We start from the raw sequence: 72,089 nt of genomic DNA on the forward strand, positions 1-72,089 counted from the left end.
CTGGAAGCTCAGTAACCTATTTGTGGAGCCGAAAGAGAAGTGGGAGATGGACATTCTGCATCTATATTTACTTTGAAGGTGGACATAGATTCTGTAGAATAGAGGCAAAGCTGCAGCGATATCATGGCCTGTATACAGCTTACATAGGACGAGATGTTTGCTGTCTTGAGCAAATTAGGATGGATAAATCCCGGGGGTTGATAAGGCATTCCCTTCGACTCTGTGGGGGACTAGTGTAGAAATTGCAGAGCCCTTAATAGATACATTTAAATCATCCTTAGGCACAGGTGAGGTGCCGGAGGTTGAAACAAAAAGAGTTGTTCTGTTTAAGAAATGTTCTATGCCGGTAGGTCTGACACCCGTGTGGGACACCCTGAGCACTATGGAATAGTTCAATATGTTGGGTCTTTATTGCCTGGAACATAGAACATTGAGGGGTAATTTGATAAAGGTATACAAAATTATGAGGGGTAAATGCAAGCGACTTTTCCCCACGGATGTTGGCTGAGACTACAAGTAGAAGCCATGGGTTAAAGGTGAAAGATGGAAGGCTTAAGCAGAACATGGGGAGGAACTTCTTCATTCAGAGGGCATTGAAAATGCGGAACGAGTTGCCAGCTGAAGTTGTGAATGCGAATTAGATTTCAATAGTTAAGAAAAATTTGGAGAGGTCCGTGGTAAGTGAGGAGTGGAGGGCGATGTTCCAGATGCAGGTCGATGGGACGAGGCAGCTTAATATTTCGGCACAGACTAAATGGGCCAAATGCCTGCTTCTGCGTTGGCGTCTTTTATGACCGACTGCATCTCCTGCTGAATCCCCAAATTAGGAATGTAATGAAGTGAACGGTATTGACAGGTTAGTGGAGGGTAACAATATAAGGGGATTGAGGAATTGTATTGGCGGAGTCGGTACAGTTTCGTACTTGCACTGCTCGATCGTACAACGGTCTGAAATTTTATTGACCTAAGTCATATTGGTTTAAAAATCCCACGGTCGAACAATGGTGATTCCTTCCCAGGATGCAGAGGTGACAGCGGTCACTCAAACAACTGGAAGATAACAGATGTCCCAGTCTGTTTATTTGACTACTCTGTTCCATTCATTAGAAGAGAGCCCACAAAGAAAGACGTTTATTGATCTTTTACTTCTTGTTGGAATGTCCGAAAATGTGTCAGGCGATATGGAAAGGAAAGCTATTTTTTTGTTTGCTTGTCATGTCTCGTCTGAGACATCCTCAGTGCCCTCTGCTATCGCCACATGGTCACTCGTGGGACGTCCAGCAGATCCTTTTCCTGCTTCGAACCACAGCAGATACAACGAAAGACAGCACACAATAGATTGGAAATAGACCCTGTGAGCAGAAGAGAAAAATCTGCATAAATACAAAATAAAAATTTGAAGAAAAAAAATTAAAATAAAGAAAAATAATAAATAAATAACCGATGCATACAGAACTTGAGCAAAGGGGGCATGGACTGGGTGGTGGGTATGCTCGATGATTGATGCTGCCTTTCAGGGACAGCCTCTCCTTGCAGATTTCTCAAATGGCGGGAAGGGATTGACCCGTGATGGACTGGACGGTATCCACTACGTTTTGTAGGATTTTCCTTTCATGGGCATTGGCGCGTTTCCATGTTGGGCTGTGATGCAAACAGCCAATGCACCCTCCACTACACCTCGACGGGCGTTTCTGAAAGGTTCCGATGTCATGTTCCGATGTTCCGTAAGCTTCTAAGGAAGTAGAGACGGGGCCATGCTTTCGGTGTAACTGCACTTTCGTGCAGAGCCCAGGACAGATTCTCTGAAACAGAAACATCGAGGATTTAAAAAATTGCTGACCCTCTCCACCCTGATTGTTGAAGTAGGACTGGCTCTTATGCCTCCAGTTTGCTCCCCCTGAAGTGAATACACAGCTCATTCTTTTGCTTACGTTGAGTGAAAGAATGTTGTTGTGGCATCACTTAGCCAGATTGTCAGTCTTCCTCCGACCTGCTGATTCATAACCAACTTTGATTCTGAAAACATCAGAGGTGGCGTTTGCAGACTTAAATATCGCATTGTAGCTGTGCTTAGCCTCATATTTATAAGTGTACAGCGAGTAAAATAGTAGGCCAAGCACACGTCTATTTTGTGCACACGTGCTGATGGAAATTGTGTAAGAGGTGCTGTTGCTAATCCGAACTGGCTGGGGTCTGGAATTGAGGAACTTGAGGATACAGTTGCACAGGGAGGCACTGAGGACAAGCACTTGAAGCTTATTGGTTTAGATTTCAGGGGTGAAGGTGTATCTCTTAGGAATTCAACAAACTCAGTCTCTTCAGATCCATTACCATCTTTATTTTGCCAATCGACCTGCATGATAAACTCTGTCGTAATTACTATAATCTCTTGTTTCCTATTTCCTGTTGTAATGTGTGGTCCACCTTCCAGCTTCTGTTGGGACGCCTGTATATAAGTGCCGTCAATGTCCTTTTACCCTTGCAGTTTCTTAACTCAACCCACAATGATTCAACATCTTCCAGTCCTTTGTCTCATCTGATTTGATGCCGTTCTTCACCAGCAGGGCCACACCACCCCCTCTACTTACTTTCCTATCCCTCCAATATAACGTGTAACCTTGGACATTCAGCTCCCAACTACAACCATCCTTCAGACACGATCAACTGATGGCCACAACATCATACCGAAAATCTGTAATATTTCATCAAGATCAACCAACTTATTCGCTTTATTACGCGCATTTAGATACAACACCTTGAGGACCGCGATTGCTATCCTTTCTTATTCTGCATCCCTAATAATTTGATACTCTGCCTGCTGGCTGCAACGAGGCCACATCGCCTGACTGCACGCTATCTTTACTTTTCTACTATCCGTCCTGTTCTGAGTCCCTTCACAACGGTTCCCAACAAACTGCCAAGTTAGGTTAAACCCTCCCCAACAGCCCTAACAAACCTATCTACCAGAATATTGGTCACCCTCGGCTTCATGTGAAACCCATCTATTTTGACCCTGTCATAACTCTCCCAGAAGAGATCTCAATTACCCACGAATCTGAAGCCCTGCCTGCTGCATCAGCCTCTGAGCCACGTATTTATCTGCCAAATAGTCCTACTTTTACCCTCACTGGCGCGTGGCACAGGTGGCAATCCAGAAATTACTACTCTGGTGGTCCTGCTTTTCAGCTTTCTCGCTAGTCTCTAAATTCTATTTTCAGGACCTAATTTCCTTTCCTTCCCATGAAATCTGGCAGCGCTCTCTCTCTCTCTCTCTCTCTCTCTCTCTCTCTCTCTCTCTCTCTCTCTCTCTCTCCCTCTCTCTGAAACAAACCTGACGCTGGCATCTTGGAGTCAACATACCATCCGGGTGTCTCGTCCAAGTCTACAGAATCTCCTATCTGTCCCCCTCTGTATTGAGTTCCCTATCATTACCACTCCGTTCTTCTCTCTCTTTCCCTTCTGAGCCACGGACCCATGCTCAGTGCCTGTAACGCGGTCGCCGTGACAAACTCTCGGGTGGTCAGCCTCCACAAAAGGATACTAAGCAGTATACTTGTTTTTGAGGGAAATCCTCCGCTCTAACTGTCCATTTCCATTTCTCCTGATCGTTACGCAGCAACTCTCCTCCTGCAACTTCGGGGTGATCACTTCCCTGTAACTTCGATCAATTCTACCCTCACTCTCATATTAAGGAAGGGCCTGCAGATCATCCGAGGAACAGGGATAAAAAACGTGATCGGCGAATCTCTTGGTGATTTCATGGTAATGGTGTCATAACTTACGCAATGTAATAATTGGCAATCAGCGGACACGGTGCATGCTGATTATCAGCAAGCCGCCTGTGAAGTGATTCGCAAGAGTTGCTGAAAAAAGAATTCCAGTTGTCCATAGTGTATATCCAAACAGTTGGACAAGGGAACGAAGTGTAATATTGGTATGGTTGTTGATTATCTGGGTTAACAGGACACTGCAGAATGACTGAGTTGATGCTCACAGAGCAAGACAGGCAGGGATACAAAATACCGAATAAAACGTGGAAAACGCGCGGTCATGTGCAGTGAAATATTTAAATTGGAGTCTCTTTCAATGGCGAAAAGTTTAGGTCATGTTTGCAAATTCATGCTGAAGTTCATTGCCAGTTAACCATGCACATGTACACAAAGGAACCACCCTTCTGTTGATGCCAAGGTGAAAAACAGAGGAAATAAAGGCATTGGATACAGTAACGATCCAACACATGCAGTCCGAAACTAGCTATTACCATAAGTGTCTGAGAGGCATGGCCTGAAGATAGACCGGCTGACATGAAGTGCAAAGTGAATGTTTATGTAAGGCGAAATAATGGTTATTTATTCATGTGTTTATGCATATATTCATTTATTTGTTTATTTGTATTTGCACAGACTTAATTGCCACATTGGCTGCTTCTTAGTGGCCAGCTTTTCATTGCTTTCATTGTATTCCTTTATATGTACTGTGAATGCCCCGCAAGTCAATGAAACTCAGGGTTGTACAGTATATGATGCGTCACCGCACTTTGACAGTAAATTTATTTTGTACTTTGAATTTTATAATCCGAAGCCCGTAACCACCGTCTAATTAATAAGCCCCAATTTATTCAATCCAGTGGTTTCTGATCAGTAGTGCCCCCCCCCCCCCCGGGCCTCCGATGTTGATGGCGACTGAAGATCATGGAACGTCACAGACTGGTGGTCGGAGCCTTTCCTGTTGACAGGGTCCATTGCTGGAACTAGTGTAGTCAGACTGATGTTTGGACCTACAAGCCTTGTCTGACTATTTTCGGAGTCGTGTTTCATGCCTCAATATCTCACTGTCGGAAAATGGGGTTTCAGATGAAAGTCCTCTGACGTAAACGGGGACTGTCTAGTTCCCGGCATAGACGCTGCCTCACACGTCCAGTTCTTCCAGCTCTTTCTTAGTTGTTCCAGATTTCAGCATGTGCAGTCGGTACAATTATTTTTGAAGATCCGTAATTCCCATCTCACGATACCCGGAAGATTCACTGCCGAGAGGAGCACTCCTCATGCCATGCTGCGTTGATTGCTTTCCACTGTAAACACTTTGCACAATCTCTGACCCGAATGTCTGACGTTACTTGAAATTCTGCCTAGTCTCGTTTTAGAGACTGTAGAGTAAAGCACACTTGTCGGTTGGGAGTTGCGCATTTTAGTGACAAACCTGATTCTCTCACAAGCAAAGCAACGACATGCTTTCTGCAGGAATGACAGATTCTCAGATTGGAGCCGATGCATTGTCGAGGTAATTCGGGGATGGCATAGAGACTTTATAAAAATTTAATGTGATATTGTAAAGTTTTGTTCTCATCAGCCATTCTGAGCTGAGACAAAGGGCCGAGTGGCACCACCACTCACACTCATTGTTCTAGAGGGAAGCAGCCGAAACAATGTCTAAGATAAGTTTAACCTCAGTATTCTCCAAAGTTCTACAGGCCTGGATATGTGATACAACTGAATGTGAAACAATCTTGAAATTAGGGATTACGTTTTAAAAATCAGCAAAGGTGGCCATTCAAAGTTTCCGAAGGTCAGCAAGTCAATCTACGCCCATATTCTGTCGCCGGCGCCGCCCACTTTTTTGCATCCAAATTAATAAACGGACCCGAAGACGCCAGTTTGTAGACTCTGAAACCAGAGCGGTTCTTGAAATTTGCAGAACAGTGCATGGTTTGGTCGGAATTTTTCGGCGCTCGCTGTCTGCATCTCTTGTGGGTTCTGTTGACCCATTTAGTACGTGGGAGTCAGATTAGTTCACGCACGGTTTATCATTAAAATTGGGATTACTGCTGATTGTTATTGCCCTCCAAGTCACCCAGTGGTTTTATTGTGTTTTATTGCAGATATCGACGCGGTCCCAGTGCTCAGTCAGACGCCATGTCCGGTCGTGTTTCCGCGGGACAAACGGTCCGCTTAGAATGTCGGATACAGAACGGTAATGTTGGAAGTTACTACATAAACTGGCACCGACAGCGTCCGGGGAGAGACCGGAATAGGTGTTGGAACATTACCCAAACAATAATATATACCGAGGGACAGGGATCACAGACGGTTTCCAAACGTCCAGAGACATCTCCAGCAACAGTCACATCCTGACCATCAGCCGTTTGGAGCCCCGGGATTCCGCTGTCTATTACTGCGAAACGTGGGAGATTGGATTGATCTTCGTTCCAGGCACTATTCTGTATATTAAGCGTAAGTGACTCCCTCATTCAGTTCCAAACATTTTCCACTACAGCCACTCTCAGTGCCCACAGATGGATTAAACCTCGTCCAAGGGAGAGTTGTCATATATCTACACTGTGGATGGTTCCACCTTTCTCAGTCTGGCACAAGAGACCGTTCAGCCCACCGAGTCAGTCCGAGCAATCAAATTAATGATCTCATGACTTGTGTTTTTTTTTCCGTTGGACAGTTTTTATCTACTTCAATCGGTGTAGCAGAATTCAATACTTTCTGACATCCCTCCTCTTTAACCCAATTGGTCCTGTGAATTGATTGATTGGTATTGGTTTATTTTTGCCACTTTTCACAAGATGCAATGAAAAATTTGTTTTGTATACTGTCCATAAAGACTACATGATGACAGTGCATTGAGTTAAACAGAGATTAATGCAGAATTAAATGTAATAGCCACACAGGAAGTGCAGTGCAGTGCAATTAAACCAATCCCTGTTGTCTACACATACCCCATATCCCTCCATTCTCATCATACTCATGTTTCCGTCTAACAGATTCTTAAACGTCCCTACCCTATCTTCCTCCTCCTCATGCATCCATCACTTTGTTTAAAAAGTAAAAATTCACCGAACTTCTTTAATTTTTTTCTCCGCTTGCCTTAGAATTCTGCCCTGGGAAAACATCCTGACTGTCGATCCTATCGCTATCTTACATACTGTCTTGAATAATGTTCACACCTAATTCGGGGAAAAGATCGCTACCACAAGCGTGACATCTACCCATCCCTCTTCATTCATCATCTCTGAGAACATGCTTGTCGTGAATATTCCATAATTTTTTAGGGTGCGGTAAATCCTGGACCACAGGGCAGTATGTTCACCACTTCAAGCTAACGCAATTCGCAGTTTCTCATGAAGAACCGCGTCATTATGAGTTTCGAAAACACAGGAAAAAAACATCAGATGAAAAATAATACGCACAAGGGAAATTTGTAGGGCAGACAACAGACAGGTTGCAGAGTCGAGCGGCAACAGGCGGGTTAGTACTGGTTCGGAATGCACTCTGGTTCTGAACGAGACCTTTCGCATTTTCCCTTTTCTCACCCGTTCACAGACCAGCTCTTTTTTCCGTCATTTCTTCTTCAGCCGCAGGGTCCCGAGTCTTGGATATTCACTGAGCTTTCCCACGCGGGACATCCCAAGGAGCCTTCGTTCTATTAACAACTGAAGATGCAATATGCTCGGTTATGGTCCTAAGAGTTCAAGGTTTGGGATCATTGGAGAACGACAAGGAACTGTTCACAATAGAGGGATCAATCATATGGGAACTGTATATGGATTTAGCGAAGAGATTGAGCGGTGTTGATGTTATCTTTTAACAGAATGCAGTGCCGAGAGCAGAGTGGATTCAAAAATATTTTTAAAAATAAATTATGTCACATTCTAGCCACAAAAGACTGCGAATAATCCCTGCAACTCTTCAATTAAAGGCTTGTACCCGAGGGCTCAACTGTGCCTGTGTCCCAATGCCTGTGTTATTTTCGTGCTGGTGTTTCTATCTTTAAACAGTCCATGAAATAATATTGCTTCTATTCCTCTCCTGCTCTCTCACACAGGTAGTGAGTCCCAGGAGATCTCAGTTCTCCTGCTCCCTCCCTCTCCGGAGGAAGCCGGCTCGAGTTCGGCCGCTCTCTCCTGTCTGGTGAGTGGTTTTAAGCCGGGCTGAGTAGCGCTGCGCTGGACCGTGGATGGAGTCGAGACCAAGAGCGGGGTGACGACAAGCGCCGTGTCCCTGGACACCGACCAGACCTACAGGCTGAGCAGTTACCCGCGGGTACCCACTGCTGCCTGGAACAAGGTCTCGAGCTATTCCTGTAGCGTGAGCCACAGCTCGCTGAGCTCGCCGCTGCGCAACGCCATCTCTTGGCCGTGCACAGTGAGAGTGTGCCGGTTAGCAGCACACGCGGACTGTTTGTTCTTCTTTAATGCAGTGAAACAATGATTGGGTCTGTGCAGCAGGCCATTGAAATGTAATTGTCCAGTAATGTTCGCTTATGAAAACAATCAGAATGTTCAATAAGTCCAGGACGGTAGGCAATAATAATCCATTTTTTGCGAAGGATAATTCTGTGTAGAAATGTCCCCCAGTGTGCTGTGTCTGAACTACCGTTGTGTGGAGAGTCAGAGGCGATTTTCCACGCAGTGATTTATATATATGTAACACAACTCTAAATAAAAGAGGAACCAGCGGCTTATGTATCGTGTCTTGTCTTTACTCGGCTTCTGGCCGTAGATTTGGGGGAATGGTAGCGGCTAACGTACCGTCGGGGAGCCTCAATCAGAATTACAGTTAAATCGACTCCGACATCTTATTGCGCTTTTAGGTCTCAAGTGTCCTGAGCGTTCTTTGTCCGTCGGCACACGCCGCCCACCACACCCTTCCTCCGCCCCCGCCATCATTGGAACCTTCTATTCCTCGTCGTCCTGCACTTCTGCTCTTCATTTCCAACCATCCCTGTGGGAAGGAGATCAACATTCTCACTGCCTTTTGGGAAGTCTTCCAACCATTGGGAGTGTGACACTGTAGGGATGTTTTCCCGTGACTGGAACATTCTCTCTATCGATTCCGTTAGTTCATGAATGACGGCTCACTTCCCGCTCTGACACCACCGTCACCACCTACCACACCCATACCCACACTCACACATTAGCTTCTGTAACTCATGGTTATTTTTTTCCTTTGCACCGCTCCTCCGTGACACTCACGGACCTCTGGCACACCGCTAGAGTCACCCACAGTGAAGACAAATGAAACGTACCCATGAAGACCACTTGCCATTTCCTTGTTCCCATTTACTACATCACTAGCATCATTTTCCAGTGGTCCAATATCAACTGTCACCTCCTTTTTACTCTTTATGTAACTGAAATATTTTTATATCCTGCTATATATTACCGGCATGTCTGTCCTCATATTTCATTCTTTCTCTTATTGTAGGTGTTTAGTTGCCTTTTGTTGGATTTAAAAGCATTCCAATCATCCAAATTCCCACATAAATTCGCTACCTTATGTGTCCTTTCCTTGGATTTTAAGCAGTCCGTAATTTCCTTAGTCAGCCACCACTGCCGTTTGAGAACTTCGTCCTCTGTGGGACATATCTATCCCTCGACTTGTGAACTATTCCCAGAAAATTCTGCTAACTCTGCTAATATCATCCCCGCCAGTATCGTTATTCAATCCACCACGGCAAGCTCCTCTCTCATATCTCTGAAATTCCCTTTATTCCATTGCAATAATGTAATTCCCTTTATTCCATTGCAATACTGTTACTTCTGAGTTACTCTTCTGCCTTTCTAATTGCAGTACGATTTCAATAATATGATCACTGCTTACTGAGTGTTCCGTGACGTAATGCTCCTTAATAGGATTTGGGTTATTATGCAACACCAACTCTAAGATGACCTTTCGGCGAGTAGGCTTAATCACAAGTTGCTTCAAAAAGCTATCTCTTCGACACCAATAAATTCCCTGTCTTGCCATACGACACCAACTTGACTTTTCCAATCTCCATGCATATTGAAGTTTCCCATTATAATTGTTGCATTAAGCTAAATACATGTCTTCTTCAGATCTCTTTGCAATCTCAATCCCACATTTTGGCAAATATTAGGAGTCGTATGTATGATTCCCATAATACCTATACATGATTCCTATCATGTTATTTTTTACCCTTGCAATTTCGTAACTTCACCCACAAAGATTCAACATTCCATGGCCCGATGTCAACTCTTTCTAAAGACGTAATACCATCCCTTACCAACAGAACCCAACCACCACCCAAGCGTTCATGTCTGCCCTTTCAATACAAATTATATCTCTTGATGCTAAGCTCCCAGCTCTGGCCTTCTTTCAAACACGACTCGTTGATGCCTACAAAGTTATACCAACAAATCTCTAATTGCGCCATAAGTTCGTCCACTCCGTTCCGAATGCTACGCGCATTGAAACACATCACCTTCATTCCTGCATTTTTGCCCTTTTGAGTTTTGCCTTTGTACCATTTAACACTTTGCTCTGTTTGCATTTGAACCCGATCAATGGCTTGTTATTCATTACATTTATGTTACACCCATCATCTAATTGCTGGCTCATCTTCAGCTCGACCATACTGGTTCCCACCCCCCTGCCATATTATTTTAAACAACTTCCAACAGCTCCAAGAAATCCGTCAGAAAGAATATTGGTCCCCATCGGATTCAAATGTAATCCGTCTCTTTTGTACAGCTCTCACCTACACAGAGGAAGTCCTAATTATCCCGAAACCTGAATCCCTGCCGCCTGCTCATATTCTTCAGCCATGCATTTATCTGCAACCACCTCATTTTATTCCTATTCTCACTGTCGCGTGGCCCAAGCAGCGATACTGAGATTACTACCTTTGAGGTCATGCTTCTCACGTTCGTTCTTAACTCATTGTATTCTGCTTTCATGACCTTCTCCCTTTTTATTCCCATTTCAGTGGTACCAATACAAAAGCATCAAAACATAGAAAATCTTCAACACCATACAGGAATTTCGGCTTTCGATGCTGTGCGGAACATGTGCTTAGTTTAGAACTTACCTAAGGTTACCAATAGCCCTCTATTTTTCCAAGCTCTATATAGCTGTCCAGGAGTCTCTTAAAAGATCCTATCATATCCCACTCCATCACAGTCACCAGCAGCCCATTCCATGCCCTTACCACTCTCTGTGTAAAAGAAAAACTTGCCCTGAAATATCTTTTGTTGCTAATTTCAAGCACCTTAAGACTGTGCCGACTCGTGTTAGTCATTTCAGACCTGGGGAAAAGCCGCGGAGTATCCATACGATCAATGACTCTCCTTATCTCATACACCTCTAAAAAGCACCTCTTATCCTCCGGCGGTCCAAGGGCTAAAGGACTCGTTCGCTCAACTAATTCTCGTATGTCATGTTCCCCAATCTTGCCAACATCCTAGTAAATCTCCCCTGCACCTTTTCTATAGTTTCCACATACTTTCTGTAGTGAGGTGACCAGAACTGAGCACAGTATTCCAAGTGGGGTCCGACCAGGGCCCTATAAAGCTGTAACATTACCTCAGGACTCTTAAACTCAATCCCAAGGTTGATGTATGCCTGCCTGACCACACAGTCAACCTGCGCAGCAGCTTTGAGTGTGCTATGGACTCGGCCCACACGATCCCTCTGATCCTTCACACTACCGAGAGTCTTACCATTAATACTCTATTCTGCCCTCATAATTGACCTACGAAAGTGAACCACCACACACAATCTGGGTTGAACTACATCTGCCTCTTATGTAATTTGATTTTTTATTGAAGAAATGGCACAATACAAAATACGCAATGCATTACATTTTCCTCCAATTTGATTTTATATCTTACTGCTAAACAAAACTCCCCTCACACGCTATCCCCGAAAATACCTGGGCAGCTAATGAATTTACAATGCAACACCTCCAAAATACAACTGCGGACATTTCACGTCCTTATTCTCCTGACTTTACCGGAAACCACTGACGCTCTTGCTAATCGAGAAACCATCAACCTCTGCTTTCAATGTATCAGTTTTAAACTCAGCTGGCTCTATCATGGCCAACATTCTCCTCAGTATCCATGACACCTTCAATAGCCCATGCTTCAGAAAGGGTCATTTATCATTATAGACCCCATCACTCTGGACATGCCCTCTACGCATAGTTTCTTTCAAGATGAAACTATAAGAGTCTGAAAAGTTTTAGGATCTGCCTCTTCCCGTCCGCTATCATATATTGGAATGCATAATTAACCCATGAATACATCCTCACGATTTCACTCTCTTTTTGCACAGACAGACAACCAGACACATACATAATCTTCTTATTGTAATTTATAGTTTTGATTATTGCACATTGTAATATATTGCGACATCAAAACAGCAAGTTTAACAACATCTTATTCTGATTCTGATAATACGTTGGGTTCTGTGCAATCTGTTGAGTATTTAGGACACACAGGCCCACAAATGCAGACTGGAACTGATGTTAAATTACTTTCAATTGGAAGTCGTTCCTATGTCCTTCAGACAGCCTGCAGCTCCGACTCTGTCATGTGCTGTCAACTGGCCTGGTGGCGACCCTCGTGTTCATTGTTGTTGGGGCGACCACTGTGGCCATTGGGAAGTATCGGAAGGAACGCAAGCCAAGTAACGTGCTGCCCTTAACCCAATCATGACCTAAACTTCTCGCCAAGCGGTGAATAATTCCTTTGAAGAATAGCTCACTTCTAAAAATCTCTTTCAATCAATAAAAGGAGAACCGGCCGGCAAAAGTACCAGCACCCGGCGAAAGGATCGAGAATGTGATGTAAGTAGACTCAATTTCAGGTTAATGCTATGTCCCGGCTTTTTCAGGCACACGGGTTTCTAGAGCTAACAGAGACTGGTGCAAAAAAACATAAAAACAAGCAACATCCAGAGAGTGGCAGTGACGTGGGCGAAAACGACTTGTTAATGAGAGAGATCAGAGGAGAACGGGAAGACTGTTTCAAGCTGATAGGAAGATGAAAGTAACTTAAATTACCACGTGTTGCGACAGTGGTGTCGGAAAAGCATCTCGGAGCGAACACTGTGCAGAACTTCGAATAGAATGGGCTACAACAGCAGAACACCACACCGTGTTCCACTCCTGTATCCAATGATGCCCTTTACAAGCAGGAAATTGCTTGTAAATAATACAACAAGCGCTTAGAATGGTACAACATGGGCACTGGTCCTTTAGCCTTCGATATTCAATTCAACTAATTGAATTAGTAATCAAATACCCAACTACACTAAATACTTCTGCTTCAAGAATAGCCATGTTCTTAAATTTCCTGCACATTTTATGTACATATCGTAAAGCCTCTCTAGAACGACTCTATCGCATTTACCTCCTTCAGCATTTGTCAGTGAATTCCGGGCTCCTCCCACTCCCGGCGTTAAAAAAAGGGACCCGCAGATCTCCTGTGAACTTACCCCGGTTTACCTTAAACGCTTGCCTTGCTTCAATAATATGGAAAAGCCATACTGGCTACCTTTCCTCTCTGTGTCTCTCATAGTATGTAAATCTCTGTCAAATAGCCCCTCAGTCTCAGAGGTTCCAAGGAAAACATCCCATATTTGTTCAAGTTCAAGTTCAAGTTCAGTTTATTGTCATTCAGCCGTACACATGTATATGGCCAAACGAAGCAACGTTCCTCCGGACCAAGTTGCACCGCACAGTACATATGACTTGCACACCACACGTTAAGTTATATAACCACTGTAACCAAATATAAATTAAGCAGTAATACGATGCATACAGCATAAGACAAAGGTAAACAGTAGAACGCTATTGGCACTTCATAGGTGCTGCGACGTTGGTGGTGGCAAGGAGCTTAGTATTCTTATGGCTTGAGGGATGAAGCTGTTTCCCAGCCTAAAAGTTCTTGTTTCAATACTCCGGTACCGCCAGCCTGATAGTAGGGGATATGAAAGATTGTTGGAGGAACGGGAGCGATTATTGACAATCGCTAAGAATTCGTATGCAGGGCCAGACTCACCTTATATCAGATGCTTTCCATTCCAGACAACATCCCAGAAAACTTCTTCTGCTTTTTTTTTTCCGAATCCTCAACAGCCTTCCTAAAAAGAAGCTGGTCAAAACCGAATGCAATGTTATCTGGAAATCTAACTGCGGGATCTATTAAGCTCCAACATAATTTCCCGACCTCTGGAACTGATTTCCTTGACTGATAAAGAAATGAACGTCGTGTGCCTTATGACCACATTAACAGCTTATGTCGTCACTTACGAAAAGATACAGACTCAACTCCATATTCCCTCTGTACGTCACCCGTGTTAAGGGTCCAGTCATTAATAGTGTTCCATCCGTTTATAATGCAGCATGTCTCACTTAGTGGGATTAAACTGCTCTGTCATTCGTCCGTATCTGCAACTGATCTGTATCCTTTCGTCGCCTTCTACACTATCCACAACTTTGGTAACATCTACAAACTTAATAACCCACCCATTTACGTTTTCATCCAGGTCATTTATATATCACATATATATCACGTATGGCACAGATCCCTGCGGGATACCCCCCTCCAGCGAGAATATATACCTTCAACCGTTACCCGCTGTCATCTATGGGCAAGCGTGTTCTCAGTCCAAACGACCAATTCGCCATAGAACCCATGCATCTTAATTTCCGATTGAGCCTCCTGTATGAAACCTTGTCAAATGCCTTACTATATCCATGTAGACAACATCCATAGCTCTGCCTACAACAAATCACTATCGTCATTTCGTCAAAAGTCTTAATCAGGTTCGGAAGATACGAAGTCCCCCGCGCAAAGACAGGTTTTCCAAACGGTCATGAATCCGATCGTTAAGGATTATTTCCAGTAACTTCCCTACCACTGATGCGAGACTTACCGGTCTATAATTCTCAATATTATCCCAATTTCCTTTCAATAATAATGGAAAATCAGCGAATTCCACGTTCTCCGAGACCTCGCCTATGGCTATAGAGGACACTGAGATGCAGGTCAAGCCTCCAGCAATCTAATCTCTTGCCCCTCTTAATAACCCGGCGTATATCCTTTAAAGACACCCACTTAATGTTCCTTAAGAGGCACAGTAATACCTCATTCTTTATTTCATAGCTCTGAAGGAAATTCGTACCCTCCACACTGATCGGGCCACATTCCACATCTTTCTTCTTGATGTTAAACACCGAAACACATCCTTCACATCCATGCACATGTTCCTTCATTTGTCATTCCATGTCCTACCCGCTCCTAGTTGTCGTGTTGCTCTTGTTGTATGTATAGAACCCCCCGGGATTCTCTCTAATCCAACTTTCCAAAGACTTTTAATTGTCTTTTCTGACCTTCCTCACCGCTTCGAGTTTAGTTTCTCGCTTCTCTATAGTTCTTGTGGACTCTGATCGATTTATTAGCTTTGAAAACTTTTTTTTTTTGTAAGCAAAGGATTCCCTTTCCTTTTGGACCAATATTGCTGCCTGACTCGATACTTGCGACCAACCAGCTGCTCACAGTTTACGCACCCTCGTTTCTTTCTAATATCCTGCAAATTTACCCAGCTCGAATTTAATGATATTTATAATAACTGTTCTCCCAGTGAAAAATTAGTCACTAGGCCAGGCTCATTATCAGACGCCAGTTTAATTTTGCCCCATCCTCTTTCTGGAACATTTGAAAATTGATATAGAAACAACTTAGTATTCACCAAACAAATCTTGCACTGTATAAATCTCTTGTTTTAAGGAGAGTCCACTTGATCATAAGGAAAGTTTATGTTACCCGCAACAATCCTGTTGTTTTTGGACCTTGGTGTAGGATTCAATGTCTAAAAACAAATTACAAATACGACAATAGACAGAATTTAACACCAAACCAGACATGTTCATGTGACTTGTAGCTGGACACACCCGGTCGGCGGCAGGACTTCAAAGGAGGAGCGGTCGGGTTTCCAGACCCGCAGCAGTGAACGAAGACACTGTTGGCGTTACTCCTCAACATCGGAGTGCAGAGATCTTGGGAAGTCGTGGAGTTGCGGAAGAAGAGAAAGAATACAACAGGAAATGGAATTGGACAGGGAATTTGAGGAGTTTTCAGTTGCAGGAAAACAGCTGAAAAAGAGGATTACAGATCGACGAGGAGATAAAGGTTGGAGTGGGCTGCATTGATAAAGCGGTTTAGGATTTGGACGAATTACACAGATAGCGAAAAGTTTAGAAGGATTACACAGTTAGAGTGTTTAGAGCTGGAGGGGTCACACAGAGGGGTATACGGGTTGGTGCGGTTACGGAAGTAAAGTGCTAAGCAGTTGCCTAAACAGTTACACAGCGAGCAGTACAGAGACTGAAGGGAGTTGCATAGACAGGGAAGGGCATTGGTGATGGTGGCGTTAGATGGGGAGGGATATAAAGATGATGTAAGACCGAAAGATCCTGTACTTAAGGGACATTAAGACGTCCATGGGCTGTAGAATATTTGGGATATATTAGGTCCAGAACTGGACAAGTTTACAAAGAACAGGGACTGAAAAATCATATCGAAATCCGATGGATATCACACCGGCAAGTTTAGCGACCGAACAATTTTGTTGTTGGCTTTAATCAGGAAAATTAAAGGTGAATGACATTCTTTGCTCCATAATATAACATCCCATTGAACTGGAATTAACGCGTGATTAAATTGCCCGATAAACGTAACCTGTCGGGGAATGGTGCAGGGTGGGGGGTGTTACGGTAACCAATCACTTGTTCTTTCCTTACAGATCTACGCCCAGCTGGCGATTGGTACTAACTGATCTGGAAAGGGAGAGTGAATGTTATCCTCCGTGAACAACGACAGATTTAGACCTTGTTTCGTATGTGCGGAGCAAGAACAGCAACGGAGTAGTATGATTAAATGTCTTTAAAGAGTGGTGTTAGTAACGGCACAAACTGACCAATTTACAGTGCGGGAAGACAAACCGGAACCGCCGAGACGAAAACGTGCACACTCGAAAGAAAGCTCGCGATCAGGAGGCCCAATTGATTCACGGCGACATCGATCGGCCGCATGAGCACTTGTCATATTCCCGTTTCTGTCCACCCAAAGCCTCACTGAGAGCTCTCTCAGTCTCAGACCAACCGGAAATAATGAACATCAGTTAATTTGTAGTCCCATCCCTGATTATGTGCAGCTTGCTAGAATTAAAACTAACACTTTTCCTAACTACTGCTTCAATAAATTATAATTTTGCAACGAATGCTGAATTTTTCTTGATCATCTAAACGCCCAATTGGTGGCGTGCCTGCCAATTGTTCAAAGATTGATTGCGCAATCACCACTGTAGCCATGGATCCCGAATACTCACTCCAGATTATGAGACGTTCCCAGTGATGGTTCAGGATGAGATTCATACTGACAGGAGGTGAAGAAGATTATCGAGTTAAATGCGTGGCTCAAGGATTGGTGTGGGAAAAGTACGTTTGAATTCGTGGGAAGTTGGGGAAGAAGGGATCTGTACCAATGGGACAGACTACACTGAACCGTGATGGGATCTGGATCCTAGCGAATCGCATAACTAGGGATATGGGCGGGGATTTAAACTAAATAGTAAGGCGTGTGTCCAACAGATTGGAGAATTAAAAGAGAAAAGTGAGGATAAAGATAAAAAAGCAAAAAAATAAAATACAAAAAAGGAAAAAGTAAGTTTGGTGTGAAGGAAACAGAAGTACAAAAGAGTAAATGATTGCAAGATTTTAAAAGTACCATGAGTGTAAAGGCAGTTGACTTGAATGCCCACAGTATTCATAACAAGATTAGTAACCTTGTGGCACAGATCAGTACAAAGCGGTATGATTTAATGGCAATTACAGACACGTGGTTGCAAGGTGCGGAGGATTGGGAATTAAATATCCAAGGATATCAGGCAACACGGAAGGATAGGCAGCAAGGTAAGTGCTCTTAATTAAAGATGAGATCAGGGCGATAGTGAAAGATGATATAAGATCTAAGGAGTAGAATGCTGAAATCATCCAGGTAGAGATTGAGAATAGTAAAGGGAAAACTCATCACTCACAGGAGGAAGTTATCTATTGCCCACCGAAATATAACATCACGGTGGCAAATGTGTACAGTACCAGTTGGAGCTCAATACACCGATCTCGACGTCCGGCTCCCTCTAATCACAATCTTCCCAACGGGTGTGTCCGACAACCGGTTCTAAGCATCTACTCTCTTCATCCCACGCAGAACGACAGACCGATGTCACATTCCAAAGCATCCTTTATCTCCAACTATAACCCAAACACTGCTTCTAAAGAAAGACCATTGGGTCAGCAGTGAAACTTTTCGAACTTGAGAACCAATGGTCATTCCACTCCCATGATTATTCATGAAGACAGCGCAGTGAAACTGAAACTTGTGTTTCACGAACAAAACATTAAGGAGAGACATGTTCAAAGTGAGCGAAATATGGAAGTCTTTGCTTGGGAGAAATAAATGTACCTATATCAAGTAAAAGATCGGGAAGAGAGTTTCAATGTGATTATATGTTGTAGTGAAGATGATGGATTTTGCATTCAACATAAAGCGTGTATATAATTTGACACTGTTTTAAAGTTTGGTGGTTGCGGACCCAAATCAGTTTTATTGAGGCCTCTGTTTATTATTCTGTACATCAATCTCGTAACGCATTCCAATTGCTGTCGCTTTTCTGTCAGCTCGCATCAGTACAGTCATGCCCCTCTGACTTATCTCATTAAGAAAGTGTTTTCGTCCACAGACCTGTCGTTCACTGGCTTGATTTTCTGCCAGAAAAATCCAAGAGATACACAGCTTCCGAGACACACAAACCACGCTGTCAAGCACCTAGAATCACGTCATTTAATGCCACTTATTCCTCATTTTGATGTTTGGTCTCAACAATAAACAAACCTCTTTACGAGGTCTGAATTCCTCTATGGTTTGATTTGCTGCCACATGACTTGTTCATTAGGTATTTGCATTAACGGTCAGCAATACCTGATAAAGTGGGCAATGAGTGTATACACGAGTTGTGTGTATGATATACTGACCTCCAAAGCATTACGACGTTTTGTGGTTTGATTCGGACTGTGCTGGTTGTTAACCTAAACATTGTATTTCACTGTATGTGCCGATATATATATGACAAATAAGACTAATTACATCCTTACCTTTGTTTTTGGAATGACAAGATATATTAAGAAAGCGAATCCAAAGAGTTCAGTCCCGTTCGCACACAATTAAATCCCGAAATCTCGATCAGTTGTAAGAAGTTGTGGTATTGCTCTTGTTATCGCTCATTATACTCCACACACTCCGGAGCTATATTCCTTTGTGGAACTCAGTACGTCAAGAATCACCTAACAAGTGAAAGGTGCCGTATCGAATACAACCAGATTCTTGTTGCGATCCCTCGGACCATCTTTCCGGGAATGATGGCGTAACGACATCATCTGAGTGTACGTTTCGTGGCTGCTGCTCCTGTTTTGTGTTCGCAGCGGAAAGATTGTAAGGCAGTTAAATGCATGGAAGAATGAAAACGCACCAGATTGACACTTTTCTTGTAAGTCCGGTGCTAAATTTATTTTCCGAATTTGTTCTCCTTCTGCAGATTTATTTCCCACAACGGCAATTCAGCTTCAATATTAAGATCTTTTTCTTCGTCTTATGCCCATCACCCCCGCTGGAGTATAGAACGCCGACAAATCCTTCTTCTCCCATGGATAGGGTCTTTGGATCTACTCTGGCGTTTCTGTAGCTCTGGAGTTTCGGATTGGGGTTGCTAGCCTCATGCCCAACCCTGCTCCTTTCGCAGGCTTGGGGTCACTCATGACCGAGTTACAACGGCAGTATGCAGTCTAAAAATATTGTTACTGAATCGCAAGTAATACTGGGCATAAACGTTTACAATGCCAGTGGAAAGGAGATTTTCTTCAAGTAACATCTGTACGTATGGATGCGGTAGAAGGTAGCCAGACACGGGACGTAATCGGCAAACCAGGTTCAATGGCGAATATACGTGAGATACTATTTCCTGTAGCCGATATAACCACTTCAGCCCCTGGAAGCAAGTTCATAGCAAGCAAGAAAATGACATGGCGTACTCGCAATTGACATGTTTGAAACAGAGTAATAATGGCAGAAGGGCATTGTGGATTGTCACAAATGAAACATCCTTTTACTTCCTCGAGACCGGCCGTGGGATTGATGTTCAATCTATTTGAGACATAATAGTGTTCGGAGGACAGTCATAACCTGCAGAATTTGCATGGAAATGTTAGGGGTATTCTTCACTCAGTTACGTGCATACAAGGGATACTATTCATTCCATAGAATCTGTGACGTAGCAGCAGCCGTTCGACACTCAAGGCCTCACAAGCGAAGAGCAGAAGCAGTTAAGAACTTCCAGAACCTGCTTTCCTTCACACTCCGCCTGTCCCGAACCTTAACTCGTTTTCACTGATAAACTTACGCCCTTATGAAGACACAACTGATATTGTGATATTGCCCTTCCATGAAATACGCTAAATTGCGCTAAAGCGAGAAAAAACATACACACGACCCTGCATAAATAAAAGGAAAACAACCCCGACTGATCGATGGATCACAGATTCAAAACACTGTGACTGTGTGTCCGACTCCATAGAATATTTTTCATGTCTTCCGGTGACGTCATCGAGAATGGCAGCTTAAGTCACTAGCTCCTGCGGAAAAACGCGTATTAAGCCCCGTTAACCCGTCAAATATAATGTTTTTCCAAAAATATTTGAACTGAAAAGAGGGGCAAGAATGGGGAGAAGAAATGGAAATTAAAAAAGCGGCATTGCGGAGCCTGCGTCCGAGAGGAGTGCAACGAGCGGCTCTGCTACCCGACCGCATGCCAGCGAGGCGGCTGCTGGGCCTCGTTCAGTCGAAGCGGCGAATGAATTCGAAATCCTGAAAAAAATAATGAAGGTCCAGAAAGATATAAAACAGCAGCTCCGTGATATCAAGGCAGAGCTCGCCAACGATAATCAAAAAACAGCGAAGGCAGAGACTTGCATTGAGAAGGTGGAAGATCGCGTTCAAAACGTGGAACAAATACTGAGGAAGACAATAAAAATAATACTTCGCCAAGAAGGTAAACTGCTTGCGCTGGAGGGAAGATCACGGCGAAAGGAATATCAGAACCTACAAAGTTCTCAAAGGAGCGGAGGGCTCGTCCATGACAGAGTTTGTCGGAAAGTTACTGCGGGACGCGCTGGATCTTCCCCCGGCTATGGAGCTGGAAGTCGAAAGAGCCCATCGCGCGTTACTACCAAAACCTACCCAGGACAGAAAGCCACGCTCAATAATAATTAAATTCCATCGGTACAGCACCAAGGCGGAGATTCTACGAATGGCCTGGGGTAAGAAGAGAGTGTTTTTATAGGATAAATTAAAATATTTCCACCAAGATTAACCCCCCTCCCCGCGGTCCTCCAGAAACGCAGAAAATAAGATTAGATTTCGAACTCCGTACACTGCTAAACTTCGAGTGTTTTATGACAACGGGACGCTGTTGTACCAGACAGTGGAAGAGGCGACTACAGACATGAAGGCCAGAGAGTTGCCCGTCAGCATGACCAAAACGAAAGAATGCCTGGCTAAGGAATTGTCCTACTCGGCTTGGGAAATAGTACGAGAAACAAGAAGGCAGGAGACGGGAGGAGGCCGAAAGAAACATATCAGGAAGAGACCGGGAGTTTATCAAAGACAGTCCTCAACCCCTTCAGAAGAGAAATGAGGTTTGGCTAACTTGAAAAATGCTGAGAAGCTAAACAGAAACAAAAGTACACGGTGATATACCTATCTCGAGAAATACTTATTATAATATCGATTTTATATTACCTGGTTGTTATTCGTTATTCGCTCACTTACTCCTTTTTTCCCCACCAAAATATGAATATATATGTGTGTGTGTGTGTGTGTGTGTGTGTGTGTGTGCGCGCGCGCGCGAATGTTTGTGCTTATATATGTGCATATATGTAGTTATATGCATATATTGGAGGAGTACACAGGAAAAACTTTTCTTGGTAATGGATTTTATCACTGACTTTTATGAATACTGCAATGGGGGCCCTCAACTCACAAGTAGGAGGGGTTATCCCCCACAGCTGGACATTTCCTCTAGCTCAACGTAGGATCATTTACCAGAGACTTCAGCCTTGGAATCACACGTTCGTCGCCATTTTTGTTATTATTTGAGTTCTTCGTTCTTATTTGTTCAGGGAGTAGATCGATTAAGTTTTATTCTAATTTCAATGATACACTGACAGATAAATACAGATGGCTAAATACAAGGTAAAATTTATTTCTTTTAATATAAATGAGCTGTTAAATCCAATCAAATGTAAGAGAATTTTATCCAAAATGAAAAAAAGTAAAAGCCCATGTAGTATATTTACAGGAAACTCATTTAGGTGATACTGAGCATAAAAAGCTAAAGAGAATGGGCTTCAATAATCCGGTTTTCTCTTCATATAAATCAGGCCATAAGAGAGGAGTTGCTGTTTTTATCTCAAGTAAGCTAAATTTTGAAAAAAATGTATTCAAAATGGGAGATAAAGAAGGCAGATATATTCTGGTAAAGGGGAATATAGAAAACAATTCAGTTACTCTATTGAATGAGACATCACCGTGAAGTGATATTGTTTTTTTTTCACAAAATATCTGATATCATGGTAACGGAAACAGAAGGTCTCCTGATATCAAGCGGAAACTTAAATGTACAATTACAAGCAAACTTACTCTTCAAATAGAAAAACCTACGAAACAATATTTTTACATAAGAAAATTTATACACCTTTTGAGTATGTTGGTTTAATTGATATATGGAGGGACCTTTTCCCTGACAGAAGGGAATGCACCCATTATTCTGCTCAACATTCTGTATGTACAAGAATAGACTATTCCGTAACATTTGGAAACGACAAAGACAAAATAAACACCTGTGGAATTAGGACAATATATGTAAGTGACCATACACCTATATATTTATCTGTTGATTTTGACCTGCAACCAAAGAATACTACTTGGAAACTAAATTTAAGTCTACTCAATGATCCGTACTTCAAGGAAAAATTAAAAAAGGAATTGGTCTCTCCTTGGAGTTTAATGATAATGGGCTGGCTTCACCTCTCATTTTATGGGATACTCTGAAGGGGGTCTTAAGAGAGAAAATTATATCGATATCTTCATATAAGAAAAAAATAAGGAAAAAAAAAACATTAGTGGAGCTAAAAAATAGGCTGAAGGAACTAGAGAAAAAACACAAACTGAATTTGGCACAGGATACATTAGGGGAAATTAAAAGTATTAGGAATGAAATAAATAATTTGGCTAGGCATGAAATCAGGAAAAAACTTAATGTTTCTGAAACAGAGACATTATGAAAGTGGATCGAAATCCATGAAAATACTCGCGTGGAAATTGAAAAAAAGCAGAAAATACTATTCATAGAATTAGGGACACAAGAAAGAAAATGATAAAAAATTATCTAAGCGAAATTCAAGAAGCTTTTGAGGTGTCTTACAAAACGCTATATTCCAAAGTTCCAGGGGGAAGCATAACCCAAATTGACACCTTCTTGAATCCTCTAGCGTTACAGATTTTAAGCGAAGAATAAAATAGAACGATGACTGCTGACATATCTGAAGTTGAATTAAAAGCTGCAATTATTTGGCTTAAATTAAGCCAAGTCGCCAGGATCAGATGGGTATACGGCAGAGTGGTATAAAGAACTTAAACATCAGTTAATTCCAGTTTTACACCCCACACTGAACTGGGCTCTAAAAAAGGCACAAATGCCACCCAGTTGGAAGGAAGCGATAATATCAGCTATACCAAAAGAAAGCAAGGATAAAATGGAATGCGGTTCATTTATACCTATATCCGTTCATAATGTAGATTATAGATTACTTACCTGCATCATGGCCAAACGATTAGAAAGTCTCTACCCACACTGATACGTAATGATCAGACAGGTTTTATACGACAACGCCAGACTCAAGACAATACACGAAGGACACTTTACATTATGGATTATATACAAAAAAAAAATCGAAGCAATAGTGATAAGCGTGGACGCCGAAAAAGCATTGGATTCGGTTCATTGGAATTTTCTTTACAGAGTTTTACTTAGATTTAGTTTCCGAGACACAATTACTAAAAGTATACAGTTACTATATGACAACCCTACCGCTAGGATTAAAATGAGTGGATATTTAACAAATAGTCTGACCCTAGAAATGGGCACGAGACAGGGTTGTTCATGGTCACCAATACTCTTCACGTTACATCTGGAACCATTAGCTCAATACATCAGACAAAATGAAGATATCAGGGGAATTACTGTTAAAGGGACAGAGCATAAATTGGCTTGTTATGTGGATGACATTTTGATCTATCTAGGGCACCCAACACACTCCTTACCTAAATTGATGCAATCCTTTGAACAATATGGTCAATTATCAGGATACAAGATCAACATAGATAAAACCCAATTACTTACATATAACTGTGCCCCACCAAGAGAAATTGAAAGTCTATACCACTGGGCATGGCACACAGGTTCATTCAAATATTTGGGCATCATTATGCCAAAAGATTTGGCAAAATTATCAGAATGTAATTAACAGCCTTTATATAAAAAATTAAGGAAGATGTGGCAAGATGGAGCCTGATTCTTTTTTCCGTCTCAGTTCAAGGATTGAGTCTATTAAAATGAATATAATTCCTAGACTGCTGTTTCTCTTTCAGACCCTACCAGTAGAGATTAATCAAAATCTATTCAATGAAAGGAACAGTATTCTGTCAAGGTATATTTGGCAAGGTAAAAGGCCTATAATTCGTCTCAAAACTTTGCAATTAACAAAGGAAAAGGGGGGCGATGCGGCCTAACTTATCTTAGAGATTATTATTGTGCAACACAATTGAGAGCTGTGATATGTTGGTGCAACCCAGCATAAGACGCTCAATAGAAAAACATTGAGAAGCGGGTACTTCCCATCGCCATACAAGCAATTTTGGCTGATAACAACCTTGAAAGGTACATAAATACTATTGATATCCCATGGGTGAAATAGACTCTTAAAATATGGAAAACTATTATAAAGGAATATAATCCAGAGGGAGATATTCAATTCTTTAATGGTGTGCATATGACTGATTTTCCAACAAATAAATTGGATGCTAGATTTAAGGACTGGATAGCTAAAGGAATATCATTTCTTAGCAACATACTGAAGAAGGAAAACTGTTCAGTTTTCAAATACTTTAAGAGAAACACTTATTAGGAAAACAAGAGTTTTATCGGTATTTACAGATGCGGCAGTGTTAACAAGACGCTTGAAAATGTAACCAAGGCAAATACATGCTTGATGGATCTCTTTACAAAAGCATATAATTCAGATAATGGTATTAGAATCATTTCAGGCATGTATAAGGGGTTGTCAAATCTTAAAACATATTCGACTTCATGCAATAAAACAAAATGGGAGAAGGAAGGAGGGAAAATTATATCTGAGGAAGAATGGACAATTCTATGGAGATATCAATGTAAGTGTACCAGTTCACAGAAATGGAGGGAGTTTGGATGGAAAATCTTCATAAGGTATTTTATGACACCCTCTCAGAAATCCCATTATGATAGTAGACTCCATGTTTGTTGGAGAAATTATGGAAATAAAAATGCAAATCATTATCTTATTTTTTGGGACTGCCCTGTTATCAAAATCTATTAGAGGGGGATACAAAATGCCCTACAAGACATCTTTAAATGTGAAATACCCTTGGAGAGTAAGACCATATATTTTGGATATATTCCTCAAGAATGTTTGGAAAGTGATAAAGATTTAATGAATATACTGTATATACTGTTGGTGGCTGTTAGAAAGACTCTTACTAGGAAATGGTTATCACAGGAGACTCCAACTTTAAATACATCGATGGCAATTACAATGGACATTTTCAAAATGAAGAAGATAACAGCATCTGTTATTCATAAGCTGGAACAATTTGATTCATACAGGGAAAAATGATTTAACTACATATTGCCTCATAGGCCTGATTTTATTCTCAGGAATCAATGAGTTTGTTGTAAAAAAAAAATCACTCCCTACTTGCACATAATTCATTCCTTTTCCTTGTTTTTTTTCTTTCCACTCTTTTCTATAAGTGTATACCCCAGATAAATACTTTGTGGAGATTTTGTGATATATATTATTATATGATATGCAGGTACAATGTCTGAAATACATCCTATGGAAATGTTTGTTTGATGAATTTCAATAAAAAAATAAATCACAAAAATAATAAAAAAAGAACATTTTTCATCTCACAACACAGACTTTTGGGTACCGTGGTATCATCAGAAGCAGAATAATTCTGATGGTGCTGGAAATCTAGAGCAATAATACAGGCGTACACGCAAACACATTCGCACAGCACAATGCTGTAGGACTTCAGCAGGTCAGGCAACAACAATGGAAATAATAGATTCAACGTTTTTGGTCGAGTCCCTTCATCAGGTTACGTGAGGGGTCTTGTCCCGAAACGACGATTCTATTCCTCTCCATGGATGCTGCTTGACCTGATGCGTTTCTCTAGCAGTTTCTGTGTGTTGCCGCAGTTTCAAATTAACTGGGGTAATATATAAAAATTAACAATTACAGCACGGAACCAGGCCACCTCAGCCCTTCTACTTAATAAATTAACTGGAAAAGGGAATTCTTAAAGACAGGGAGCAAAGATTAACAATCATTGTGAAACGTCATTATTAGTGTGGTCCTAGAGAAGGGTCTTGGCCCTAAACTTCGACTGTTTATTCACTTCCATAGATGTTGCCTGGCCTTCTGAGTCCCTCTAGCAAATTGGTTGCGTTGCTTTGGATTTCCAGCATCTACAGAATTTTTGGTGTTTATAATTCTGGTGTTTTAAAGATCTCTGATTTGTCGTCAGCTCTTTATATTCCATTTAAATATCAGTCAGATTCTCTGGGATTATATATCAAGTGTAATGTATCCAGAGTTGCTGACGACAGAAAACCGGGCAGGAACGCGTTTGGAAAATTGATTTATCCATAAAAATGATATCAATCTGTAATAAGAAGAAAGTAGGTACCAAATGGAGAACTATAAGATTGTTCACTGCAAATTCAGACGCAGAACTGGTATTTCGGGTAGATGATATCTGTTCCATGGCCCTGCGTGTTTGTGCGCCTATATTTGCTAGTACTTTTCGTAGCTGGTGCCGTTAACCCTTGTTTTTTTCTGTTTCATCTTTTCAAGTTTATTTTAATTGACATTGGTTTTCTGCGTACTTATGTTATTTAAGTCGGATTCTTACTTCACACTCATGGTGGGATCCTGGTTTTTTGAGAATTATTAATTTCACGGTTGTGCTCGGACAAGCCATCAGTGTTCTGTTGGAATTACAATCAATAAACTCTTGCTTCTGTCTCTGCATGAGAGTATATTCCTCGGCACCTGGGTTCAGTCGTTTGTCAGCGTACACTGTGACAGTCGTACCCAGAGACAGAAATGGACCCGACGGAATTTCAACAGCCGCTTCGACAACTGTTAGCTGGAGACGATATTCTCAGTGCTTGAGTCGAGGCTCTGCTGCGAGTTTTCCTGTGCCTCCCACGGACCTACAGGTTTCCGATGAATATTACATATTCCCGAGTTATATGCCATGTTATCGATTTTACCAGCGCTGCCTGGAGAACAATTCTGTTTCGAGTTTACCAGTTCGGTCCTCAGAAATCAGCTATCCCTCGATCTTAACAGTCCAGTCTCCAGAATATCAGCTCTGTCTCTATTTTTCCGGCACTTTCTCTAGAGCATCATGCTTGTCTCCATTTCATAATCCTGTCTCAAGTAACCTATGTCTCCTCAGGATGTCACGTACTGGCCTTTGGTAATGATGTACTTCAAAGTGCCATAAGGAGCTGTCAAAGTGTCTTTGTTAATTATTGTTTTATCAAGAATCATTAAGCTACTTTGCTTTCTGTTTAATCATGTTAAGTTTATTTTGACTGACACGGGTTTTCTGTGTAGTATGATTATTTATACTAGACTCCCCATTGGCACTTATTGCGGTGTCGTGGTGTTTCGAGAAAGATTCGACTGGCTATTGCTCATTCAAGCCACTTACATTCTTGTTGGAATTGTTATCTAAAACTGTCTCTGTGTGCGAATCTGTGGTTCGTGCGCACCTGGGTTCAGTCGTTTGTCAGTGCACGTCGTGACAGTCTCATAGTTGGGTCTCCTTGCTTAGTGGGTTCAAATTCGAGACAATTAGAAGGATAACGAGTGGAAGTGATTGAATTGGTATACAGGCCTGGTGCTCTCTTACTGTAAGGCCCTTGGCGCTGAAACACTTTATAAAGGGCAGCGTGCAGTTTTCTTTTTCGAGGTTGGAATTACTCCATTAACATGACCAAATATGCTCGCAAAAAATGGATTTGTCCGGAGTTTGCAGGGTATATTTTAAAATGACAAGTTGCTTCACTTTTGTCAGTAAAAAGGTAATAAAATATAGTGGGGGGCGGGGGTCGGTTCGCAATTGTGCTCGAAGTTCGGCTGGTGAATATGTGGCGGCGGTGGAGAATTATTTAGGATCGGAGTGGGCACTAAACTGCCAAAGCGGCGTCTGCAACGCAAAATAGAGTTAGATTTGCATTTCGATGCCGCCTATCAAAATTTCAGCAGCACAACTAGAGCTTAACACCAATTAATACACTGATGTAGTCATTCCTGTAATATATTAAATAGGGTATGATATGCCTAACCGGGTGATTTATTTTGCTGAAGTTTCTGAGGGATCGCTGTTAACACTGGTCGCAATGCTCTACTTTCGTTCAGGGTTGAGTGATACAGGAATTAAATTCTTGCACCTTACACATATATGGTGAAAAGATTCAATTGATGTTTAGACCACACAGCTGAATGGAGATGAAAAGTTCTCTTAAGAGAATTTGGTCGGGACGATGGTTGGTGCCAGAGGGAGCGGTTCGGGTACCGTATCTTGGAAACCGCTGCTGTCTTGGAATTTTCACGCAGAACTGTTACTAGCGTTTGCAGAGAATGATGTGAAAAACGGTTAAACAATTAAAGAAAAACATCCAGTGAGCAGCAGTTCTATGGGCTAAAACATCTTGTTAATGAGAGAGGTCGTGTTCCGGTGACGTCATTGTCCAGAATGTCAGCTTAAGTCAATAATTCCTGCGGGAAAATGCATATTTTGTCCCGTTGATCCATCAAATATAAGATCTTCCGAAAATATCTGAATTGACAAGTAGGGTAATAATGAGGAGAAAGAATGAAGATTAAAGAAAAATCCTCACTGCGGAGCCTATGGAAAAGAGGGGTGCAGCGAACAGCTCTCCTACCCGTTCGCGTGGTCGGGAGGCTGACTATGGGCCTCGTTCAGGCGATACGCCAAATATGATAAGAATTCTGGAAGGGAGACGGAGAATCCAAAAAGATAACAAAAACAGCAAGTGAATGATATAAAGTGAAGATTGCGCAGAAGAGACGCAGAACGATGCTGGCATGCTTAGTGTTATGAATTATAAGTAAACGTTAAACATAGTCGGGTTGTTTTTAAAAACAAATCTGAAAAAAATACACTACGCTGGACGAGCAAATTTTAACCAGAACAACTCCAACACATTTCGGTCTTTATTCTTTGGAGCGTAGAAGGTTGAAAGGGATTTGGTAGAGTTGTTTAAAATTATGAGGCGGATAAATAGAGATAACGTGGCTAGGCTTTTTCCATTGAGATTAGGGAAGATTCAAACATGAGGGCATGAGTTGAGAGTTGGGGGCAAAAGTTTAAGGGTAACACGAGGGGCAATTGCTTTATTCAGAGAGTGGTAGCTGTATGGGACGAGTTTCCAGTAGAAGCGGTAGAGGCAGTTTCGGTATTGTCATTTAAAGTAATATTGGATACGTATATGGACAGGAAAGTAATGGAGGGTTATGGGCTGAGTGCGGGCCAGTGGGACTAGGTGTGAGTAAGCGTTTGGCCCGGACTAGAACAGTCGAGATGGCCTGTTTCCTTGCTATAGTTGTTATATGGTTATACAATACAGGATCCTGCAGCAGTGAACTCAGTCGGGTTACTCAGAGAGGCACAATGAAATGGCAAACATCATTCACCAAAAGTGTCCTCTTGAAGTACAAACTCGTGAAAAGTACCTCCGTTTACTATAAATACAAGCCATATCCAGTTTTAGAGCCAGTGTCCTGCAAATTGTATTACGGCAAATACTTTTTTACTGATAGGACAATTTTTGTTAACTTCCTAGATAATATATTAAAGGAAAATAAAACAAGAGCATCTTACTTAATATATACAACCAGTCGAAGCACACATAACACACATGATTGAATAAGTGAAAAACACCAGATATATGCTGAATTAAATGAAGAAATTGAAAGTCTGAAAGTCATGAACAGCGAATTCATGTTCTGATAGTAATATTTACAACTAGTATCATTTCATGTCACTGCACAAAGGCACTAAAGATTGAGTATACAAAACAACATGTATGCCACAATACTAAACTCCAAAACTCCACATAGAGAGTTCTGCGTTGCTTGACTATGCTCGTAGCTCAAATCGTAACGGGTTGAGCTGAGAAAAATATAGTGCTAAGATCTCAACAGGAAAAAAGAATGTCATCATCATCGTTATTATGTGCCGTGTCCTACCTAGCCGTTATCAATAATCTTCAGAGATTGCCTGGCGTAGGTGTGTGTATAAACAAGACTCCTGATATGCATCAGCTGCTCATACTATCACTCATAAGCTGATGACTTCACTTAACCCTTAATTCGGGCCTAAGCAGGTGCTACTACTTGCTCAAAGCTGACCTGCATGCTGGAGGTGGGAAAGATCACCTTAAATCTCCTTTGCTCGAGACGTATATCCACCCACCAACTAAAGTAAAAATGTGACAATGAGATTGAACACTATCGCTGTACCCATATTAGCTTATCCATTAGCTTAACCAAAATATCTTGGTTCAAAACCGATCTGGAAAAGTTATGAAGAAAATTAAGAACTGAAATGACTAATCTCAGAAAACAATACGAATGTTCGAACGAACTTACAGTAACACTACATTGGACAGAATGAGGAAGAGTAGTAACAGACATTAAAATACACAACAGTTAGATATAACTCATAAGGATATAATTTCATCAACTAAAAGAGGATTCAACACCGCGCTAGCATGTGCAATACTGTTAGCATATACAAACCACTAATCTTCAAGGAAAATACAACCCAGAAAGATGAGGAAATTGTCAGTACAGCAGAAAAGTTTAACCAATTGAAGAGCATGATCCTCCATGGAACACTTCCCACGATCCGTGCATAATAGACGTCGACAAAGAATCGTCGAATGCCTGGCTCTAAGATGAAGACCGCTTCCCAGGAACAGAGGAAATCTTTGTGGCATAAATGCCGACTATGCCAAGAGAAAACCGGAATATTCCAACACTTTACTGGTTTCTACAGCAGCTTAACCTAGTCTTACTACCTACCCAGGCACAATCAACTGACAAACATCACTCACTAAAATCTCGCTCGAGAAACCAAACTCATAAAAGACACTGTACCTTACCATAAAAGAAAACCTAATTCAGCTTTAGAGTCGGAACCCTTCAAATTATATTATGACCTAACAGGAGAAAATCGGGATATGCTGCAAATCAAAGTGATACACATAAAATGCTGATGAAGGGTCTCGACTGCTTACTCTTTTCCATAGGCGGTGCTCGGCCTGTTGAGTTACTCAAGCATTTTTTGTGACCGGCCCTTTATTACTGAAAGGCATTGGATGTAATGTTATCGGACAAAAAGCAAACAAGCCATTCCAAGCTCTGATAACATACAGAAAGTAATAAGTGAAAATCATAAGCTGGATGCTAAATTAAAAGAGGAAAATGAAAGTCTGTGGTACATGAACAGGGTACACTAACCACCGCATTGAGAAGTAAGCGTGCTTGATTATGCCCGTACCTCATATTTTAGCAGCTTGAGCTGATAAAAAAATAAAAATTTATAAGATCTCAATAGTAAAACTGTCTCAACAGTAATACCTACAACTAGTTAATCCTACAGTAACTACTCAATAGGATTAACCAATTAGGCCTACATAGAAATATTTCTATAAATCTCCAGAAAGCGACAATGCAAAATACCTCTAGAAAGCTTCTTTCTTTGGAGCAGTTCATCTTTGGGGCAGTTCATCTAGCCTGGATGATTTATCTTAGTCGTTTCAGCGTTTAACCTTCTCCTCTGTAATAGTAACTGCACTCACTTCTCTTCCCTACACCCTTCAACAGCTGGCACGGTGCTAGTGTCTTCCACAGTGAGGAGTGATGCAAAATACGCATTTAGTTCATCTATTATTATTTCTCCGCACTCATTTTCCCATCGGTCTTATATCAACTCTCACTTTCTTTATTTACATACTTGGGAAAAGCTTTTACGAAACACTTTGATATAGTTTGCGAGTTTGTTTTTACATTTCATCTTTTCTCACCTAATGATGGCTTTTATTGCTCTCTATAGATTTTTAAGAGCTGCCCAATCGTCCGTCTTCCCACAGATTTTTGCTTTGTGACATGCCCTCTCTTTTATTTTTGCATTAGCTTTGACTTCCCTTGTCATCCCAGGTTGTACTATTTTTCCAATTGACTATTTACTTATTGTTAGAATACGTCTATCCTACATCTTTCCCATTTTTCCCAGAATCTCACAACATTGATGCTCTGTCGGCATTCTTGCCAGCACCGCCTTCCAACTTACTTTGGTCAACTACTTTCTCATACCACTAAAATTTCCTCTACTCCACTGAAATAGTGTAACTTCAGACTTTCTCTATCAATTTTTAAACTGAACTCGTTCATATTCTGAACTCGGTGCAGACTCGAGGGGCCGAATGGTCTACTTCTGCACCTATTGTCTATTGTCTATATTGTGATCACTGGCTTCTAAGGTTTCTAAGGTGCCTTAAGCACCCTTATCATCCCCAGTTCATTACATAACATCCAGTTAGCTGATCCCTCAGAATGTTCAACAACAAACCGCTCTAAAATTCATCTCGTATGCATTCCACTCTCTTGAGATCCATTACCAAAATAATTTTCCCAAACAATCTGCATGTTGAAAACAATCACAGCTATTACTTCTGACACCTCTTTTCTATTTCCCGTTGTAATCTGTGGTCCTCATCCCAGCTACTATATAGAGATATATATATATATGAATCTATAAGGATTCAACATCTTCTGATCCTACTCTATGTCATATATTTTTACTGACTTAATGCCATTCTTTACAAGCAGAGCCACTCCACCTGCTCTGCCTACCTTTCTATCCATCTGATACAACGGATAAGCTTGGACATTCCTCTCCCAACCACAACCATCCTTCAGCCACGATTTCAGTGATGGCCACAACATCATACATGACGTTCTGCAATAGTGCAACAAGATCATCCATCTTATGTCTTATCTTCCGTGCATTGTGCCCAGTGACTCCGTGTGTTAGATCTGGATATTTGAATTCCATTCACTGTATGCCTACAACTCACTCAAGGCTGCTGGCTGATTAGGTGAATATTATTTTTCTCAAAATAAACTTTACCCCTAAATAAAAAGTACAAGAATAAACCTTCCAATATCTTCTCATTCTCACATTCCTAATCAATGTTTTCAGAGCTGGTCTATTACATTCCTTTAAAACCAATTGGACTGTGGGAACTTATGTGACCTACGGGGGTGGTATATTATTAAACAAGCAAGGGGCTTACTTATCCAATCCGGGCCCTCTCTCCAGCAGCGGCAGAACCCTACAGTGCTGTCCTCCCCTTCTGAGCCCTTGTGGTAACGGCTCCATTTTCAGTGTTCAGATTCATCTGTAAACTAGGTGTGATCTACGCGAGGAAACCATGGATTAAATTTTTAAATGTTTGTAGATTTATGTATTTTTCAGTAAATTTTAAAGCCACATTTGGCGAGAGGGCATTCGACCTCGTGTCGTCCTGGTAGCGGCCTGGCCTGGTGGCTCTCCGGAACAGATCTAATCACGTGGCACTATCTTAGTTTCATCTGATCATCTGGAGCACTCCTTCGATAGCCTGCTCCAATCATTGCCATCCCGCTGCCATCAGGATGACTGCATGTTCCCACCTCTGAAACCATCAGACCTAGCGCCACGCCCCTTCTGACAAACTTCAACCACCCCCTGCCCTCATACCTCCTGACAGCTGTCACTACAAGATTCTTACCTCTTCTTTCTCTTGGGGAAAATTTTCGACAGTAGTAGGTTACTAACGGCGAAATCCGTCATGGATATTTTAAATAAGTTCTTTCTCAGAGAAAGAGAACACATTGCACACGCAGAGTCAGTTCCATAGAAACAGTGTAGCATAGAAAAACTAAAGCACAATACAGGCCCTTCGGCCTACAATACCCCTCGTCATCTTATACACCTTTATCAGTTTACCTCTCATGCTCCGTCGCTCCAAAGCGAAAAGGCCAAGTTCACTCAACGTATTCTCGTAAGGCATGCTCCCCAATCCAGGCAACATCCTTGTAAATCTCCTCTGCACTCTGTCTATAGTATCAATATCATTCCTGCAGTGAGGGGACCAGAACAGAGCACAATTCTCCAAGTGGAGTCTCACCAGGGTCCTATACAGCTGTAACATTACCTTTCGGCTCTTAAACTCAATCCCACTTTTGATGAAAGCTAATGCACCGTATGCCGTCTTGACCAGAGAGTCAAACTGCACAGCGGCTTAAGTGTTCTGTGAACTCGGACCGCAAGATCCTTCTGATCCTCCACACCGATAAGAGTTTTGCCATTAACAGACAGAGTACAGAAAAAAAATTACTAGAATGTTACCTGAGCTTCACCACCTAAGTTTCAGAGAAAGGTTGAACAAGCTAGGTCTTTATTCTTTGGACATAGAAGTTTGGGGGGGGGGGGGACTTGATAAAGGCATTTAAAATTATGAGGGGGATACATAGAGTTGACGTGGATAGGCTTTTTTTCCATTGAAAGTAGGAGAGATTCAAAGAAGAGGACATGAGTTCAGAGCTGGGGGCAAAACTTTAGGAGAAACACGAGGGGAGATTTAATTACACAGAGAGTGGTAGCTGTGTGGAACAAGCTTCTAGTAGAAATGGTGGAGGCAGGTTCGATATTGTGATTTAAAGTAAAATTGGATAGCTATATGGACAGGAAAGCAAAGGAGGGTTATGGGCTCCGTGCAGGTCGGTGGTATTAGATGAGAGTAAGCGTTTGGCACGGACTAGAAGGGCCGAGACGGCCTGTTTCCGTGCTGTAATTGTTATATGACTTTACGGTTATTAATACTATATTCGGCCATCATATTTGACCGACTAAAATGAAGCACCTCACATTTATGGGGGGAGTGAACTCCATTTGCCATTTCTCAACCTAGTTTTGCATGGTATTGATGTCCCGCTGTAAGCAATGACAGTCCTCTACACGAACTACAGCACCCACAGTCTGTGTCATCAACAAATTTTGTAACCCATCCCTCCTCTTCATCATGCAGATCAGTTATAAAATTCACGACGAGAAGGGGTCCCAGAACAAATCCCTGTGGCACAGCACTGGGCAACGATCTTCATGCAGAATGTGACCCGTGTATAACCAGTCTTTGCCCTGTGTTGTCAAATCAGTTCCGGATCCACAAAGCAATGACGCCTCGGATCCGATGCCTCGTTAAATTCTCAATATGTCTTGCATGGAGTACCTAAGGTAATGTTTTGCTGAAATCCATATACACTACATCTACTGCTCTACCTTCAACAACGTGTATGGTCACATACTCAAAAAATTCATTTAGGCTCCAGGTAAAGTATTCATTAAGTAACTCAGCTATCTCCTCCCGTTCCACACACACTTTTCAACTGGCACACTTAATTAGTCCTTTTCTCTCACGACTATATCCGCTTGCTCGTCACATACTTGCAGCATGCCTTGGAGTTTTACTTCATTCTGCCTACCAGGGTCTTCTCACGGCCCCTTCTGGCTCTCCTAATTTCCTTCTTAAGCTCCTTCCTAGTAGCCTTATAATCTTCTAGATCTCTAACATTACCTACCTCTGCGAAACTTTTTTAAGCTTTTCTTTTATTCTTGATTTTCTACAGCACGGTTCCTGTACCCTGATTCACAACTTCCCTGATTCACTGGAACATAACTATACAGAACACTACACAATTATCACCTGAATATTTGCCACATTTCTTCGCTAGATATCCCTGAGAACATCTGTTTCCAAGTTAAACCTCCAATTTTGTGCCTGATTGCCTCAATACTCTTCTTACTCCAGTTAAATTCTTTTCTAACTTCTCTGTTCCCATCCGTCTCTAATTCTGTGGTAAACAGATAAAATTTTGAACACTATCTCGAAAATGCTCTCCTACTGAGAGATCTGACACTTGACTAGGTTCCTTTCCCAATACCAAATCAAGTACAGCTCTCTTCTTGTAGGCTTATTTACAAACGTTAGTACATACTGTGTCAAGAAACCTTCTTGAACACACCGAACAAACTCCACTCCAACTAAACCCCCGGTCTAGGGAGATGCCAATCGATATTTAGGAAATCCAGATCGCCCATCACGACAACTCTGTTATTATTTCACCTTTCCAGGATCTGTTCCCCTATCTGCTCTTCGACGTTTCTGTTACTGTTAGGCGGCCTCAAAAAATCTCCCAATAAAGTGATTATTTTTCCTAACCTCTACACACAGAGACTCTGTAAACAATCCCTCCATGGCGTCCATCTTTTCTGCAGCCGTGACACTAACTCTATTCAACCGAGCCACAACCTCACCTCTTTTGCCTCCCTCCCTCTGCTTTCAGAAACATCTAAAATCCGGCACCTGAAGTAACCATTCCCGTCTCTGAGCCATCCAAGTCTCGTAAAGGCAACCACATCAGATCTCCAAGTACTGATCCATGCTCTAAGCTTATCTACACGACTTGCGTTAAAATGTACACTTCTCAAGCCGTTGGTCTGATCTGGTCCCTTCTCTATCACATGCTTATCCTCCCTCACACACTGTTTCCAAGCTTTCTCTAGTTGTGAACCAACCGCCTCTTCCTCAGTCTCTTCATTTCGGTTCCCACTCTCCAACAGTTTATACTCTCCCTATTTGCCTTAGCAAACCTCCCCGCCAGGTTATTGGTTTCCCTGGCATTCAAGTCCATCCCGTCCGTTTGTTTCAGGGCACACCTGCCCTGAAAGATGTCCCAATGATCTAGAAATCTGAATCCACGCCCCTGCCACAATCTCTCAGCTTCACATATACCTCCAACTCATCTTATTCATATTCTCACTGTCGCGTGGCACAGGCATTAAAACCCAGATTACTACCTTTGCGGTCCTGCTTCTCAACTTCCTTCCTCTGTCCCTGTAATCTTTTTTCAGGACCTCTTCCCTTTTCCTACCTATGCCATTGGTACTAGTATGTACCATGACCTCTGGCTGTTCTCCCTCCCACCGCAGGATATCTTGGACGCGACCCGAAAAATCCCGGACCTTGACACCAGGGAGGCAAACTACCATCCGAGTTTCTTTCCTGCGTCCGCAGAATCGCCTGTCTGACCCCATAATTTTAGAGTTCCCTATCACTACTGCCTTCCTCTTCCGTTCCCTACCCTACTGAGCTGCAGGGCCAGACTCTGTGCCAGAGGGCCGGCCACTGACGCTTTCCCCAAGTAGGCTGTCTCCCCTCCCCGCTATCTGCTCAAACAGCAGTACTTGTTGTCAAGTGGTGCAGCCACAGGGGTAATCTCTAGTACCTAACTCTTCCCCTTCCCGTCCCCACGACTGACACACTTGTCTGTCTCCTGTGGCCCAGGTGTGACCACCTGCCTGTATCTCCACTCTATCACTTCCTCGCTGTCCATGACTTGGCGAAGGTCATCGAGCTGCTTTTCCAGTTTCGTAACACGGTCTCTTAGGAGCTGCAGCAAGAGACACCTGGTGCAGATATGGCCGTCTGGGAGGGTTGAGTGACGCCAGGACCCCTCACATCCGACACTGAGGACAGACATTTGGCCTAGCACACATACCTCCTACTTTGCCTCGCCTCGTTACCGCCTAAGCCTGCTGAGCCAACGCCCTATCAAATTCTGCTGCCTCTCACTACTCTGGATGTGGCGGCCTTCTTTTTAAGCCTTTCGCGTTCTGCTGGCTGACGTCACACGCCTGCGCAGTCGCGCGTCTCTTTAACCCGAGTGGAAAAAAAAAGTCCCTTGCTCCAAAAAAATCGCCAGTTCACTCGCTGCCGTCTTGCTCTGAATTAAAAAAAAACACGTTGAACATTCCTTGCCTTTTTAAACCTTTCGCGTTTTGGCCCCTTTCCGTTTCTAACTTGCACCTACAGAGACTCAGTGGGCAATGACTCCATGATTTCCTCATTTTCTGTAGTCGTGACACTATCTCTGATCAACAGTGCCACATCTCTACCTCTTTTGCCCCCCACCCTGTCGTTTCTGAAACAACTTATGCCTGGCACTCTAATTGACCGTTCATACCCCTGAGCATTCCAAGTCTCTGTAAAGACCAAAACATCATCGCTCCAAGTACTGATCCACGCTCTAAGCTCATCGATTTTGTTCATGATGCTTCTTGCATTAAAATAGTCACATCTCGAACCATCGGTCTTAAAGTATCTCTTCTCTATCTCCTGCCTATCGTCCCTCTAGCACTGTCTCCAAACTTTCTCAGATTTTGAGCCAATCGGCTCTACTTCCTTCTTCACTGTTCGGTTTCCAACCCCCAGCAATTCTAGTTTAAACTCTCCCCAAGATCAAACCTTCCTGCCAGGTTATGGATCCCTCTCGGAATGAAGTGCATCCCGTCATTTTATGTAGGTCACGCCTGTCCCAACTGAGACCAGACTCCGTGTCAGAGGCGCGGCCACTGTTGTTTTCCCCAGGTAGTCCGTCCACCACAACCACCCCCTCCCCAAACAGTACGCAAATAAGAATACTTATTGCTAAGGGGGGCAGCCACAGGGGCCCCCTCTAGTATCTGAGTCTAATTGTGAGCCAATCACCTCTTCCTCCTTCTTTACTGTTACGTCCCTAACCCCCCAGCAATTCTAGTTTAAACACTCTCCAAGAGCAAACATCCCTGTCAGGATATTGATCCCTCTGGGAATCAAGTGCATCCCGACCTTTTTGTACACATCACGCCTGTCCTAAACGATGTTCCAATGATCCGAAATTCGGTGTCCCTGACTCCTGCTCCAATCCCTCAGCCACGATTTTATCCACCACCCCACTCTATTCCTGTACTTACTGTCGCTTGGCAAAAACATTAAGCCCGAGACGACTGCCTTTGAGGTCTTGCTTCTCAACTTCCTTCTTATCTCCCTGTAGTCTAATTTCAAGGCCTCCTCCCTTTTCCTACCTATGTTGCAGGTACCAATATGTAGCATGACCTCTGGCCGTTCAGCTTCCAACTTCAGCAAATCGTGGGCGCGATCAGAAATATCTCAGGCTCTGGCCCTTAGAGAACCATCCGTGTTTCTTTCCTGCGTCCACAGAATTGCCTGTGTGATCTCCTAGCTACACAACACCCTATTACTGCTGCCTTCTTCCTTTCCGTACCTTTCTCAGGCACAGGACCAGAATATGTGCCAGAGCCGTGGCCACTGTTGCTTTCCCCAGGTAGGCTTTACACCCCTCCCCCCACAGTTTCTTTCTCGCGCTGATAGATACCGTCCCTCTAGCACTGTCTCCAAGCTTTCTCTGATTGTGAGCCAATCGCCTCTACTTCCTTCTTCACTGTTCGGTTCCCAAACTCGAGCAATTCTAGTTTAAACTCTCCCCAAGAGCAAACCTTCCTGCCAGGATATTGATCCCTCTGGTAATGAAGTACAACCCGTCTTTTTTTTGTAGAGGTCACGCCTGTCCCAACTGAGACCAGACTCTGTGCCAGAGGCGTTGCCACTGTTGCTTTCCCCAGGTAGGCCGTCCACACCCCCTCCCCCCCCCCCCCCACATACACACGGCACAAACAGTACGCAAATATGAATACTTATTGTTCAGGAGGACAGCCACAGGGGCACCCTCTAATATCTGACTCCAATTGTGAGCTAATCGCCTTCTTTACTGTTCGGTCCCTAACCCCCAGCAATTCTAGTTTAAACTCTCCCAAATAGCAAACCTTTCTGTAAGGATATTGATCCTTCTGGGAATCAAGTGCATCCCATGTCTTTGTACACATCACGCCTGTCATAAACGAGGTCCCAATGATCCAGAAATCAGAATCCCTGCCCCCTGCTCCAATCCCTCAGCCACGAATTTATCCTCCACCTCACTCTATTCCTGTACTTACTGTCGCTTTGCACAGAAGCTCGAGACGACTGCCTTTGAGGTCCTGCTTCTCAAATTCCTTCTTATCTCCCTGTAGTCAGATTTCAAGGCCTCATCCCTTTTCCTACCTATGTTGCAGGTAGCAAAATGTAGCGCGACCTCTGGCCGTTCAACTTCCAACTTCGGGATATTGCGGACGCGATCACGATTATCTCGGACTCTGGCCCCTGGGAGGCAAACACCATCCGTGTTTCTTTCCTTCGTCCACATAATTGCCTGCCTGACCTCCTAGCTACAGAGTCCCCAATTACTGCTGCCTTCTTCCTTTCGTTATATTTCTGAGGCACAGGACCAGACTCTGCGCTAGAGGCGCGACTACTTTTGCTTTCCCCAGGTAGGCCGTACAGCTCCCTCCCCCCAGTTTCTTTCTCGCGCTAATAGTTACCGAAGTAAGACGGTTCCGTTGAATCGTACATTCAGTGAAACGGTTTGGAAAGAGTTCAGCGGGTTCTCACAAGTATGCAGAACGGGGAATCCCATCCTCCGGGACAGGACTATTCGTCCCGCGGGGATCGCGGCGTTTCCTGGTGCCTGTTGAGAACGGCTTTACGGATCAAAGTAGCCAAATACACGCTTACCGCGTCTGTGTCACTGGGACTCAGTCGCCGCATTCTGGAAGAGGGTTGAGTGGGTAAAATGGAAAATACGGGCACCCTTGTTTTCCAAGAAGCTGCCAGAAAAGGAGGCAGCCGCTTGCAGGGCCAGTGTCCCTCCTCCAGACAAGCCGGTGCAAAAGAAAAATCTTGACTGCCGCGGCTTCAGGGAACAACGAACACTTATTTAGAAATCCAGTCGATAGAATTTTAAAGGGCCCCTCCACTCTGTCTGAATTCCATCCCGATTCAACAGTTACGTATTGCCACTCCGGCAAAACTCCCCTTCCAAATAAAGGGGCAGGGTCATCATTCAACCGGTCTCTCATACGACTGTGGATGGTCTACCGCAAAGGGACAACGAACCATCACAATCTCCTAGCTAGCGATTGAAGAGAGATCCAAGGCAACTTACAAAGGAACTGAAGGAACTTATCTCGTCAGGTCTTACCGTTAAAGGGAAGTGGACACTGGACATTTCGTGTCAATACCCTTAATCTATGCTTGTAGTGAAGACAGGTTGTCCACGAAATATACAGCCCCCAGTTTCCGACGTTAACATGATGTTATTAAACTAAATAAAGGTGTTATTAACACATTGGCATCAGTATTAGCTTATCATTGTGACATGTACCAAAGTAGAGTGAAAAACCTGTCTAGGATGCCGCTCAGAGAGATGAAATCATTACACAATGCAATAAGGTAGTGCAAAATAATTACAATGCAGAATAAAGTGCAACATCTACAGAGAAAATGTAGTGCGGGTAAACAATGAATTGCAAATAATATCCAGGTAGATTGTAAAAACAGAATTCCATCCATACAAGAGGTCTGGCCAAGAGTCTCATAACAGTGGAAAGAAGCTGCCCTTGGGCCCGGTGGTACGTGCCTTCATGGCTTTTGTATTTCTGCCCGTTGGGATAACAAAGAAGAGAGAATGTCCATGGTGGGTGGGGTCTTTCATTATGGTTTTCTGAGGCTGTTTCCGTGGTATGCTGAGCTCTGTTCACAATTCTCTGCAGTCACTCTTGGCTCTGGTTATAGAGTCCGCCATAGACCTGTTTCGGCAGTAGGTGAATTGCAGCGGGTGGTGTTAGTCCAGAAAGCTTGAAGTGGATGCGTGCCATGAAGAAGCTGTCGGAAATTTTCATGATGCTGGATGTCAAAGCCACAGTGTGGTGCTCTTTAAGGTACGTCATTTTGTTTCTCTTAAGTACTGGAATGATAGTGGTCTACTTAAATGAGGGAGGAACTAAACCTTAATGCAGGGAAAGGTTGAATATTGCTGTCATTTGATCCGCATAGAATCTAACGTCATGACCAAAGACCCAATCCAGGTCCAATGCTATCGGAATGAACTGGAAAGAGCTCAAAAGAATGTTGCATTGACTTGTGGGCTGGAGTAGCAAGGGAAAGTTGAGGAGACTAGGACTATTCTCTGGAATGTTAGTGATAGAAAAGTGACGGGACAGGCACATAAGATCATTAGCGTGCGAAGGCAAGGCGAAAACACGTCGTCTTTTATCCAGGGATCGGGCGCCAAGAACAAGAGGACATAGATTTAAGATCAGATGCGAGATAAATAAAAGAAAATCAGGGACTGCTTTTTCAAGCAAATAATGGTGCTACTATAAAGCAGTTGCCAGGCACCGTGGCCGATGCACGTACGTTAACAACATTTAAAGCCATCTCGAAAAATAGAAGGATTGGAAAGTGTTGGAGCTCTGTGGCCAAAATCGGTCAGATGGGATGGACGTTGGGCCGCTTCGAGCGCTGTAGGAGTCTCCAATATCACTACTGCTTCTGAGAAGCAGACAGAAATGTTTCTGGTGACTGAGTCCCAGTAAACAAAGATACATTTAATAAATCAGAACATAGGTAAAACAATAGAGGAACATGTCCTTCAGCTCACAATGTCTTTCGCAGAACACAGATACAAATTAGACTAATTCTCCTTTGCTTGAACATGATCTATGTCCTGTTATATTCATATTTTGTCTAACAGACTCTTAAAAGCCACTGTCATAAACTCAACAAGGTTCTGGAGTTGCTGGGAATCCAGAGAAAAACACACAAAATACTGGCGAGACAGCATCTGTGGAAAGGAATAATGAAAAATAATGACCGTTGACTGTTTGTTCTCCTCCAAAATGCTGCCTGGTTTGCTGAGTTCTTCCGGCATTTTGTGTGTGCTTCTCTTACACTCCACGGTCGGATCTGCATCCAGTACCTCTTCTGGTATCCCGTTCTAGGCTTCCATCAATCTCTGTAAAAGATCTTGTCCTGCGTATCTCCTTTAAACTTCCACCCTCTCAACTTGAATGCAAATACTTTAGCTTTAGACATGGCCTTCGTGCGTCGCATCATATCTGAACCTTTGAATGGGTCGTCTCTCACTCTCCGATATTCCTGAGTAAACAAACAAATATGTCCAACCTCTCCATGTAGCTCACCCAGGTAGAATGCTGGAAAACTTTTTCTTACCATTACCATAGGATCCGCATCCTGCCTGTAATGGGGCGCCCAGCACTGCGCACAATATTCCAAATGCGGCCTCACCAAAAATTTTATCGGCTGCAACATGACACCTCAAGTCTTATTCTCAATGCTCTGATCAGTAAAGGGACGGATCTGATTTGTATATTAAAATTGATGAAACAAGTTGGTCAAGATTATGTCTTGACAGTATGACAAAAACAATAAATGTTCGGCTCAGATTAGTACAATATAACTTTTTTCATCTAATATATATTTCACCTCAAAAAAATAAATATATTAAACTGAAATTTATCTTATCAATGTTTTCGATGTAATCACGAAATTGGTACATTTTTACACTCTACTTGGTCTTGTTTGAAAATTCAACCTTTTTGGACAAACGTAAGAGTTTTAGTGGAACAAATTATTGGAATACAACTGCTACATAATCCAACATTATTTTTACAAGGCGATATTGAAGGGATAAAATTAAAATCCAAAATGAATAAATATCAGAAAGAATTCATAAAAATTGCATTAGCAGTAGCCAAAAAGGCTATTGCAGTTACTTGGAAATCGGATTCATACTTAAGTATAGATCGTTGGATGAATGAATTTTTAGCTGCATTCCACTTGAAAAAGTTATTTATAATTGAAGAGGTAAATATGAAATCTTTCTGAAAATCTGGCGCCCTTACTTACAAAAAAAAAGATTAAATATATAAGTGCTCCGAAGATAAAATTATTGGTTATCTGGGGAAAGAAAGAAATATACATATTAAAGCTATTATGAACTCCGTGGAACATGTGGGGATCTTCCGATATCCAGTCATTCATTCTTTCTTTCTTTCTTTCTTTCTTTCTTTCTTTCTTTCTTTCTTTCTTTCTTTCTTTCTTTCTTTCTTTCTTTCTTTCTTTCTTTCTTTCTTTCTTTCTTTCTTTCTTTCTTTCTTTCTTTCTTTCTTTCTTTCTTTCTTTCTTTTTTTCTTCTCTTTTTTTTCTATAGGGATATGTCAGGGGGAGGGGTTAAAGGGAAGGGGGAAGAGTTGATACCTTTATTTTCTTTCTATAACCTATTTGAAAATTCAATAATTTTTAAAAAAATAAGTAAATAAAAGGACGGGCACAGTCCAGATGCACTTTCACCAACCCTGTCTACATGTGTTGCTCTCATCAACAATTTGTGGACTTCAATTCGAAGAAATCTCCGTACATTTAAGTGTTTTTAAGTGTCGACCATTAGTGTTTACTTTCCCCTTTTCTTTGACCATTTCTCTACCACCAGTACAAAACCTGACGCTCGGCGGAATAAATCAGTCCTGAACACAGATGCTGAAAAACACTCTCAAAGTGCTGGGGGAACTCGGTAGGTCAGGCGGCATTTCTGGAGAAGTGTAATCAGTTGAGATTTCGGGCCGATACTCGACATCAGGACTAAATCTATCTTTTCATTGCCCTAATCTTCAATTGGCCCATATTTTGCTGTTACCTTTAACAGGCCTCTTTACCGATCCCTGAGGGACACCACTTGTCACAAACCTCTATACCGAATATTTGCCTTTGTGTTAAGACTTGGGTTTATATGTGTACATGATGTGATTTTCGACCAAGATAATAGAACCACTTAGTGCAATCAAATACTCAGTATAATTGGTTTATTGTTGTACCGAAGAACGGAGAAAAAAATCTTTCTTTCACGTCCATTCCAGAGAGTTCGTTTCATCACATCAATGCAACCGCAATTGGTCACTGGCAAAGCCCTCCATATAGCATCCTCCACCACCCCCCGCCCCACCCTCCTCAACATTAAACTTCATCCGTCTTCTCCTTAACCTGCGTACGAAGCTTCTGTTTAACTTCAGCTTTTGTGAAAATATCCAGTAGGAATCCCGAGTGAAAACGAGCAGTACGGTTTTCAGGCGAGAAGTTAAACTGAAGCCTGCTTATTCATGGCCACTCCACGGTAAACAAGAAACAGTGACTCCTTTCCGTCCCTGGCGCCAAAATCTATCTATACAGACCAAAGACCACTAAAAGGCCGGTTTGTGGGAACTTAAATGCTGCCACATCGATTAGAAAAACACTTCGTTGTGTATTAAACAACTTCGGAACGCAGAAGGAGTGAAGCATGTTAGAAACGTTCTCGTCTGCCTCCATCACAACCATCTGCACCGGTAAACATCGCCAAACCACTTCATCAAATGTCTTTAGATTTAAAATTAACCCTGACAAGTTAGCCGCCCATTCCACTGTATGCACTTCTCTGGAGAAAGACTTCCTGTCCTAATTGGGCCTTCATGATAAATCTAACGACTGTCCTGTCAACTGTGTCACACCACAGGGTTAGCAATATTTAGAGTACTTGGAATGTGGTCTGACCAACGCGAGCAGACTTGTATTTTTATGTGTTTGCAGACTGTGTTCCATTTGTTTGCACCTGGCCCCGCGTAAACAGGAAACCGCAGCGCGCCTCTAAGTGTTTTTCAATTTACGATTGATTTTCAACATTTACAAAGGATCTCAAACCCTCCCTTGCACCAACTTTACAAACCGATGAACACGCACCTGGTATTAACACCCGGAGTGTAACTCAGTCACGAACAATGAGATGCTCTACGGTCTTCGCGCTCTCTTACTTAGTGCAAGGTTAGCGACCCGAATTTCGAGCAGAGAAAAGCTTGGGCAGCTAGTTCAGAGGGAATGTTGATCGTTAATTAATTGAAGAGATTTGGCAGAATAAATAAGGGAGTTCTAATACCAGAGGGCATGCATTTATGTTGAAATGGTGTAGTTTCGAAGGAAATGCAAAGGGCCGATAATAGTGGTACCTGGAATACACTGAGGTGATGGTATAGGCAGAAATATTAGAAGTTTTAAAATTCGTTTAGATAGGCGCATTAATGCAAGGAAAGTGGACATTTTCTCGGCAGAAGAGATTGGATGGCCACTTGATTATTAATTTAATTGGTTCGATACAAAAGGGCCATGTCGATATATATTCCATGTCGATTTTTTTATTTAACCACCGATTTTCGATAATCGGGGAAGGCAGAGGTAGAATTAGTAAGGTAGTTTACTCGGGAAGAAGGTGCGGTAAAGTAATTCCTACCCTACCAGGGAATGTAATAGCTGGAATAATTTCCAACAGAGATTTAACAAAGGGATTTAGGTATAATTATGGGATTATAGAAGCGGATAGTACAACTAATTGCAGAGACGGAGTATACTGCCCTTTCTATGTTCTAAAGTCTCCATTCGCTGTTGAAGTCGCTGTGTCATCCGTGCGAGGTCCACATCTGTGATCAAATCTTCCTTTTCTCAGTTTCTTTTGTCTCAGGCCGCCTTGTTCCAGCCGGTTCAGACCGTCCGTGTCGGAGATCGGGCCATTCTGAATTGTAGCCGGGACAGCGGTGTGCTCGCTGTTGTAAACTGGTATAAATGGAGCGACCAAAGGCACCTGCAGTTCGTTAATAGGGTGGGCACATCCGTGGAAGCAGAGGGGAGGTTCTCGGGGCAAGTGGACGAAAAAACGGATACTTACTCCCTGGTGATTGAAAACGTCCTGCGAAATGATTCTGGGATCTACTTCTGCGCAGCCCAGCTCTATGGCGAGTTCGGCAATGGATCCAATCTAGTGGTCACAGGTAACCCGCAGAAACAAGTTCAACAATTCTGCTGATCTCGGGACCCTTTTTAAAAGTCCATCACCCCTACTGGGCATGGGAGCTGAAAGCAACACGCCAGAGTCTTCTATCGCGGGTCACTTTTAAATTGCCCCAGTGTGTAGCCCATTTTCGAAGGTCCCCCTTCTCCCAGGGAGCTCCTGTTTGCGTTACTGTTGCACTGGAGTTTTACGGAATAGGGTAGCGTATCCCATACCCAACCCTACTCCTTTCGTAGCAGGGTTTAGGACTATACCTGGCGGCATTGTCTTGGGGCCAGAGGGTACGTAGAGGCTATAATTAGTACGTCCACAATGAGACGAGAATATATGGTGCTGTTGGATGTGCGAAGATTAGGTTTGAGCTACAGAGCGATACAGATTAGGTTAGTTCATATAATTTAGAGGTACAGCACAGCACCAGTTTCTTCTAGTCCAATGAGTCCACATTGCCCAATTAACAGTTAATTTTCACGTCTTTAGAACGTGGAACGAAATCCGCGCGTTCTGTATTAATCCTTGCATGTAGCGACGGGGATTGAGCCACAGTCTTACAGTTAGTTCAGTACAACGTTGCTATAACCCTTACGCTACCGTGCCACCCTTAAAGGTAGTTAGAATAAGGGCAGATGAAGTTTGCATCTGAGACATTTGAGGGGATGTGTTTTGAAAGCTCGGGAACAGATATAATGAACAGCAGTAGCCTAGGAAAATTTGAGACAAGGTGCTGAAGCAAATATACCTAATACTTGGCAGCAATTGCGGCGGAATAGACTCTAAGTGCAAGGAAGCGTACATATTCAAACTGTAAAACATTAATCAAAACAAAATTGGAGTCCTGGACGTTAAACTATAGCAGGAGCGCGATTGCGCTGGAGAGGATTTTTAAGATCTGGTCAAGAGAGTTTTTAACTAAGAGTGTTTGTTCCCAATGAGCTATACTTTTGGACCCTTATCGAAGTGAATGAAGTTGGTTATAAGAGCATAATATATCTCAACACTGTTATGACTTTCGTCCCATTGAGTCTTCTCAGCCAATTCCTCGCTGCAGATTTATTTTGTCTCTCAACCCCATTTTCCTGTCTTCTCCCCGTGACCTTTGACGACAACGGCCCTATGAATTTCACCATAGTCACCTCAGAATTTATAGAATGGGAGAAACCGGTTACAAAACATTCAACTCATCACAAGACATAAGTAGTTCAGGCCCGAAAATGACTTATTCACCGCCGACTCTCTGTTGTCTAAGCATTCCCCTCTGCTGGCCAATATACCGCTTCCCAGCGTCGGGCGCGCTAAACTTGTGAGCTACCTGTCACAGATGGAGCATTTCTGAACATGCGTGACCCTGCAGGTTCTAATTCGCCTTTACCCATCATATTTTCTATGATCTGAATAGTTAGTAAATTTCAAACTCAAACCAAGCAACCGCCATGGTCCGGATGTATATCTCTGTGGGCCCTTTGAACGGAGCTCTTGTACGATTTAGATAGGTACATGGATGAAAGGAAAATGGAGGACAATGTAGAAGGGGAGGATTACACTGCTGTTAAAGTAAAAATTTCGGCACAACATCGTTATGCCTACAGGCTGTGCTGTACAGATTTCCCTTCCGTCATCTATTCATCACAAAAGCTAGTCGTCAGGGCTCTTGCATCTTGTAATTCAACTACACTGCGCTTTCTCTGTAACTGCAATACTTCTTTCCCCAGTTTCTCATTTTATGCTACACGGTGTTTCATGCGCGTTGTGATCTGTCTAGATGGCAAACTTCTTACTGCATCTCGATTGATTTGATAATAATAAACCTGGTACTAATTTGTATAACCTTCCAAGATTTTTTAGATTCCAAATTAGACCCCAGATACAAAGTTTGAAAAGGAAGTTGACCAATCAGATCAATTTTATGACATCCCCTCAGGGTCTGACAATCCTCAATCTAGTGCTTGTCATTCGCCGAGTCAGGTCTCAAGACACACTGTCCCCGATTCCTGACCTTTGTATCCCCTTTTAACCTTACCGCATAGAAACGGAAATCATAATTGTTTTGATTCTTTGTTACATAGATACCAGCAACGTCTTCTTTACTCTGAAGCAGCAGGAATATCTGGTGGAATGCCACATGATGGCACTGAAACGTGCACATTTCACATAGAGGACGTTCGAGAGCCGGATTGAAACCGTGTCCCGAGAGTTACGAGCTACCTTTATAATAGAACAGAGCGAAAATATCCGAGACAGAGCGAAAAAACAGAGAATGACGTTGGCCAGCAGGCGAAGGATAATCAGAGACCACCATCCCCAACCTTGAAAGAAGTGTTGCAGTAAGGACAGCAAAAATTATCTGTATCAATCGAGTGTCAGACCAGAGCAGAAGAATATGTAAATGCTATCGGGAGCTAAAGTACCAGTATGGGTTAGTTGGGCCGAATAGCCCGTTCCTGTGACGAATAGGGAGGCATTTGGATAGACTGTTGTAAAGATCTATGGTCAGTGTTTTCAGAAGGAATGAGAGATTAGAGCATACGAACACAAAACATCGTGTCTGCTCCGCTAGTCAATCGTCGCTGCTTCACTATCCTTCTCAACCCTGTTCCCCTGCCTTTTCCCGAAACCTCTGACACACTTTGCTAATCGAGAAACCATCAACCTCTGCTTTAAATATATCAATTGTAAACTCAGCTCGCTCCATCATGGCCAACACTCTCCTTAGTATGCAGGACACCTTCAAAAGGCCATGCTTCAAAAAGGGGCATCTGTCATTATGCCCCCCCATCCCCGAGGACATGACCTCTGCGCATTGCTCCTCTCAAGTTGAAACTATAAGAGCCTGAAAAGTTTTAGGATCAGCACCTTCCCGTCCGGCATCAGATATCTGAATGGACAATTAACACATGATCACTACCTCACAATTTCCCTCTCATTTTGCACTACTTACTTAATTTGAAGACAGACAGACAGATAGCAGGACACATACATATACTTCTTATTGTAATTTATAGTTTTGATTAATGCGCATATCAATATACTGCTACAGCAACACAGCAAGTCTCACGACAAATGTCTGATTCTGATTCTGATAATACCTTGAATTTATGTACAACCTGCTGAGAAATTAGGACTCAGAGGCCAACAAATGCAGCTTGGAACTGATGGTAAATCACTTTCAATTGAAAGTCGTTTCTATGTCCTTCAGACAGACTGCAGGTCCAACTCTGTCATGTGCTTTCACTTGGCCTGGCGGCCACCCTCGTATTTATTGCTGTAGGGACGACCACTGTGGCCATTAGGAAGTATCGGAAGGAACGCAAACCAGATAACGTGCTGACCTCAACCTAAACATGACCTGAACTTCTCGCCAAACGGTGAATAATCCCTTTGAAGAAAGGCTAACTTCTAAACATCTCTTTCCATCAGTAAAAGGAGAAACGGCAGACACAAGCACCACCGCCCGGCGAAAGGATCGAGAACGTGACGTAAGAACAGTCAATTTCAGGCTAAAGCCATATTCCGGCGTTTTCAATCACATCAGTTTCTAGAGCTAACTGAGACTGGTGCAAAAAAAAAACAACCAACCAAACAAACAAACAGCATTCGGAGAGTGGCAGTGATATGGACGAAACGACTTGTTAATGAGGGAGATTAGAGGAGAATGGGCAGACTGGTTCAAGTTGATAGGAAGGCAAAAGTACATTAACTCAGCACGTGGTACGACAGTGGTGTCAGAAGAGCAACTCTCAGCGCACATTCCGTCAAAACCTGAAGTGAATGTGCTACAACAGAGGAATACCACACTGGGTTCCACTCCTGTACCCAATAATGCCATTTACATACAGGTAATAGCTTTGCGCTTAGAATAGTACAACATGGGAACTGGTCCTTCAGCTTACGATGCTCTGTTGAGGTAATTTAATTAGTAATGAAATGCGCAGCTACACTAAATACTTCCGCTTGAAGAATGTCCATATTCTTAAATTTCCAGCACATCGATGTACCTATCGTAAAACCTCTAGAACTACTCTATCGCATTTGGCTCCACCAACAACTTGGGCAGCGAATTCTAGTCTCCTCCCATTCTCTGTGTTAAAATAAAATGGATCCGCACACCTCTTTTGAACTTACCCAGTTTTCCTTAAACGCATGCCACGTTTCAACAATGTGGAAAAGCGATACTGGCTACCTTTTCTATTTGTGTCTCTCATAGTCTGTAAATCTCTTTCAAATTGCCCCTTAGTCTCAGAGGTACAAGAGAAAACAACCTAAGTTTGCTCAAGTACAAGTTCAGTTTATTGTCACGTATATCGCCAAACGTAACAACGTTCCTCCGGACCAAGTTGCACAACGTAGTACATATAACTTACACACCACACATTAAGTAATATAACCATAATAACAACAAATAAATTAACCAGTAATACGATGCATACGGCACAAGTCAAAAGTAAACAGTAGAACGCTATTGACACTTCATACGTACTGAGACGTGGGTGGTGGCAGGGAGTTCAGTAGTCTTATTACCTGTGGGTGAAGAAGTTTCCCACCCTAAAAGTTCTTGATTTAATGCTCCGGTACCGCCTGCCTGATCGTTGTGGATGAGAAAGATTTTTGGAGGGATTACTGACAATGCTAAGAATTCGGACGCAGGATCAGACTCTCCTTATATTAGATGCTCTGCATTCCACACAGCATCCCAGAAAACATTTTCTGCACTTTATCCATTGCCTCAACATCTTTCCTAAAATGGTGCTGTCCAAAATTGAATGCAATACTGTCTGAAAGTCTAACTACGGGATCTTTTAAGCTCCAACATTATTTCCCGACTCTGGAACTCATTTCCTTGACAGATAAAGGAAAGAACGCCATGTGCCTTCTGAGCACTCTAACAAGCTGTGTCGTCACGTTCGCTACATTAGCTACGTTTTCGTTCTCTGAGACCTCGCCTGTGGCTAGAGAGGACACTGAGATATAGGTCGAGCATCCAGCAATTTCATCTCGTGCCCCTGTCAATAACCCGGCGTATATCCCATCAAAACACCCACTTGATGTTCCTTAAGAGGCACAGTACTGCCTCATTCTTTATTTCATAGTGCACAAGCAAATTCATACCCTTCACATTGATCTCGCACCTTGCACATCTTTCTCCTTAATGTTAAGCACTGAACCACATCCTTCACATCCAAGCACATGTTCCCTCATTTATCATTCAGTTGTCTTACCTGTTCCGAGTTATCGTCTTGCTCTTGATGTATGAATAGAACATATTCATACATATCCCCCCCCCCAGGGATTCTCTCTAATCCAACTTCCCAATGATTTTTCATGGTCTTTTCTGACTTTCCTCACCACTTCGTGTTAGATTCTTGCTTCTGTATAATTCTTATGGACTCCAACTGATTGGTTAGCTTTGCAAACTTTTTTTAATCAAAAGATCCCCTTTTCTCTTGAATCAAATGCGCTACCTATCTTGATATTTGTGCCCAAACAGCTGCTCCCAGTTGACGTCCCCTAGTTTCTGTCTAATATTCTGCAAATTTACCCTGCTCGAGTTTACTCGTATTTATAATAACTGTTCTCCCAGTGAAAAGTTAGTCACTAGACCAGGCTGATTATCAAACTCCTGTTCAATTTTGCCCCATCCACTTTCTGGAACACCTGCACATTAATATAGAAACTATTTAGTATTCACCAAAACAGATGCTGCGCTATATAAATCTCTTGCTTTAAGGAGTCCCACTTGATATTAGGGAATTTGAAGTTACCCACAACAGCCCTAGTGTTTTTATACCTTTGTGTAGGATTCATTGTCTTAAAACAAATTACGGATACGACGATAACACCAATCCATGCACGTTCATGTGAACCTTAGCTGGTGTCCCCCGGTCGGCGGGAAGGTTTCAAAGGAGGAGCGGTCGGGTTTCCAGACTCGCAGCAGCGAACGTAGACACTGCAGGCGTTATTCCGCAACTGAGGAGTGAAAAAATCTTGGGAGGTCCTGGAATTGCGGAAGAAGAGAAAGAATACAACAGGGAATGAAATTGGGCCGGGAATTTGAGGAGATTTCATTTGCAGGGAAACAGCGTGAAAGTGAGGATTACAGTTCGGCGAGGAGATAAAGATTGGAGTGTGCTGCATTGATAAAGGGGTTTAGGATTTGGTCCAATTACACAGATAGCGAAAGGTTTAGAAGGGTTACACAGATAGAGGGTTTCGGGGCTGGAGAGGTCACACAGAGGGGTATACGTATTGGAGGGGTTACGCAAATAGACTGACGTGTAGGTGCCTAAACAGTCACACAGAGATCAGTGCAGAAACTGAAGGGATTTGCATAGATAGGAAAGGACATTGGTGTTGGTGGCGTTAGATGCGGAAGGATACAGAGACAATGTAAGGCCGACAGATACTGTATTTAAGGGGCAACAAGAGTCCATGGGCTGTAGGATATTATCGATACATTAGGTCCAGGACTGGACAAGATTACCCAAAACAGGGAATAAATATAGAAAAATTGGAAGGATATCACAGCGGCAGCTTCAGCGACCGAAAAAGAAGATCCTGCGTTTAGTTGTTGGCTGTAATCAGGGAAATTAAAGCTGAATGAAACTCCTTGCTCCATAATATAACATCCCTTTGATCTGGAATTAACGCGTGATTAAGTTTCCCGATACACGCAACCTGGCGGGGAATGGTGCAGGGTGGGGAGTGATACGGTAACCAATCACATGCCATTCCCTTACAGATCTACGCCCAGCTGGCGATTGATACTAACTGATCTGGAAATGCAGAGTGAATATTATCCTCCCTGAACAACGAAAGATTTCGACCTTGATTCGTACGTGTGGAGCAAGAACAACAAAGGAGTAGTATGATTAAATGTTTTTAAAGAGTCGTGTTAGTAATGGCAGAGGCTGAGCAACTTACAGTGCGGGAGCGACAAACCGGACCCGCCGACACGAAAACGTGCGCTCTGGAAAAAAAAGTTAGTGCACAGGTGGCCCAATTGACTAACGGCGTCTTTGATCGGTCGCATGAGCACTTGTTCAATTCCGGGATCCCTCCATCCAAAACCGCACTCAGAGCTCCCTCAGTCTCAGACCAATCTGTAATAATAAACAACGGTTTATCTGTAGTCCAATCCTTCATTATGTATAGCTTGCTACGATTAAAACTAACCCTTTTGCTAACTATTGCTTGAATAAATTATCATCTGGCACGATATGTAGATTTTTTTCTTGGGTATCTAAGCTTCCAATTGGTGGCGAGCCACTTGTATGAAATTGTCCAAAGGTTGATTGCACAATCACTGCTGTAACATGGATCCTGAATACTCACTCCAGATCATGAGACGTTCCCAGTGATGGTACAGACTGAGATTTATACTGACAGGAAGTGAAGAAATATTATAGAGTTCAATGCTGGCTAAAAGATTGGTGTGGGAGAAGTACGTTTGAGTTCATGGGAAATTGGCATCAGTATTGGTGAAGGAGGGAGCTGTCCCAATGGGACAGAGTCCACTGAACTGTGATGGGATCTGGATCCTTGCGAATTGCATAACTAGGGCTATGGATAGGGATTTAAACTGAATTGTATGGCGTGTTTCAACAGATTGAAGAATTAAAAGAGAAAAGTCAGGATAAAGATTTAAAAAAAAACAAAAGAAAAGCAAAGAAGGAAAAAGTAAGTTTGGTGCGAAGAAAATAGAAGTGCAAAAGTGTAAATGCTTACAGAATTTTAAAAACAGCATGAGTGTAAAGGCACTTGACTTGAATGTCCATAGTATTCGTAACAAGATCAGTAAGGTTGTGGCCCAAATCACTACAAAGGGGTATTTTTTTAGTGATCATTACAGAAACGTGGTTGCAAGGTGGAGAGGATTGGGAATTAAATATCCATGGATATCAGGCAATACGGAAGGATAGGCAGTAAGGTAAGTGCTCTTAATTAAAGATGAGATCTGGGCGGTAGTGAGAGATGATATAAGATCTAAGGAGTAGAATGCTGAAATCATCTAGGTAGAGATTAAGAATAGTAAACCGAAACATTATCACTGATAGAAGTTGTCTTTGGGCCACTGAAAAATAGCATTGCAGTGGCACAGACAATAAACAGAGAAGTACTTGAGGCATGCAAGAATGCAACTGCAGTTATCAGGGGGAACTTATACATAGATTGAGTGAATCAAGTTGCTAGACCGAGTCCTGAAGAGGACTTTGTGGAGTGATATGAGACAGCTTTCTTGAACAGCATATTACTGAAACTACAAGGGAGCGTCCTATCTTACTTCTAGAGCTGTGCAATAAGACAGGTAAAATTAGTGATATTGTAGTCAGAGATCTTCGTGGAAAGAGTGATCACAGTATTACTGAATTTGAATTATATAAAGCGGAAAAGTTGGCGAAGGTGAAAGTAGGTCCATTGGAGGACGAAAAAGAGCAATTGATATTGGGTAAGCATGAATAACTATTTTGCTTCGGATTTCACAGCGGGGAACACGTGTACCGTGCCAAACAGAGATGAAATGGATGCGATAGGGGTGAGGACCTCGATACAATAGCTATCACTAAAGAGGTAGTGCTGAGTAAACTTGTGTGCCTAAAGGTAGACAAGACCCCTGGTCCTGATTGAATTCATCCCAGGGCACTGAAAGAAATTTCAGGGGTGACAAGTTACCAAAATTTTCTGGACCCTAGGCAGCTTCCGACAGGTTGGAAGAAGGCGAATGCCCCGCCACCATTCAGAAAGAATGTACGTAAAAGGCAGGTAGCTATAGGCCATTTCGTTTAACATCTGTAGTTAGGAAAGTGCTTGAAGTTATCGTTAAAAAAGAAATAGCGAAGCAACTGGAAAGACGCAGCATGGATTTATCAAAGAAACGTCCTGTGTGACAAACTAGCTGGAGATTTTAAGGATATAACAAGCGCAGGGGATAATGGGGAACACCTGGAAGTTAATCACTTGAATTTCCAGAAGGCATTAAATAAGTTGCCATATAAAAGACTTATCCATAAGATAAAGATGCATACAGTTGGGAGAAATATATTAGCATGGACAGAGGATTTGTTAACAAATAGAAAGTAGAGATTTGGGATACATGGGTGTTTCTTTGGTTGGCAATTAGTGGTGAGTGGTGTGCTGCAGGGGTCGGTGCTGGGCCCGTCACTGTTCAGGATATTCATTAACGATCTGCAAGAGGGGACCGAGTAAAGTGTATATAAGTTTAGCTGATGGCCCGAAAAGCAAGTTGGGCAGAGGATACGTAGAGTCTGCAGAGAAATATAGATAGGTCAAGTGAGTGGACAAGGGTCTAACAGATAGAGTACAATGTTGGTAAATGCGAGTTTATATACTTTAGACGGAAAATGTAAGATTAGATTATTATTTAAACGGTTAAAAGATTGCAGCGTGGTGCCGTGCAGAAGCACTTGGGAATGCTTGTGCATGAATCGCAAAAAGCTGGTTCGTAGGTGCATCAAATTATCAAGAAGGGAAACGGACTGGAGGTCATCGCCAGAGCTATTGAATTTAAGAGCAAGGAGCAGAAAGGCAAGGAGTGCTGCAACTGTATAGGCTGCTGGTGAGGCCGCATTTGGCGTACTGCGTGCATTCTCCGTACTTGAGAAAGAATATATAGGCTTTGAAGCAGTGCAAGAGAGGTTCACCATGTTGATTTTAGAGATGAGGGGGTTAGACTAGGAGAATAGATTGAATCACCTGGGAATGTACTCTCTGAAATTCAGAAGGATGAGAGGAAATCTTGTAAAAACATATAGAATTATGAATTGGATAGATAAGATAGAAGCAGGGAACTTTCCGATTATAAATGTGTAAAGGCGGTTAACGGAGTGTACTGAATACAGATTACGGAGTCTGAAAATAGCATACAGCAAAATTCTTGCAGAATGAACTATCTTGCTTTCCCCCCCCCCCCCCGCAGGAATTTTTATGCTGTGTAGGAACTAGGAACAGAGCGAGGACTTTGCATTGAGCCTTCCGCAACGATGATTTAGATCGCGGCTGATTTTGGAGATGGACTGAAAATCGGAAGGCACATAGGGCTGAAAGAAATTGTAGATAAAGGAAGGTCCGAAATGTAATCACAAAGTACCTAGCAGATGTTGTGGTCAAATTAACACGTACAAGGAAGCTGGATGAATTCAGCAGGTCGGGCAACATCCGTTAAAACAAGCAGTCAACGTTTCGGGCTGAGGCGTAGGCGTTTTATGTGATAGGATTCTCCAGAAACGGTGTCAGGAGCCTCTGACATCTCTTTCAAGATTTTTTCCCAATGGCCTTAAAAGTATACCTCCAGATAATTTGCAGCTGTTTCATTCCGATGTAAGTTGGAGTATTTCCAATTAATATGTTTTTCCCTTCTGACTGTGGACAGAGCGGTGGGTAATGACAATGGGATTGTTTCAATGTATTTTTCAGTGTGGTGGTTTTTTGTACTCCATGACAACAATCTGCCTGTATATTTTATTCATCTAGTTATCAATACCTGACGCTGCCTCAAGGTTTGCCCTCCTTCTGCAACAGCAACTGTTAATCAATTAAATAAATTTACTTTTAAATATGTTTATTATCGTGTTTTACAGAATTTAATGTTGCGTGATATTCAGCCTGATCCTGATTCTCGTTATCCATCCGCCCGTCGTTTCCTCCATCTCCCTCTCTCTTTTGATACGCAGACGGATCTTGAACTCTTTCATCAATATTTATAAATCAATTTCAGGATCTGGTGGCACTAGGATTTGCTCCCAAACTCCAACCGTCCGCACCCCCTTGGTGAATATATCGTGAGAATTGGAAATTATGAGATAGAGATGATCGAACATATAAAACGTAACGCTTTTTTTCTCTTGCAGATGCCCCACCCACGCATGTTTACGTTTTACTGTATCATGTCGGTTTTAATTTGCCAATTATCTTTCTCATCACGGATATAACCGCTGTGTGAACAGGCAATCAGTTTCCAAATTCCTTCTAACTCCCCAAGATTGTTTTTATTGTCGTTGTTGTGTGGTTCTGGGTTTAACGCTATCGTTCACTCAAACCTCTTTCTATCTCAGTCATCAAGAACGGCTGGATGAACTTTGCAGAAGTGACCATCCGCGGCAGGAAATTAAATAGGGAGAAATAAGTTTTGACACGAGGAAATCTGTAGATGCTGGAAATACAAACAACACACCCAAAAATACTGGTGACACATATTAGGCCAGGCAGTATCTATAGGAAGAACCACTGTTGACGTTTCGGGCTGAGACCGTTCGGCAGGACTAACTGAAAGAAAATATAGGTTTTTTTACCAATCCAGTCGGCCATTTCATGATTTCACCTTCGAGATCAACCTACCAGTTAACAATTAGCGATTTTTTTTTTACGAATTAAATGAGGAATACAATTGCTGAATTCATTTGCAGGTAACTTGAGGATCAATTTAATTCGAGAATTTTCAATACATTTTAAAACAATATTCAGTTGGGTGAGCGAAACCACTTGCTTTGGCAATAGTAATGAAGAATGACATTAGATCAGGGCTTCGGCTGACGTAGTGGTGCTGTTCGGTACTCCAATATTCCATTATTGCCACGTCAGGGGTTTTTTCACGGCCTAGATTGCCGTACTAAGTAATCAAAATCAAGTTTAATATCGAAGCAATTAATGTCTTGACATTAGTTGTTTTGCGGCAGTGGTAAAATGTCGTACTTAAAATAAACTATGAATTATAATAAAATAGTTTTAAAAATCAAATTGAATAAATAGTTCAAAAAGAGAGCAAAAATAGTGAGAATGCCTCCATGGATTGGTTTATCGTCCGTACAGAAATCTGACGCGTTGGAGAAGAAATTGCTCCTAAAATGCTGAATGCGTGTCTTTTAGGCTGCAATACGACCCACCTGATCTTAGCAGTGGAAGCAAGGCCTGTTCCGGATAATGGGAGTCATTAAAGATGGATGTCGACTGAGGCATCATAATTTTTGTTTGGAGCTCATCGTTATATTTATTACTGTATTTAAAATGATGATATCTACTGTTGCTCAGTGAGTTTCATGAAATCAATGAAGTCCATTGCACCCCAGTGCATACAATAATAACAGAACCCAGTCTACAATTACCTGAATGACCAATTTCGCATTTACCTGTGCTTCACTGATTTTGTTAGTTATGCTAATTAATTGTGTTAAACCACCTTTAACTGTTTTGGCATCTTTATGGCGCTTAGTGTTCTAACTGATTTCGTGTCCTGAGGAAATTACGTCGCATTTGTTCACGTCCTTTATATTAATTGCAACAAGTAAATGTTTCAACACTATTTCACATGGCACAATATTTGTTACGCTTATTATCTTAAACTACATCCAAAGTCTACCTCCCAGCGTCCACAACTTAATTCACTCCTCTTTAAAACACCATGACCATCATACCCAGTGAATGCAACTGTTCTTTTGGAACAGAGAAGTGGATGAATTTCTTTAGACACAGAGAGGAGGTTGATAGGTTCTTGATTAGGAAGGGTGTCAAAGGTTACGGTGGGAGAATATTGTTGAAAGGGTTAATAAATTAGCCATGATGGAATGGCGGAGAAGACTTAAAAGGCTGAATGGCCTAATTCTGCTCCTTCGTCTCATGATCTTCTGATATTATCCTTGCTTCTTCACCTCACTCACCTATCCTAGTTCTGAGGAGCCCTTGCGAAATCTTTTAGCCAACAAAGAGAACCAGAATTTAGTAGCAAGGTCGAAGAATTTTAATGGGGCGAACGGTCTAATTCTTTTCCTCTGGCATTCTTATGATGCCTTTCGTTTTCTTTCGCGACCTACCTTCGCTGGCTGACCTTTAAAGTGGGCTCTTTAACGAGAGCGCAGGCGGAAGACAGGATTCGCTATGCGGATATGACATGTAACAGGTCTACAGTAGGAAGGGCTGTCAGTGACAGTTCCAGTCATAAGGCAGTTGTCTTGTGAGGGCCTCTGGAAGTCATGCCCAAAAAATTGGCAATCCGTTACCAATGAGATTTATGTCTTTTCTGGTGTCTACGAAATTACGTCAGTTAAACGATGGTAAGTAATTTCAAAAATACCCAGTTGAGAAATTAGCAGTCCTGCTCATTGCACCAGCCCTCAGGAGCATCAATTCGTGACATTCTGAAGCAATTTCTCCTATGCTTATGCAAACTACATTCGAAGAGGAATGTTCAACTCTATTTTACAGAAGCCAGTTATTATGTTTTGCTGTTTTTTTTTAATCTTGATTTCTCACTTGTGGTTAAGAGAGCTTTGGTTTTCGTAAACTGATAAATTTAATTTCACTTTGTTTCTATGTAGGAAAGCTCCGCTTGATCTAATTTGGGATTGTATCAGATTGGTCAAGGCGAATGCTGTGTAATTTCGATTCCACCGATTGTGCTCAAGAAATGCAGCAGAGGCCTGACCCTAAAGGAGAGCCGCAGAGAAGATTTAGTGGTGAATAATAACTTTAGTAAAAGACCACAATACACCAAGCCACGAGGTATCATAATACCAGAGTAAACAGAAACTAAGCAAAACAGGCAACAGGGTATACTTTAGCTAAGGAGAGTAAAATCTAGGAGCGACTGAAGGAGTTCGACTGCTTCGATGTCAATGAAATAAAGTACAGAGAAGATATACTAGAATGTTAACTGGATTTCAGCACTTAAGTTACAGGGAAAGTTTGAACAAGTTAGGTCTTTATTCTTTGGAACGTAGAAGGTTGAGGGGAGACTTGATAGAGGTATCTAAAATTATGAGAGGGTTAGATAGAATTGACGGGGATAGGCTTTTTAAATTGATAGTAGGGGAGATTCAAATAAGAGGACTTGAGTTGAGACTTAGGGGGAGACTTAAGGGTAACACGAGGGGGGATTTCTTTACTCAGAGAATGACAATCTGTGTGGAATGAGCTTCCAGAAGAAGTGCTAGAGGCAGGTTCGGTATTGTCATTGAAAGCAAAATTGGATAGTATGTGGACAAGAAGGGAATGGAGGATAATGGGCTGAGTACGGGTCAGAGAGATTAGTTGAGAGTAAGCGTTTGGCACGGACTAGAAGGGCCGAGATGGCCTGTTTCCGTGCTGTAATTGTTATATGGCTTTATATATAAAAAAAATATACATGATGATGAGTGAACAAGGACAGTGGATGAGAAGTGAGGTAAATCAGCTGCAGGTCAGGAATCTGGAATATTCGGCAGGTGAATCCAAGTAGCTGAGCGGAAACTGGAAGGTGCCTGCATGTGAACGCTTAAAGGTGTCAATGTCCAGGTAGATAATATCCTGTAAACCCGCCTTCCCAGTTCATGGATTACACTGTTTATCTAGAATAAATCCTTTGGCGTGAAGTTCCCGGAATGACAATATGGACTGACGTGTGTTGTCCCTGATATTTCATAAACAATTTTGTAAGGCCGCATAGCTTCAATGGAGAAGGCCACTAAAATTGACATGCCCTCTTCTCATTGCTACCATCAAGGAATTACAGGAGCCTGAAGAAACGCACACCATTTCAGGAAGAGACTCTTCCCCTCGACCATCAGATTTCTAAATGGAAGTAAACTCAATTGCACTGCCTCAGTATTTTTCCTCTGGCTTTGCATCAATTATTTAATTTAATTTTTTATCTGCTTCTTATTCTAATTTATAGTTTCTATTAATATGTATTGCAATTTTTTGCTGCCGCAAGTCAGCAGATCTCAAGAAATATGCAAGTGAAATTAAACCTGATTCTGATTCGCAATCTCAAGACTGGGCCAATTCAGACATTTACCAATTTGCTTGAATCACCTCTGAGTGCGGAGGTCAGTGTAGCCACGACGAGAGTGTGAAAGGGGGACCGGAGTGCTGGGAGCTAAGGCAGAATGGGCGAGGGGACAGAGTGCCTTTGAATCCAGCACTATCAATAGATTCACTGCATTGGTCTCCAATTTTTGTGGGGATTTCCTTAGCTTCAGAAGACACTGTGTCAAATACTTACACAATGAAAACACATTCGTCAAGAAACACAAGAGGTCCAGGTATGATAGCCGTCAGCAGACACACAGCTTTAGATCTACAAATATTTGCTACTCTTATGGTAAGTTTGGAATGATTTAGTTCAAGTTCAATGCACAGTCATTCAACCGTACACATGTATGTAGCTAAATGAAATGTCGTTCCTTCCGGAGAAGGCATACAACACAGCGGTCATACCTCCCACACAACACATATAATAATATTATCCGAAAAAAAATAAATTCCAGGAGATTGACATTTAGTCTTCCGCAAATTCACCGCCCTCTGTCTAAAGAATTTATCCGCATCTCTTTTAAATAGAAACATAGAAAACCTACAGCAGAGTAGTAGCCCTTCGGCCCACAAAGCTGTGCCGAGCATATCTTTACCTTAGAAATTTTCTATGGTTACCCATAGCCTTCTATTTTTCTGAGCTCTCTGTACCTGTCCTGAAGTTTCTTAAAAGAACCGCTTCCACCACCCTCGCTGGCAGCTCATTCCACGCACTCAGCACTCTCTGCGTTAAACACCTTACCCCTGACATCTCCTCTGAACCTACTTTCAAGCACCTTACGATTGTGCCCTCTCATGCCAGTCATTTCCAAACTGGGAAAAAGTCTCTCACTATCCACACGATCAATGCCTCTCATCTTCTTATACATCTTTCATCCTCCATCGCTCCACGGAAAAAGGCCGAATTAACTCAACCTATTCACATAAGGCATGCTTCCCAATCCAAGTAACATCCTTGTAAATCTCCTCTGAACCCTTTCTATGGTTTCCACTTCCATTCTGTAATGAGGCGACCAGAACTGAGTACAGTACTCCATGTGGGGTCTGGCCAGGGTCCTAAGCATCTGCAACACTACTCCTCAGCTCCTAAACTGAGTCCCACGATTGATGAAGGCCAATGCACTGTATGCTTTCTTAACCACAAAATCAACCCGCACAGCAGCTTTGAGTGTCTTATGGACTCGGAGCCCAAGAAAGATCCCTCTGATCCTCCACACTGCCAGGAGTCTTACTATTGATACTATATTCTGTCATCATATTTGACCTACCAAAATGAACCACCTCACACTTATCTGGGTTGAGCTCCATCTGTCACTTCTCAGCCTAGTCTTGAATCCTATCAATGTTCCACTATAACCTCCGACAGCCCTCCACACCATCCACAACACCTCCAACCGTTGTGCCATCAGCAAAGTTACTAACCCATCCCTCCACTTCCTCAACCCGGTCATTTATAAAAATCACGAAGAGTAGAGGTCCCAGAACTGATCCCTGAAGCACACCACTGGTCACCAACTTCCGTGCAGAATATGACCTGTCTACCTCCGCTCTTTACCTTCTGTGGGCAAGCCAATTCTGAATCTGTAAAGTAATGTCCTCTTGGTTTTGCAGACTCCCTAGCTCCATACTCTACCTGTCCCTCCACCTCTCTTTGCATTCTCTGCAAAGACGACAATGGTGCTTTCAGTTTCTTCATCCGGATAATTCAAGTATAAATGAAAAGCTGTAAAGCTGTGGTCTCAATATTGAGCCCTGTAGAACTCCTGTAGCCACTGGCAGGCATTCTGCAAAGCCTGATCATACAATAAGAATTACGTGGGGATAAAACGGTCAACAAAATAAGGACGCTCCTCTATCCTGAGGTCGTGCATCTTGCATATTTCTTGAGAAGTTTTTTCCTTCCTCTGCGAAGTAACCACTTAAATAGCTGTAGCAGATTAGTAAAGCATGGCTTCCGTTTCATGATTCCCTCTCCACTCTGCTCAAACCCGTCAAGTACTTGCACCTAAACCTAAACATCAAATTTGTGAAACTTATTGCAGTCATCCTACGGACCTGAATCACAGTGTCGTGTACTTGGTGCATCGCCTATGAACGGTGGGTCCCTGTATATTGAAAGGACACGAATTGGAACTATTATTTGATCTGGCCAATGTATAATTAGTTACAGAAATGTCTTATATACCAGCAATCCAAATATGACAGTAGTCCCCAATATACCAGCTGTCGGTCTCTGCTAGCAACTTCCAATTATTTCAGATTCACCAGTGGTTTTCAAATGCGTGCGACTTTCTTATTCAGTACCAAATCAGACAATGAGACCCAGTATGAGAACATTTCCCAAGTATGTAAACAGCTCTGTCATGGAATGATCTGCAAGCTGGCGAAGGGAAAGAGCACCTTACATCAGCTCCATGCTAGGGGTGGATGTATCTCCATCCACCCAAAGTAAAAATATAACAATGGGAATGAGCACTTTCACTCTACCATAAAAACGCATTCATTAAACATAATATGTTTGTCTGAAAGCGATCCCGAGAATTTAGAAGGAAATATAAGAACTCAAATGACAAATATTAGAAATCACCTTGTACAATTGAACGTACTTTGATAAACACTACCTCGGACAGAAGGAGGAAGAGGAATAGCAGACATTAAAAATCTACGTAACAGTGAGCTAAAACTTCAAGGATATATTTTCGTCAATGAAAACAGGATTAAGCATTCACGCTATACAATACAGATAAGAAGCATTTGGTGCATTACTAAACTTCAGTGAAAGCGAAAAATGTAGAAATTGTCACCACAAATGAAAAGGTTCACCAATGGATGAGCATAACAGCCCATGGAAGACTTCCCATGATCCGAGCAAACCAGATGGCGACAAGGACATGTCGAATGCCTGGCGCAAAGTTGAAGAACTCTTCCTTGTGGCAAGACAGGACCAGGTAGATTGCTCAAAAATATCAAAAATATAAAATAATAGACAAAGAAATTCAAGACGATAAATTCAGAAAATGCCGGGAAAATGGGAACGAATCCAACAAATTCCAGCAGTTTACCTCAATCTGATTACTTAACCAAGCACAATCAATTGTCATTCAAAAAATCTTGTTCCAAAATCCAAGCACATACAAGACACTATGCCTTACGCTTAATATCAGCCGAGTTCTGTTTTAGAGTCAGTGTGACATCAGGCACAGTATATGATGTGAATTTCCACAAACGTGCTCATTATGGGCTGCACTGCCTTCAATGTTGCATATTACATTAATGCTACAAGGCTGACCTTCGGGCAGTAGCGACAAAGCTATGAAAAAAGGAATCCCGCACAATAGTTCTAGCTCAGTCACGTTTTCCACCTCAAACGTTAACTGCTGCTTCAACTGTTTACCAGTATTTAAAGCGACTGAAAATGTAATAGATACATTATGAGTGAGTCTGCCTGCGATTTCCACAGTAGCAGTTCACTGGACGTATATGATGAAAACATGTCCTGCTGCCTTTGTATCAGGGGCTGATTCATTTCATTGTTACTGAAGGTCAATTCTAAATCGAACACCAATTTGGTGATGGCACAAAAGGGCTATTTCGGTCGAAAACCAGCAGTCGTGCTTTGAATTGAAATTAAATCTATTCCACTCTTCTCAAAGTTATCGGTTCTCATGAAGGGCTTCGGTCCGAAAGGTTAACTGTTGATCTTTGTCCGAAGGGTTTGCCGAAGTTCTGAGTTTTTCAGCATTCGGTGATTCCCTAGTGGCGAATCTTCTCCTTAACCGCTACTGCATCAGAGGCCACTGACAGCATTTTTACAGAATCCTCTGTCGAGTGCCAGCCTTTCAAATTGCCCACAGGTAGATCTCATCTTCGAGTATCTTTGCCAACTCATAGATGTGTCCTTCTGAACTTCTGTTGGCGTATTTGCAGCTATGTGGTTTTATGCGGATGGAGGTGTTCGGCCCATTTCTAAGCCTCAGTCTTTCGCAACCGGACGTGAGGCCGCCACTGTAGAAGTTCAACTGGTGCTTCCGTTTTCCCGCAACTCATAAAAAACATAAGAACGTAAGAAATAGGAACAGGAGGAGGCCAAGTACGTCAAGGCTGGTCCGCCATTCAATAAGCTCATGGCTGACTTGGCCGTGGACTCATCTCGATCTACCCGCCTTTTCAGAATAACTCTTAATTCCCCTACTATGCAAAATATATCCGACCATGTCTTAAAAATATTTGCTGAGGTAGCGTACATTGCTTCACTGGGTAGAGATTTCCACAGCTCTTCTGCACCGCGTTCAAAGCCAATATATCTTTTCTCACCAGCATATTGAACAGCTACAGTATAATGTGCTTGCTCTTGAATGCACTCCCTCCATCAATGATGTCCAACAGTCGATTTGCCTTCTTGATAGCCTACCGCAGTTGCAAATCTACCTTTCTGTGATTCATGTACCAACATTCCCTAGTCCCCTTTTGCATACTGAAAGCTTTTACCCTTTAAATAATGATCTGATCTTTCATTTTTCCTTCCAAAGTTGATGACCTCGCATTTAACAAAATTGTACTCCATCTTCCAGTGCAATTCACTGAGCAAATCTATACCTCTCTGCAGACTCTCGGTATCTTCTGATAATTTGTTTTTCCGCTCGATTAGTACAATCAGTAAATTTAGATACACAGCACTCTGCCCCCTCTTCCAGACCGTTAATATCTATCGTGAACCGTTGCGGGCCCAGGACCAACCCCTGCGGCACACAGGTCACCACAGATGCCAACCACAGAAACACCCAGGTCCCCAGCTCCCTACTTTCTATTAGGTATTCAATCTTCTATCTATGGTAATCCTTCATCCCCGAATGAATGCATCCTTATCTTATAGATAAATCCTTTATGCAGCACCTTATCAAACGCCTTCTGGAAGTCAAAATAGTTAACGTCCAACAGTTCCCCTCTATCCACTGCGCTCATAATATCCTCAAGTAGCTCCAGTACATTTGTCAAACTGGACTTACCTTTGCTGAATCCATGCTGCGTCTGCAGGATTGATCCATTATTTTCCATTTCGTCTTTATTAATAGTTTCAAACATTTCCTCAACTACAGATATTAAACTAATTGGCTTGTCGTTAACTGTATTTTTGCCTACATCCTTTTTTGAACAGTGGCGTGACATACGCCGACTTCCAATCCGTCAGGACCTCCCAGAGTCCAGGAAATTTCGGTATTTTATCATCAAAGCCTCTACTGTAACGTCTGCTGATTCTTTCAGTACCCTGGAATGTATTCCATCAGGACTAGGGTACTTGTCTATGTTTAGACCTACAAGTTTGCTCAACATTACCGTTTTAATAATAGTTATTGTATCGAGGGCATCACCTCCCATCGCATACAGAACATCCCTTCCTTGGCAGGTTAAACAATCCTCCACCTCATAGTCATTCAAAGACACTGGGTTTTTTTTCTTCATTACGCAAAATCAATTCCCCTTTCTGGTTCTCCAAGGAACCTGCTTTCACTTTTGCCACCCTTTGTTATTGTCACAATGTGGGGGCAAGGGGGTTGCTAGAGGATACAAATGCAGGGCACAAACACGTTTTTTAGGGTTAACTACCTAAGGTTGCTTAATAGCTGCAAGGAGAGTCAGGATGGAAGGATAGAACAGAGAGAAATCAAGGAGACCAAAGTAGAAGCGGGAAAATGTGTAATGGACAAGGACTCAGGCCCTAGACTAGGCTGAGATTCAGGGTCTGGGCTGACTTGGAGCTCAGGGATCAGAGCCAGGACTCGGAATACGGACCTCGGAGCTTGGACTTGATGCTTCAGACTCCGAGCTTCGACTTGATGCTTCAGACTCCGAGCTTCGACTTGATGCTTCAGACTCCGAGCTTCGACTTGATGCTCGAGCCTCGGAGCTTGGACTTGCTGCTCGAGCCTCGGAGCTTGGACTTGATGCTCGAGCCTCGGAGCTTGGACTTGATGCTCGAGCCTCGGAGCTTGGACTTGATGCTCGAGCCTCGGAGCTTGGACTTGATGCTCGAGCCTCGGAGCTTGGACTTGATGCTCGAGCCTCGGAGCTCGGACTGGATATTTGAACCTCGGAGCTTGGATTTTATACTGGAACACGGGACAGAGAACGGTGAGCCAGGACTCCACCTTAGAAGCAGGACATGGAGCCGGGACTGTTCTTATTCACGGGACAGATTCAGACACAGGACATAAAAGACTGACCCAGCAATCCTCCTTAGACACAGCATAGATTCGGAGCTCTTCTTGACACAGGGTCAGAACCCTTCCAGGATCGCTTTTAAGCACAGGACATGGATACGGAGACCACACACCGATAGACGACACTATAACTGGGTATAAGGTTGCTGTAACAAGCGGTGAGCTCTTGATTCATCCTGGCGGGTTAACTTCACCGGACCCGCTATGACAAGGAAAGGCGGCTTGCTGGCACTTGCTTCGGGAGGACACTTAGTTGGCTCCGGCAAGTTGACTTTGGCTCGCGCTAGCTGCGGTGACTTCGTTAACGCTCTCACGCCGAACGGCTGAAGCCGGAGACTTATAAACTGCCGGTTCAGTCGAGAGTACATTGCCTTTAATCACCAAGCCCGAGGGACACGGGAAAACAGGGAATTAAAGGGAAACAATAATCAACGTTCCCGATCGTAACACAAACAAGGTAAATTTAATGGGAAGCCAATCCCGACCATGACAGTTATATAATTATAACAAATTTACCACACATTTTAAAATTTTGTGCCAGTTTATATCCATAAAGTAACTTCCCTTACTGGCTTAGTGGTTCTTTTTTGGTTTTTAAAGTGTCCCCATTCTTCCGTTTACTACTAGTCTGGGCGAATTTTTACGCACGAGCTTTTAACTAGTTGCCTTCTTTTACTTCCTTACTTATCCAAGGCTGGCTCTCCCACCCCTTAATTTTCTTACTTTTAGCTGGAATATAGTTTTGTCGAGCACCTCTTTGTTGAACTCGCTCTTACCTGTCTCGATGCCACACATCGCTATCTACTTCCTTTTCTTTCCCTTTCGTGTGACCACTTGGTTTGGTATTAAATCCGCTGCTGCTGTTCACCGCATCCTGCGAGTTCCACATTGTTCTCTATCTGAAAGTTTTAAATAGTTCCTTATTTACACGTTGGATCTATCAGGGATTATCCTTACGACGACTCCTGCAACCCAGTCTTGCTGTCAGCCACTATTTTCATGCTTATCAAAAACACACGATACACTGGGCAACAAAGGTTTTGCTTCTTGAATACCTTTAGGTGTATCCTATGAATTTTTGGCTACTGATCCTGAAGATAACAATGAAATTTCCCTATTACGCACTATTTTTAAAACAAATTATATTTATTATTTGAATATATAATTAATTCAATTAAAATGTTACTTGCAGTGTAAGTTGGAAAGTTTCCTATCTTGTCCAGGTATGTTTGGGCATGGTTAGACGGCGCGTCTGATGCATCGCAGGGCAGGTTTTAGCAATAATTATTGGGTTCAGGACTGTAAGGACTGTATCACCAGGCACAACAATTTCTATGAAGGATTTTAATATTGGAGACAGATGATTCCCAGAATAACTGATGATTAAGGAAAGCATTTTTGTTGGTCCACAAATCAAACAGGTCAGTAATGACAAGCAATTTGAAGAATTTCTAGTGGGAATGGAGAAAATCACATGGAAGGCATTCAAGGAAGTTGTTGAAGTTTCTCTCGGCATCTACAGAACACCAAACTACATGCAGCTGGTTAAAAGCATGCTTCAAGCAAATAAGACCTTGAAATACAGCATGTCACGAAAGATTAATTTTCTGCATTCCCATTTAGACTTTTCCCCTGCAAATCTTATCTTGGTGCTGTTAGTGACGAGCATGGTGAAATGTTACACCAAGACATTGTGGTCATGGAGAAAAGATACCAGGTAACTGGAATCCATCAACGTTGGAGAATTATTGTTGGACACTTAAGCGAGATGCCTTAGACACTGAGAACAAATGAAAAACATTAACAAAATATGTTTTAACAGTTGAACTATTGCAAAGCATAAGCACCATTATGCAATCAAACACATTATATTCAATAAAAGTTAATTTGTTGTTTCTCCAAATTCCTACATGATAGAAGTATTCTGAAATTATACTTGTGTTCATCTTCAAGCAGTCTATCATAAACAAATTCAATTCTGAGTGACAGAGTAGAGGGATAGTTGGATATGGGTATAGACGGTATCTGCCGCTGAAATTGCTTATGGACGTCCTGGAAGGATCCCATGGGACGTTATCAAACAGCCTCTCACTCAAATTGACCTTAATGTCATGGGGGATGAATTGCAGAACTACATTCGCCAATTAACATCCTCTCTATAGTTTCTCCACTCCCAGGTAAAGAATAACCCTAACGATTATGGAGGGTAGGAAATGGAGTGGCCGGAGTAGAAATCTGGAGATTCAGTAATGATAAGGGATTGAGGGCATCCCAAACCAGGACACTGGTTGAAATGTCCAATCCAGATACGACTTCAAACGCCGACGGAGGTTAAGGTACAAGGCGAGGAACGTTGGATGTATCTTAGTGACTGTGAAAGATGGCTCCCTGGCTGCAATTAACCATTTATGGACTATTTCTTTGTTGTGTGTTGCAATTGATTATTCAGAGGTCAACTTGTTTTTATCGAGCACACCAACGGCTGCATGGTTACCATACAGCATGTTATCTTTTGGTCCAGTCTGCAGAACTGCTGTTTGTAGCTAACCCATCAGGCCTATTCTGGATAGAACATGAGCTAGTAGTGGAGGACAGATCTGCGGCAGAATGTAAAGGGATAGAGGGAAAGCTTCGAAGAGGGACAAGGGGAAAATGTATTGAGGTAACAGGGGAAAACTATGTCGCGGACCCTGTGTGTTTGAGGCTCCGCGAACGGCATGGCGTGGGGGACAGGGAAGAATGGATACCGACTACTCGCTGTCGAAGCACCAAGGATTATCCCCTCCATTTCACAGAAAGGGATGGGAATGCGCTTTCGCCAGAGTACCCCGGGAAATACCTTGCCTGATGAGACATTGTTTGGACCACTGATGTAAGATAGACAAGGGGATATTCTCCTGCGAATGTATCCAAGAACAAACCGTGCCCCTCTCTGAGGGAAATCAGTATGTATGTGGATATTGTAATGGGACTCATGTGTCAGCTGGTTCAGGGATTTTTGAATACTCCTCCCTGTATCGCAAGGAGCGCTTACGGTAAGATAAAAAAATAATTCGAAATAATTCTTGCTACCGGGCCAAGACCGGATACATGTTCCTGTTTAACGGCACCTATACTATGGACTCCACCACTGTACCTACCCACTTTGCGGTAGGAGCAATTGGACTAATCTCTGTTCTTGCCCACAGAAGGCCCATGTTCGGCGACGACTGACAGCTCCTGCCGTTAGTAAGGAATTCTGTGCTGACTGGAGGAATACTGTTACTCTGGGTTCTTCTCTGGTCTGTGGGTTTCTGAGCACTCTCTCTCTCTGGAGGTTTGGCAGGAACCATGGATGCAAAGAACCGTAATGAACTCATTGGTGGGCTAAGGGCATTGGGAAACAGTATGGTGGAAGGCCTGGAGGCTGTTAACAGAGAATTGATGGAGTTAAGACTGTACGCAGCACAAACCAGGTATGCAATGGATTATTATTTGGCCCAGCAAAGGGGTTGGGGAAAGGGGTATGCAGGGTCGAAAAAAATGCATCACCCACGTTACTGATGAATCATTCAATGTAAGACATGCCCGTCCAGTCTATTAAGAAACAAATGGATGACTTCAAGCAGGATTCTAAGAAAGGGGATAATTGGTTAGGATGGCTGTTGGGAGGAACTTGTGGGTCTTATTTACTGCACGTGCTGATTGTTCTCATTGTTATAGTTATTGTGTGCTGTGTGATAATGACTTGCCTAAATATTGACTGTGGAAATTTCACGGAAAGGCCCCCATTTCATTGATTATAATGATATGATAAAATGAGGGAATGATAGAGTAGAAGGATAGATAAATACGGGTATAGACTAAGAACAATGATTAGCCAATAATCAATACTGTCGCTGAGCAAATCAGAAAGAAACCCTACCCAGCAACAGGTGACGTGCTAGGCATTGATCTCAGAAAATGCTAAAGCACCTCAAGGTATAACTAAATATGGGAAAGATAGCGTAGCGGCCAGAACGTTCGACAGAAAGGTGAAGGTGTCAATATAAGGAACTGATGTTGTATCCAGGCTACCTTAAGCAGAAAATAAAT

Source organism: Hypanus sabinus, chromosome 9 (assembly GCF_030144855.1).
Source record: "Hypanus sabinus isolate sHypSab1 chromosome 9, sHypSab1.hap1, whole genome shotgun sequence".
Classification (NCBI taxonomy): Eukaryota; Metazoa; Chordata; class Chondrichthyes; order Myliobatiformes; family Dasyatidae; genus Hypanus; species Hypanus sabinus.